General features: G+C 45.1%; 1 protein-coding gene across 2 annotated transcripts; it reads left to right on the top strand.

Annotated features, from left to right (window-relative positions):
* Positions 1-19,559: 19,559 nt before the first annotated feature.
* rab41 (RAB41, member RAS oncogene family) lies at positions 19,560-69,875 on the top strand. Of its 2 annotated transcripts, none has more exons than XM_070882618.1 (8): positions 19,560-19,734; positions 28,425-28,483; positions 31,451-31,504; positions 39,073-39,178; positions 47,804-47,915; positions 51,453-51,546; positions 59,141-59,207; positions 66,799-69,875. In XM_070882618.1, exons 1-8 carry the CDS (start codon positions 19,647-19,649, stop codon positions 66,861-66,863), a joined length of 645 nt encoding a protein of 214 aa, XP_070738719.1. In that variant the 5' UTR covers positions 19,560-19,646; the 3' UTR covers positions 66,864-69,875. The 2 variants fall into 2 exon arrangements, with proteins under 2 accessions (XP_070738719.1, XP_070738720.1); XM_070882619.1 differs by lacking the exon at positions 39,073-39,178 and adding an exon at positions 37,423-37,528.
* The last annotated feature ends 2,214 nt before the right edge of the window (positions 69,876-72,089 follow it).

The raw sequence follows: 72,089 nt of genomic DNA, 5'->3' as shown, positions 1-72,089 counted from the left end.
GGTCTTGTAGGGGCATCCGATTGATGGTGGCCTTGTAGTCACCACAGATCCTGACAGAGCCATCCGCTTTTAGAGTGGGAACGATGGGGCTCGCCCAGTCGCTGAATTCAACAGGCGAGATGATGCCCTCTCGTAACAGCCGGTCCAATTCGTTCTCAATTTTTTCCCGCATCTCATACGGCATCACTCTGGCTTTGTGGTTCACTGGCCTGGCATCCAGGGTGACGTGTATCACTACTTTAGTGCCTTTGAAAGTCCCGATGCCCGGTTGAAATAGTGACTCGAATTTTTGTAGGACTTGTGAGCACGAACTTCGCTCCACCGAGGACATTGCGTGAACATCCCCCCATTTCCAGTTCATCTCGGCTAACCAGCTCCTCCCCAATAGAGCGGGACCATTGCCCGGGACAATCCAGAGTGGCAGCCGGTTCACTAGCCCATTGTGTGTGACAGCCATCATTGTACTGCCTAGCACCGGAATGATTTCTTTGGTGTAAGTCCGTAATTGTGTCTCAATACGTTCTAATTTGGGTCTACTGGCTTTGAGTGGCTATAGCTTCTCGAATTGCTGAACGCCCATGAGTGACTGGCTGGCCCCAATGTCCAGCTCCATGCGCACTGAGATGCCGTTCAAAAAAACCTTTATCATCATTGGTGGCGTTTTGGTGTATGAACTGTGAATATTCACCGCATGGACTCACTGAACTTTGGCGTCCATCAATTTGCCCCAAAAGTCATCCTGCCTCTCAGAACCCTCTTCTGATCCCTCTGTCTCATATATCAGTCTGGTTGCAGGTTTTCTACACATTTGAGCTAAATGGCCACTGAGACAAAATGTTGGAATCTGCAAGATCTGGCTGAGTGTTTTCCCCCACACCTCCAGCATGAGTTAAAGTTTCCATTGTTGGGGACAAAGGGACTATGGCCAGGAATTCCACGCTGACTGTCCCTTTGACTGCTCTTAAGTACCCTATTAGTGGGTGTCAATGGCCCCATCCCGGGCCGCATTGTCCACTGTGATGGCGTGAATGTCCGTTCAGCCTGCCATTGTCTCTGTTGAGATCCTGCTCTGGGATCTATTGCTGTCTGGTAAATGTCGGACTGCCCCTGCCTGCCTGCGGGGCTCTGAGTCGCATTGATGATGTTGACCCCCTGATCCATCACCGCTTTAGAGGCAGAATTGCGCGCGTAAATCATTTTCGTCTCTTCCTCCCCCGCCATGAAAGTTTGAGCTAACAACGCCGCCGCTTCCAAGGTCAAGTCCTTGGTCTTAATTAACTTGCGAAAAATTCCCGCGTGACCAATACCCTCGATGAAGAAGTCCTTTAGCATCTCCCCCCTGCAGGCTTCTGTGAACTTACAGAGACTGGCCAAACGGCGGAGGTCCGCTACAAAGTCCGGTGTGCTCTGTCCTTCACGATGTCAGTGGGTGTAGAATCTGTGTCGAGCCATGTGTATGCTGCTCGCCGGTTTGAGGTGCTCCCCGATTAGTTTGCTGAGCTCTTCAAAGGTTTTGTCCAACAGCTTTTCGGGTGCCAGTAAGTCCTTCATGAGTGCATAAGTCTTTGGCCCGCAGCTGGTCAGGAGATGAGCCCGTCGCTTGTTGGCCGCTGCATCCCCTAGCCAGTCTTTAGTTATGAAGCTTTGCTGAAGCCTCTCAACAAAATCGTCCTAGTCTTCCCCTACACAGTACCGTTCCTCTGTGCTACCGATGGCCATTCTCGTGGGTCGTGAATTCCCGTTTCTTGTCGCCAATGTAAAGTCCTTACTCTGCAGCATGAAACCACACGAGGCACATTCCAGGGACAAGGCCACTCTGTGACCTTCACTCTTTATTACAGAACTCCAGAAGTGATGACCCTGCGTGGACCTCCCTTTATATGCCTGTGTGATCAGGTAAGGAGTGTCTCCCACAAGTTCACCCCCTGTGGTCAAGGTGTGCATCTGAGTTGAGTGTATACAGTAATACAGTGGTGTACATTGTAGTTACAAACATGGCAGTTTCTCCCTGCATGACCAATACCCACTACCAAAAGCCAACGACCACTTTGCAACGCTGGCGGGAGGAAAGACATTCACGAAGCTGGATCTGACCTCAGCCTACATGACGCAGGAACTGGAGGAATCATCGAAGGCCCTCACCTGCATCAACACACACAAAGGTCTTTTTGTTTATAACAGATGCCCTTTTGGAATCCGATCAGTGGCGGCGATATTCCAGAGAAACATGGAAAGTTTACTGAAGTCGGTCCCGCACACGGGTGGTCTTCCAGGATGCCACCTTGGTCACAGGTCGGGACACAGTCGAGCATCTGCAGAATCTGGAGGAGGTTCTTAGTCGGCTCAACCGCGTGGAGCTCAGGTTAAAACACTCGAAGTGCGTTTTCCTGGCACCTGAAGTGGAGTTCTTGGGAAGGAGGATTGCTGCGCACGGCATCAGGCCCACCAACGTGAAGACGGAGGTAATTGAGAACGCACCGAGGTCACAGAACGTGACGGAGTTGCGGTCGTTTCTGGGACTCTTGAACTACTTTGGTAACTTCTTACCGGGTCTCAGCACACTGTTAGAACCACTACATGTCTTACTACAAAAAGGGGGCGAATGGGTTTGGGGCAAAAGCCAAGTAAATACCTTTGTAAAAGCGAGAAAATTGTTATGCTCAAACAAATTGCTTGTGTTGTATGATCCATGTAAGCGTTTGGTACTAGCATGTGATGCGTCGTCATATGGCGTCGGGTGTGTATTGCAACAAGCCAATGATTTTGGGAAACTGCAACCGGTTGCTTATGCATCCAGGAGTCTGTCTAAGGCTGAGAGAGCCTACAGCATGATTGAAAAACAAGCGTTAGCGTGTGTCTATGGGGTAAAGAAAATACATCAATATCTGTTTGGGCTAAAATTTGAATTGGAAACTGACCATAAGCCACTTATATCCCTGTTTTCTGAGAGCAAAGGGATGAATACCAACGCATCGGCCCATATCCAGAGATGGGCGCTCACGTTGTCTGCATACAACTACGCCATCCGCCACAGGCCAGGCACAGAAAACTGCACCGATGCTCTCAGTAGGCTGGCAGTGCCCACCACGGGGGTGGAAATGGCGCAGCCCGCAGATCTAGCCATGGTTATGGAAGCATTTGAGAGTGAGCAATCACCCGTCACTGCCCGGCAGATCAAAACCTGGACAAGCCAGGACCCCTTATTATCTCGAGTCAAAAGCTGTGTGCTTCACGGGAGCTGGTCCAGTGTCCCACTGGAAATGCAGGAAGAGATAAACCGTTCCAGCGGCGCAAAGATGAAATGTCTATACAGGCAGACTGCCTGCTGTGGGGCAAGCGAGTAGTGGTCCCCAAGAAGGGCAGAGACACCTTCATCAATGATCTCCACAGTACCCACCCAGGCATCGTAATGATGAAAGCGATAGCCAGATCCCAAGTGTGGTGGCCCGGCATCGATGTGGACTTAGAGTCCTGCGTTCACAGATTTAATACATGCTCGCAGTTAAGCAAATGTACCCAGGAAGGCGCCGTTAAGTCTTGATGCTCCAAACCGTGGTCGAGGGTACACGTCGGCTATGCAGGCCCGTTCTAGGGTAAAATGTTCCTTGTGGTTGTAGATGCGTACTCCAAGTGGATTGAATGTGAGATAATGTCGACTAGCACGTCCGCTGCCACCACTGAAAGCCTGCGGGCCATGTTTGCCACACATGGCTTACCCGACGTCCTGGTGAGCGACAATGAGCCATGTTTTACCAGTGCTCAGTTCAAAGAATTCATGACCTGTAACGGGATCAAACATGTCACATCTTCCCCGTTTAAACCAGCGTCTAATGGTCAGGCAGAGAGAGCAGTGAAAACCATCAAGCAAGGCTTGAAGAGGGTAACTGAAGGCTCACTGCAGACTCGCCTATCCCGACTCCTGCTTCGCTACCGCACAAGACCACACTCACTCACTGGGATCCCACCTGCTGAACTGCTCATAAAAAGAGCACTTAAGACAAGGCTCTCGTTAGTTCACCCTGATCTACATGAACAGGTAGAGAGCAGGCGGCTTCAACAAAGTGCATACCATGATAACACAAATGTGTCACAGGAGATTGAAGTCAATGATCCTGTATTTGTATTAAATTATGGGCAAGGTCCCAAGTGGCTTCCCGGCACTGTCATGGGCAAAGAGGGGAGCAGGGTGTTTCGGGTCAAACTTTCAAATGGATTCATTCACCGGAAACACTTGGACCAAATCAAACTCAGATTCACGGACTACCCTGAGCAACCCACCTTGGACCCTCCCTTTTTTGATCCCCCAACACACACACCAGTGGCAAACGACACCACGGTTGACCACGAGGCAGAACCCATCATCCACAGCAGCCCTGCAGGGCCCAACACACCAGGCAGCCCAGCAAGGCCAGCTGCACAGCAGCCCAGCGAGGCCCCAACCAATGACTCAACAACACCAGCCTTCACACCGAGATGATCAACCAAGGCAAGAAGGGTCCTAGATCAACTCACATTGTAAATAGTTACACTATTGACTTTAGCGGGGAATGTTGTTATGTATCTGAACTTGTATATTCTCTGTACAGCCCTCTGTGCGAGGCCCCTTGGGGAAGAGTGACCATAATATGGTGGAATTCTACATTAGGATGGAGAATGAAACAGTTAATTCAGAGACCATGGTCCAGAACTTAAAGAAGGGTAACTTTGAAGGTATGAGGCGTGAATTGGCTAGGATAGATTGGCGAATGATACTTAAGGGGTTGACAGTGGATGGGCAATGGCAGACATTTAGAGACCGCATGGATGAACTACAACAATTGTACATCCCTGTCTGGCGTAAAAATAAAAAAGGGAAGGTGGCTCAACCTTGGCTATCAAGGGAAATCAGGGATAGTATTAAAGTCAAGGAAGTGGCATACAAATTGGCCAGAAATAGCAGCGAACCAGGGGACTGGGAGAAATTTAGAACTCAGCAGAGAAGGACAAAGGGTTTGATTAGGGCAGGGAAAATAGAGTACGAGAGGAAGCTTGCAGGGAACATTAAGACAGACTGCAAAAGCTTCTATAGATATGTAAAGAGAAACAGGTTAGTAAAGACAAACTTAGGTCCCCTGCAGTCAGAATCAGGGGAAGTCATAACGGGGAACAAAGAAATGGCAGACCAATTGAACAAGTACTTTGGTTCGGTATTCACTAAGGAGGACACAAACAACCTTCCGGATATAAAAGGGGTCAGAGGGTCTAGTAAGAAGGAGGAACTGAGGGAAATCCTTATTAGTCGGGAAATTGTGTTGGGGAAATTGATGGGATTGAAGGCCGATAAATCCCCAGGGCCTGATGGTCTGCATCCCAGAGTACTTAAGGAGATAGCCTTGGAAATAGTGGATGCATTGACAGTCATTTTCCAACATTCCATAGACTCTGGATCAGTTCCTATGGAGTGGAGGGTAGCCAACGTAACCCCACTTTTTAAAAAAGGAGGGAGAGAAAACAGGGAATTATAGACTGGTCAGCCTGACATCGGTAGTGGGTAAAATGATGGAATCAATTATTAAGGATGTCATAGTAGCGCATTTGGAAAGAGGTGATATGATAGGTCCAAGTCAGCATGGATTTGTGAAAGGGAAATCATGCTTGACAAATCTCCTGGAATTTTTTGAGGATGTTTCCAGTAAAGTGGACAAGGGGGAACCAGTGGATGTGGTGTATTTGGACTTTCAGAAGGCTTTCGACAAGGTGCCACACAAAAGATTAATGTGCAAAGTTAAAGCACATGGGATTGGGGGTAGTGTGCTGACGTGGATTGAGAACTGGTTGTCAGACAGGAAGCAAAGAGTAGGAGTAAATGGGGACTTTTCAGAATGGCAGGCAGTGACTAGTGGGGTACCGCAAGGTTCTGTGCTGGGGCCCCAGCTGTTTACACTGTACATTAATGATTTAGACGTGGGGATTAAATGTAGTATCTACAAATTTGCGGATGACACTAAGTTGGGTGGCAGTGTGAGCTGCGAGGAGGATGCTATGAGGCTGCAGAGTGACTTGGATAGGTTAGGTGAGTGGGCAAATGCATGGCAGATGAAGTATAATGTGGATAAATGTGAGGTTATCCACTTTGGTGGTAAAAACAGAGAGACAGACTATTATCTGAAAGGTGACAGATTAGGAAAAGGGGAGGTGCAACAAGACCTGGGTGTCATGGTACATCAGTCATTGAAGGTTGGCATGCAGATATGGCAGGCAGTTAAGAAAGCAAATGGCATGCTGGCCTTCATAGCGAGAGGATTTGAGTACAGGGGCAGGAAGGTGTTACTACAGTTGTACAGGGCCTTGATGAGGCCACACCTGGAGTATTGTGTACAGTTCTGGTCTCCTAACTTGAGGAAGGACATTCTTGCTATTGAGGGAGTGCAGCGAAGGTTCACCAGACTGATTCCCGGGATGGCGGGACTGACATATCAAGAAAGACTGGATCAACTGGGCTTGTATCCACTGGAGTTCAGAAGAATGAGAGGGGATCTCATAGAAACGTTTAAAATTCTGATGGGTTTAGACAGGTTAGATGCAGGAAGAATGTTCCCAATGTTGGGGAAGTCCAGAACCAGGGGTCACAGTCTAAGGATAAGGGGTAAGCCATTTAGGACCGAGATGAGGAGAAACTTCTTCACCCAGAGAGTGGTGAACCTGTGGAATTCTCTACCACAGAAAGTTGTTGAGGCCAATTCACTAAATATATTCAAAAAGGAGTTAGATGTAGTCCTTACTACTAGGGGGATCAAGGGGTATGGCGAGAAAGCAGGAATGGGGTACTGAAGTTGCATGTTCAGCCATGAACTCATTGAATGGTGGTGCAGGCTAGAAGGGCCGAATGGCCTACTCCTGCACCTATTTTCTATGTTTCTATGTTTCAGAGGATTCATTCCCCAGAGTCCCAAGGGATCTCATATTCCCTTGGGAGCACAGGTATATAAGAGTGCTTCACAGGTTGGAAAGGCACTCCGGAGACCTGCAATAAAAGACTGAGGTCACACATTACTTTGAGCTCACAGCGTTCAGTCTGACTCTTTCTCCATACACTACAGGTGGGAAGACACTGGACAAGGCAAGAAAACAATAGCCGAGATAGGAAGAAATCAGTTCCATGGGGCAAGAATGGGCTGAAACGATGGGTCTACCAGGGCAGTGCTGTTTGTGGATCTTGGGAAAGAGGTGGAAGCGGGTTGTGCAGGGTTGGTGGACTATGAGGTAGGCGGAGGGAAGATCTCCAGAGGAGATGAGGTCAGTGACAGTCTTGGAAACGATGGCTTGATGTTCGGTCGTGGGGTCATGGTCCAGTGGATGTCTCACATTGAACAACTTCTCCTTTGACTCCACTCACTTCCTCCAAATTAAAAGTATTGCTCGGGTGTCAGAGAGTTGGCATTCAGTCTCCACAAGGTAGAGGCTAGTTCGCCAAACAACAACAGTGCCACCCTTGTCAGCAAGTTTAATGACAATGTTAGAGGTGGATCTGAGAGAATGGAGTGCTGCAAATTCAGATGGAAGTTTGTTGGAGTGAATGAGCGGAGCAGAGAAATTTAGACAGCCGATGTCACGCCGGCAATTCGCAATGCAATGAAAAGATCTAGCGATGAGACGAGGCCAGTCGGGGCGGGGGTCCAGATAGAACGAGAATTCTGAAAATGGGAGAAAGGGTGGGGGGGGAAGACTCCTGGCCAAAAACGTGTGCACAGAGGCGAAGGCGATGGAAGAAGAGCTCTGCATCGTGCCGAGCTTGATTGTCATTGAGGTGGACGCGTAAGGGGATGAAGCTCAGGCCTTTGCTGAGGACTGATCATTCAGGGTCAGAGAGTGGAAGATCAGAGGGGATAGTGAAAACACAGCAGGGGGTGAGATTGGAAGAAGGGATGGGGTCAGAGGAAAGTGATGGGGAAGAAGGGGCGTTGGTGTCCAAGAGTTGCTGAAGCTTGCGATCATTGACACCTGAAAGGAGGAAAAAAATGTTTTGGTTAAAGTGCCGGATGAGGCGAAGGATGAAATGGAACTGCAGATCAGGACAGCTTTGAGATAGAGTGTCGGTGCTGCTGAAGACAGAGGTTGAGAGTCTGCATGGCGTTGAGCGTGGTTCTCAGGATACGGCGAAAGCAGTGGTTCGAGGTACACAAGGGATTAATGTGCAAAGTTAAAGCACATGGGATTGGGGGTAGTGTGCTGACGTGGATTGAGAACTGGTTGTCAGACAGGAAGCAAAGAGTAGGAGTAAATGGGTACTTTTCAGAATGGCAGGCAGTGACTAGTGGGGTACCGCAAGGTTCTGTGCTGGGGCCCCAGCTGTTTACACTGTACATTAATGATTTAGACGAGGGGATTAAATGTAGTATCTCCAAATTTGCGGATGACACTAAGTTGGGTGGCAGTGTGAGCTGCAAGGAGGATGCTATGAGGCTGCAGAGCGACTTGGATAGGTTCGTTGAGTGGGCAAATGCATGGCAGATGAAGTATAATGTGGATAAATGTGAGGTTATCCACTTTGGTGGTAAAAACAGAGAGACAGACTATTATCTGAATGGTGACAGATTAGGAAAAGGGGAGGTGCAACGAGACCTGGGTGTCATGGTACATCAGTCATTGAAGGTTGTCATGCAGGTACAGCAGGCGGTTAAGAAAGCAAATGGCATGTTGGCCTTCATAGCGAAGAGATTTGAGTACAGGGGCAGGGAGGTGTTGCTACAGTTGTACAGGGCCTTGGTGAGGCCACACCTGGAGTATTGTGTACAGTTTTGGTCTCCTAACCTGAGGAAGGACATTCTTGCTATTGAGGGAGTGCAGTGAAGGTTCACCAGACTGATTCCCGGGATGGCGGGACTGACCTATCAAGAAAGACTGGATCAACTGGGCTTGTATTCACTGGAGTTCAGAAGAATGAGAGGGGACCTCATAGAAACGTTTAAAATTCTGACAGGGTTTAGACAGGTTAGATGCAGGAAGAATGTTCCCAATGTTGAGGAAGTCCAGAACCAGGGGTCACAGTCTAAGGATAAGGGGTAAGCCATTTAGGACCGAGATGAGGAGGAACTTCTTCACCCAGAGAGTGGTGAACCTGTGGAATTCTCTACCACAGAAAGTTGTTGAGGCCAATTCACTAAATATATTCAAAAGGGAGTTAGATGAAGTCCTTACTACTAGGGGAATCAAGGGGTATGGCGAGAAAGCAGGAATGGGGTACTGAAGTTGCATGTTCAGCCATGAACTCATTGAATGGCAGTGCAGGCTCGAGGGGCCGAATGGTCTGCTCCTGCACCTATTTTCTATGTTTCTATGTGATATCTGTAATCCTGGGTAGATCTGAAACATGAAGGGTGGAATTTCAATTGGAATCAATGTGGAATAAGTCAGAGCTGGTGACAGTTGCTGAGGAAAGAGATGTGGCTGTGAAAGCGAGTTTTGGTAGATACCTGATCAAATATGAGCAGGGAAACAGAAAACAATGAAGATGAACATGGTAAAAGAGACAAACAGAAATCCCGTCGGAAAGAAGAGCAGAACTTCTTCAAGGTTGACATTCCTAGAAGAGAAGTGGCGGTGAATTAAACACTAATACAAAAGCAAAATACCGTGGATGCTGGAAAAATAAGAGATGTTTAGTTGGTAATTGAACTAACTTTCACAAGAACAAAAACACCTTGGGCTGGATTTTCTGCTAATTTGCGCCTCGTTTCGCGCCCCGGTGGGACCGTAAATAGTGTTTCTGCGCGTTAAACGGGGCGTCCAGGATTTAGCGCCCGGCCGGAAGTTTTGGCAATGGTTTTGCAATAGCTCAAAAACTTACCACCCCAACCTCTGTTTGACCATCACGATGACGTCGATCATCGTGCAAGGCCCTAACGCCTGATTTAGCGGCCGCTCCAAGACCCGACCGAAAAAAACAGGCTGTCCCAGGGTGCAGCAGGTGCAATTGGTGGCATATTTAAAGGGAGGCTGGAGGATCTTATATCGCAGTTGTCAGTGACTGCCACGGTTGCACACAAAAGGAGTGCTGACAGAGATATGTCAGCTCCAACAGGACTGCACTGCCCGTCGAGGTGATGGTGCCTATGGCTCGCTCCAGGCAGCAGCAGGGAATATATGCAGCATCTCACAGCACGCTACACATTGCTGCATTCGCTTTGTGACAAGGGCACTGCACGCATGCAGAATGGATTTCATAAAGTTCTCAATGAGCAGGGACAGCCAGAATGAGAGGGCGATAGGGTTTGGACAACTTGCAGGCTTCCCCAAGGTTCAGAGTGCCATTGACTGTACACACATCGCCCTGCGAGCACCAACACAGAATGCAGGTCTTCTGAAACAGAAAGGGATACCACTGCCTAAACGTTCAGCTGGTCTGCAGCCACACTCAGTGCATCCTTACAGTCAATCTATCGCTATCCAGGGATCACACATGATACTTCCATCTTGCATGAGAGCAATGTCTCACGGATGTTTCAGCGACAAAGACAAGGTCAGAGCTGACTGATCAGGGACACCTGGCTCATGGCCCCCTCTCCAGAATCCTGTCACAGAAGCCGAGCAGCGCTATAATGAGAGCCATGCAGCCACCCGCAATATCATTGAACAGACAATTGGCATGTTGAAGTGGCGCTTCCGATGCCTGGACCACTCTGGAGGCAGCCTTCAATACTCCCCTCAGCAGGTCCCTGAGTTAATTGACATGTGCTTCATGCTACACAACTTAGCCATCATGAGGGGACAGGCATGCCAATGGGGATTGCAGGACCACCTCAAGAGGAGGAGGACAAGGAAGACGAGCCTGCTGAGGAACCCATACCGCGACCACCACAACCACAGGGGAGGCAGCGTGGAGCTGTGGCCGCTGCAAGAGCCTTACGTTGGTAGCTCATCATTAAACGGTTTGCTTGAAAGGGGAAGGGGAGGTTTGAGCATTGCCTCATTACTCTATGCCGCCATGCTGGCTATTCTACAACTGATTCTGCAAATGAGACACAAGACAGAAATGTCAACGGTCAAACAACAATTTTTACCAACATTGAACAGTCTCAGTTCCTGGCCCCCCTTCCCCCCCCCCCCACAAAACCCTAAATTATACAATGGTTAAATACGTATGGAATCAGAACTGATCCCAGCAATCAGTAACATCTGAAGTATCAAAAAACTGCATCCTGCAGTGAACAACATGTAAAGGAACAAAAAACTTCTTCCTCCAGTGAGCAACATCTAAAGGGACAATGAATTGTTGCCAGCCCTTAGTGGGTCTTGGACAGACTTCCCCCCCCCACCCCCCCTTCAACCCCCTCCCATACCTGCTGCTCCTCTTCAATGAGGCCTCAGGGCATACAGCAAGACTGCTAGAGGGCTGCTGTGTTGGGGAGCCAAACAATGGAGACGTTGTCTGAGGACGCACTGGACCAGCTCCTGGCCTGGAAGGCCCGGCTTTCGACTGGGGTGCCTCTTCCTCAGCGTCACCAGTCACAGGTGGCTGGGGTGTCAACTGTGTCTGGTGCATGGTTCCGAGTGAGTGGTGAGAGCCGGAATGGTGTCATCCTGAGGAATGAGTCCATCTCCCATTTCCCTGCAGCCACTTACTCTCCGATGGGTAACATGCAGCCACCCGCAACATCATTGAATAGACAATTGGCGTGCTGAAGCAACCGGAACATGATGTCTACCAACAACCTGTTAGTCTGCTTCGGCATCGTCACTTCCCCCTGGAACAATGGGGAACGCAGTGAGTATGGAAGCAGACGCGGACTGCATCACCTGCCCAAGTTGAAGCAAAGCTTGTGCCTCTGATGCGCTGAGTCTGCGGCGTGATCACTCGCACACGCCACACTCTCTGGAACTCCACTGTCGCTGCTCAAGGTTGGACTCACGACTCGCAACGGCAATCTGCGATGCTGCCTCCGCAACAGTTACAGTGAGCTGGTCAATGCTCGCTGGGATCCGTCCTAATGCATCAATAAGGTCACGGTGTATCACTGTGGTTTCTCTGGACATTTCCACCAGGTCCACTTCAATGTCTGCCTGTCTGTGAGCAGACCAACTTTGCCGACTCACCCTTCGGAGAGCTGGCCTGTGGGATTCCACGCCAGCAGTGTGTTGCTGTATGCCACTGGGGCCAAATCTTCAAAGCCCAGGAAGTCAGCGTCATCGCCAGAAGTACTTAATCCCGATGGGGCAACTGGTGGGCTCGGATGCTCCGCCAGATGCAACCAGTGCCTCGTCATCGGCAGCATGGCCTGAAGTGGAGCCCTCCCTTGAGGGATGCTGCGCCTCTAGTTCGTCATCTGGAAATAGAAAACAACAGACAAGTGGTTAGCAGCAGGGGAGGGGGCAGGGTAACATGAGGAAGGTGGTATGGCACATGTTCATTTGAGGGCCGCTGCAACTCCATAATATCTCGCAATGCAGTGTATTCAGTCGCGCAATCCATTTACATACCCTCACTACCCGAAGGGGGCTCAGCATCGCCCCCGGCAACTGTCCGAGCTGGAACTCCGATGAGGGCAGAGACCCTCTCCTCTACATCCATCAGAGGAATTGTTTAAGGCGGACCCCCACCTGTCCGCAGCTGCTCCCTCCAGTTGTGGGAGTGCTTTGACTGCAAAGAGAAAAATAGGAAGGGTTCAAAAAGGGTCTCTCTGCTGTTGTGCCACATATGCCTATCACGGTACAATAGGTGATACTGTGTGAATGTTCTAGAAGCCTCCATTCAATCTGTCTGTATCTTGCATGTACTTTGTCAGTATGTATTCGCAGGTTAGAGGCATCTAACATGGGGGCTGTAAGTGATCTTTCAGAAAGCAATAGGAGCAGTTGCAGTGCATTGCGAGGGACGATGTTAATGATACAAATTGTGTGCATAGATCATTAAAAGCCAATGGGTGCCGAAGTAAGCCTTCATCTTTGATATGCATTGTGAAAGGCACCCTAGAGTGTTGAGAGGGACCAGATACATGAAAAACTTCACAGTGTGTGAGATCAATGTTACAAGTCATGGAGGCGTGCATAGATGCAAATGGTGCTCACCCTGATGATCCCCGTGAGGTCGTTGAACTTTTTTCGGCACTGTGTGCCAGTCCTGGGCACAGTGTCTGCAGCAGACACCTCCTGCAAGATCTCCCTCCATATTCTCTTAAACACATGAGGGAGTGGTCTGCCTCCCCCTGTAAGAGGCCCACCTCCTCTCCACCATGCTCACCAAGGCCTCACTAGCCTCCTGGCTGAAGTGCCTGGCACGATACCTTCCCTCCATTTCATCAGAAGTGGCTCAAGTGGGCCAGTTTAAATGCGCATGCACGAAGGAAGCTGGCACGCCCTGCAGTTTGCGACCGGAAAAGAAACCAAGGGGAAAGAAAAAAACACAATCAATGCGCATGCACAAAATGGCTGCCTCCTTCAACGCCGAAGGTTTAGGCTCCGGCACACAAAGTAAGTCGTGCAACACCTGACTTAACGCCAATGCTCCTCCAGATCACTAGACGTGGGCGCAAATTATTTCCCGCCGCAAACGTTTGCGCACCGCCGTGATTTGCGCCTCGAAATCCTAAAAGCCGAAAACCCAGCCCCTTCACTCTGATCCCCTTTCTCACCCTCTCTAACTTAAGTCTGTTCCTCTCTCTTCATCAGCTTAATACACTTTCTAAAGCTTATAGAACACAAAGCAAAAGCAACAGGAGGTGTATAAATAGTACACTGTCATTTTATTCGCACTCACACACAGTTTATTTGTTTTTTAAACGAAAAACTCAATAAAACTTTCACCTCGGTGGAGCTTCTGAAATTTGTCTTCTTGTTTGTCAAATTTATTTGAACAAGAATTAGTGTCCAAATTTGCAGATGGTAATTAATAGGAGGCATAGTAAGTAATTCTGTTGATTAAAGGAAGGTGAAAGCAGATCGTGATAAGATGGTGGAATTGGCAACAATGTATGGAATTGATGGAATTTAATGTCAGTGTGAGGTGGTACATTTTGGTATTAAAAAGTTTTTTTTAAGTTAAATGTACTTTGTTACACAAATAATAAATGGTCGGACTGAGTACTGTGTGTAATGAGCAAGTCTGACCTTAGCTCCTTTATTAAGGTTCCAGAGTGCAGGTACCTCGTGGGTGGCCTGCTTATATACTGCGCTCCCAAGGAATGCTGGGATCCCTTGGGACTCCAACAGGTGAGCCCTCTGGTGGTCAGGTGTCATGCAGGTTACAAAGGGTTAAACATATAACATCACTCCCCCGTGAAGTTAACAGTACACTTATTTACAAGGTGAGACGATCTGGGGCTTTGCGCTCCCTTGTCGATCGTCTCGGTACAAATGCTGGTGTGGGTGGGTTGGTTGGTTCTTCACTGGGCTGCTGGGCAGCCGGCCTTGCCTGGCTGCTGGGGATGGTGAGTTCGGTTTCGTGGTCAACTGTGATGTCAGTTGCCACTTGTGTGTGTGTTGGAGGGTCAAAGTTGGTTGTTCATAGCTGTTGGTGAACCGCAATTTGATTTGGTCCAAGTGTTTTCTGTGCGTTTATCCATTGGTCAGTTTGACCTGAAATACCCTACTCCCCTCTTTGGCTGTGACCGTGCCAGCGAGCCATTTGGGACCATGTCCATAATTGAGCACAAACACAGGGTCATTGATCTAAAAATCGCGTGACAAATTTGCGCAGTCATGGTACACACTTTGTTGATGCTGCTTGTCCTCCACGTGATCATGTAGATCAGGGTGGACCAGAGAGAGCCTCGTTTTAAGCGCCCTTTTCATGAGCAGCTCAGCTGGGGAAATCCCGGTGAGTGATTGAGGTCTAGTGCGGTAGCTGAGCAGTAGTCAGGACAACCGGGTCTGCAGGGAGCCTTCCGGCACATGTTTCAAGCTTTGCTTGGTGGTCTGAACTGCCCGTTCTGCCTGGCCATTGGATGCATGCTTGAACGGGGCAGATGTAACATGTTTGATCCCGTTGCGGGTCATGAATTCCTTGAATTCAGCACTTGTGAAGTACGGCCCATTGTCGCTGACTAGAACATCAGGCAAGTCGTGCGTGGCAAACATGGTTGTCGTGGAGTAAGCGTCCACGACAACCAAAAACATTTTGCCTAGGAGTGGGCCCGCATAGTCTACATAGATCCTCGAGCACGGTTTGGATGGCCAGGACCACAAACTTAGCAGTGCCTCTCTGGGTGCATTGCTCAACTGAGAGCAAGTATTGCACTGGCACACATATGACTCTAAATCTGAGTCGATGCCAGGCCACCACACGTGGGATCTGGCTATGGCTTTCATCATTACGATGCCTGGGTGGGTGTTGAGCAGTTCGCAAATGAATGTGTCTCTGCCTTTCTTGGGCAAGACTACGCGATTGCCCCACAAAAGACAGTCCGCCTGCAGGGACAGCTCATCTTTGTGTCTGTGGAACGGCTTAATCGCTTCCTGCATCTCCACTGGGACACTGGACCAGCTCCCATGGAGGACACAGTTTTTTACCAGGGACAGTAAAGGATCCTGGCTGGTCCAGGTCCTGATCTGGCAGGCCGTAATGGGGGATTTCTCATTCTCAAATGCCTCCATGACCATGAGCAAGTGGTGGGCAATGGTAGCCGACTGAGAGCATCTGCGCAGTTTTCTGTGCCCGGTCTGTGGCGGATTACATAGTTGTATGCCGACAGCGTGAGCGCCCATCTTTGGATGTGGGCAGAGGCATAGGTATTAATCCCTTTGCTCTCCGAGAATAGCGATATGAGCGGCTTGTGGTCAGTTTCAAGCTCGAACTTGAGGTCAAATAAGTACTGGGGCATTTTTTATACCCTGTAAACACACGCCAGAGCCTCTTTTTCAATCATGCTGTAGGCCCTTTCGGCCTTGGACAAACTCCTGGATACATACGCAACCAGTTGCAAAATCCCCGAATCATTAACCTGTTGTAACACACACCCGACCCTGTATGACGACGCATCTCAGGCTAACACCAATCGTTTACATGGGTTATACAAGACAAGCAGTTTGTTAGAACACAATAAGTTTTTGGCTTTCTTAAAGGCAGCCTCTTGTGAATTCCCCCATACCCAGTCGTCTCCCTTGCGCAGTAGCGCATATAGGGGTGCTTAACCCAGGTAGGAAATTACCGAAGTAGTTAAGGAGTCCCAGGAACGACTGCAGCTCCGTCACGTTCTGTGGTCGCGGCGCGTTCTTGATGGCCTCCATCTTGACGTCGGTGGGTCTGATGCCGTCTGCTGTGATGTTCCTTCCTAAGAATTCAACGTCATGTGCCAGGAAAAAACACTTCGAGCTTTTCAACCCGAGTCCCACGCGATCCAATCGACTAAGAACCTCCTCCACGTTCTTCAAGTGCTCCATGGTGTCAAAACCTGTAACCAATATGTCATCCTGGAAGACCACTGTGCAAGGAACCAACTTTAGCAGGCTCTCCATGTTCTGCTGGAAGATAGCCGTGGCCGACCGAATCCCGAACGGGCACCGGTTGTAGATAAACAGACCTGTGTGCGTGTTGATGCAAGTGAGGCCTTTCAAAGATTCCTCCAACTCCTGCGTCATGTAGACCGAGGTCAGGTCCAGCTTGGTGAACGTCTTCCCTCCAGCCAGGGTTGCGAATAGGTCGTCTGCCTTGGGTAGCGGGTACTGGTCCTGCAGCGAAAAACGGTTAATCGTTACTTTATAGTCCCCGCAAATTCTAACTGTACCGTCCTCGAGTATCGGAACAATCGGACTGGCCCAGTCATTGAATTCCACCGGCGCGATGATGCCTTCGCGTTGCAGTCTGTCCAGCTCGATTTCCACTTTTTCACGCATCATGTACGGTACCGCCCGAGCCTTGTGGTGGATGGGTCGCGTACCGGGAACCAAATGGATCTGCACTTTCGCCCCCGAGAAGCTTCCAATGCCTGGCTCGAATAATGAAGGCAACTTACTTGGAACCTGGGTACATGCGGTATCATCGACGGACGAAAATGCTCGGATGTCGTCCCAGTTCCAGCAGATTTTCCCCAGCCAGCTTCTGCCAAACAACGTGGGGCCATTCCCTGGCATAATCCACAGCGGGAGTTCGTGTACTGCTCCGTCATAGGAGACTTTGACTTCAGCACTGCCAATTACAGGAATTAGTTCCTTTGTATAAGTCCTTAGTTTGGTGTGAATGGGACTGAGCTTCGGCCTGTGTGCCTTCTTCCCCCACTGCCTGTCGAAGGCCGTTTTACTCATTATGGACTGACTTGCCCCCGTGTCCAGCTCCATAGACACTGGAATACTGTTCAGTTCAACTTTCAACATTATTAGTGGGCATTTCGTTGTGAATCTGTGTACCCCATACACCTCTGCCTCCTCCGTACGAGTTTTCAATTCAGTCTGATCCCTTGTGGATCGATCTTCCTCTGCAACGTGGTGATTTGCAGGGTTTGCCACTCGCCTGCACATTCGTTGGAGGTGTCCCATTGTTCTGCAACCATTGCACGCATAGTGCTTAACGCGGCATTGATGGGGCCGATGATCATCTCCGCAGCGCCAACTGCCTCGCATTAACAGATGACGGCGGACTCTGGGTCAATTGAGGTCGGGCCACAGCAGCCGGCATGTACGTTCTGCCCTGTACATTTCTGTTCAAAACCGACGTTACTTTATGTACAGTACTGGCCGAAACTTCTTTGTTCTGTGAAATCTGCTTGGTGTTGTCGCTAGTGAACATAAATGCCTAGGCTATCGTTATGGCTTTACTCAGATTCAGAGTTTCTACAGTCAACAGTTTGCGAAGAATTGTCTCATGTCCGATGCCCAGTACAAAAAAGTCTCTGAGCATTTGTTCTAGGAATCCCTCAAACTCACAATGTCCTGCAAGGTGCCTTTGTTTGGCAACGTAGCTCACCACTTCCTGGCCCTCCGATCATTGACACGTGTAGAACCGATATCGCGCCATTAAAACGCTTTCCTTAGGATTTAGGTGCTCCCGGACCTGCGTACACAGTCCTTCATAGGATTTCTCTTTTGGTTTTGCCGGGGCCAGGAGATTCTTCATGAGGCCATAGCTTGTTGCCCCACAGACAGTTGGGAGGATCGCCCTTCGTTTGGTCGCATTCTCGTCCCCTTCCAGCTTGTTGGCCACAAAGTATTGGTCGAGTCTCTCCACGAAGGCCTCCGAATCGTCCCCCTCTGAGAACTTCTCCAGGATGCCGAATGTTCTTTGCATTTTCGCACGGTTGTTCGTTACCGTGTCGCCAATTGTTACACTCATAATAAATGGTGAGACTGAGTACTGTGTGTAATGAGCAAGTGTGACCTTAGCTCCTTTATTAAGGTTCCAGAGTGCAGGTACCGAGTGGGTGGCCTGCTTATATACTGTGCTCCCAAGGGATGCTGGGATCCTTTGGGACTCCAACAGGTAGGCCCTCTGGTGGTCAGGTGTGATGCAGGTTACAAAGGGTTAAATACATAACACTTTGAATGTGAGGTTTGATGATGTGGAAGAAAAGAGTAGTTGTGCATGCTTTGATTGTCAGTCTTATATTGAAGATTAATACAGATGTGCCTTGTGACATTTTGAGAAGATCAGTAAATATTTGTAATCACTGTAAATATATTAGTACTACGTACTGGTACTATTCTTTTACCTTTTATGTTTCATACATTTATCTACTGGCTTATAGCCTGAGCTACTAGTGTTATTCTTCCACCTACCGAAGGTCACGTGGCAGTTCATGATGACAAATTGCATTTATATTACGCTTTAACATAGTAAAAGGTCCGACCGCACCTCACAGGAGCGTTATTGAACAAAATTTGACACCAAGCCACATAATGAGATATCAGCACAGAAGTTGGTTTGAAGGAGCATCTTAAAGGAAGAGAGATAAGACAGGCGCCGAGGTTTAGAGAGGGAATTCCAGAGCTTAAGGCCGAGGCAGCTGAAGGCATGGCCTCCACTGGTGGTGATTAAAATCGGGGATTGTGCAAGAAGTTAGAATTGGAGCAGCACAGAGAAGGGCTGGGGGAGTTTACAGAGATGGGGAGGGGAGGGGCGAGGCCATCTGGAGGGATTCGAAAATAAGGTTGAGAATTTTAAAATTGAGGCGTTGCTGGATCAGGAAGCAATGTGGGTCAGCGAGCAGAGGGGCGATGGGTGAATGGGACTTGGGGCGAGTTAGGATATGGGCAGCAGAGTTTCGAATGAGCTCGAGTGTACATCCCAAAGCCAAAGTACTGCTGGCCATTATTCCATTGACCGAGATACGCGCTGGTTCCCAGGGAATCAAGGCCCCCTTATGGGAGTTGCCATTCCTCCCTCCCTTTATTTTGTCCCTCAGCCCCAGCCACAAAAACAACTTGCATTTATATAGCGCCCTTACTGTAGAAAAATGTCCAAAGGCGTTTCATAGAGATGTAATCAGGCAAAAAAAATTCTCCCCTCCCCTCACCTTGCTTTCTCCTTCTTGAACACCATACCCCCACCTCCCCTGAAGGGCCACTTCGACCTAGTGTCGTCATAGCAACGCGAGGGCGGTCACACCTCGATGGCCAGCGTACAGGGGCGTGGCTCCCCGGCGCCGGCGGAAGTGACGCACTTGTTGCTGCGGTGACGGGTGCTTGCCTTGGTGGTCGGACGGTTTCATCGCTCGCCTGCTTTCGCTTTTCGCACCATCATTATGTCCGGCGGCGGCGGAGGCGGAGGCGGAGGAGAGTTCGGCAATCCTTTGCGCAAGTTTAAGCTCGTCTTCCTGGGCGAACAGAGCGGTGAGTGAGTGAGTGAGTGAGCGGGCGGCGCTGGGCCCCGTCGACGAGCCTCGGACTGCCGTGAGCAAAACGGGCTTTTTTTGGCGCAAGCCAGGGCAGGGCGGCGGGTGGGAGCATCCGGGCCTCTGCTTTGGCTTGAGTCCGGGCACTGAGGCCGTGCTCTTTCCTGTGACTGCAAGGCACTAACGCTCTGATGGTTCGCACTGATGCCCGGGGGGGAGGAGGGGAGAGGGGAGGGGGACCCGCCCCATGGAGCCTCGGGTCTGAGCAATGACCTCGTTGAAGGAGACTTTTTTCACCCACCCTCCGCCCACCTTTTTAAAAAAAAAACCCCAAGTGATCTGGAGCGCTTTCCCCGTCCTCTTGTTTGCCTTGCTTTTCTCTTCGCTGCTTCTATTCAGTGGCTAGTATCCGCCATCAGTCTCTTCCCCCCCCCCCCCCTCTTCCAATTGTTGGGGCCTGCCGTATTTCATCCCTCAGTACTGTGCTCAAGAGAAAAAGGGCACTGGGCTATTTTTTTTTTCTTCTTCTTCAATGAACGCAAAAGTCCCAATGCAGGTTAAGCGTACGCCTCATAAGCCACGTCCCCAAAGATCTTCATGTTTAGAAGTCCCAGGCTTGCATCATATGAGATCCAGGACTCAGCTGTGAGGTGGATTTGTGGCCAGGGGAAAAGAAGTTGCAGGAATGGATGGCATTCCTAACACTTAGTCCTATGGACAAGCAGTTAGCCTCACAGCGCACATCTCTGCCAAAGCTCCTTCCAAAAGAACCTGGATTAAACAGTTTCTGTCCAGTAAATCGTAGATAGAAACTGCTAAATCGTAGATATGTAGGATTGGACTTTCATGGCTTGTACATCGCCTTGTTGATTTGTCCATATTGGAGGAAAAACAGATGTCTGTTCATTTCCTCCTGCAGTTTGAGATCTTTTCTCTGTCACTGCATTCCTAGTTATGCTTAGTCTTTGGACTCCTTGTCTTTTCCCAGCTATTGCCATACTCTCTCCTCCTCCTCCTGCTCCCTTCCCCCCTCCCCCATTCCTCTATCATTGGAACACCTCATATCATTGTCGGACTGTCCCTTGCTCCCACAATTTGTTTCCCCTTCCCTAACCCTGTTGGCAATGCCTCAATTTCAAAATTATCATTATTTTCAACCTTCTCTTTCTCCCCCCCCCCCCCCCCCCCCCCCCCGAGATGTCTGCCCTCCAATTCTGCCCTCTTGAGCATCCCTGAACACTCAACCACTGGTGGCTGTACCTTCTGTTGCCTAGGCCCCAAGCTCTGGAAGTCCCTGCCTAAACATCCGCCTCTCTACCTCTCTTTCCTCTTTTAAGATGCACCTTAAAACATACCTCTTTTGACCAAGCTTTTGGTCATCTGTGTTAATTTCTACAATATTCCTGTGAAGTGCCCTGAGACATTTCAGTGTGTTAAAGGTGCTACAAAAATTCAAGTTGTTTAGGGACAGTTCCTGTTGCTGACTTGTTAGGATTTTCCACTGGTGCATAAGCGCACATTGATTTGGAATCCTGTGTATGAAGTCCCTATTCAATGATTAATTTATTATTTTATATAGAAATAACTGATCAGTCTGAACATTTTCCCTCTGTTTATTTATGCTGAGGTGTAGTTCCTTGAGTGTCAATAGTCCTCCAGTATCTCCTCCAATCTGAATGACGAGATGACCCAAAAGCAGAAAATGTTGGGCAGGTCAGACAGCATTCGGTGAAAACATGAGACAGTTGACATTTTAGGTATAAAAGTTTTCCTCAGAACTGGATGATATTACAGCCATCTCTGTTTTTGTTATTCACAATAGTGGAAACCAGAGGAATTGCATCTCCAATGTGATATACTTTGGTTTTCTGCCAGATGAGCTCAAAACCTAATGGTGCACCCTCATCTTTGAGGATACTCAGTGCCAGATTTACTATCTTTGCCATTACCGCAAGAATGGTAATGTTGTCCTCATAGTTAGTCAATGAAAGTTTCCAAACCCAGTTCAGCGCCATTCATGCTTTGACTAACTGCTCCAAGATGCAGTCCACGGGTAGCAGAAGCAGATCAGGGCTGATTAATGTATACATGCCAAACTCCCAAGTCCAGTTTTGAGTAAGGGTTTGGTGTCATTTCTTATGCCAATAAGGTGGTACCTTTTGTATAGGAGTTGCACAAATGTATCTGGCGCACCTGCTCCCTTTAGAAGTAACCAAATTGAGTTCCTATCCACCGAATCAAATGCTAGCTTCACATTAATGTACGCTCCAAGTTATGCCACAAATCCACCTCACAGCTAGGTCCTGGATCTCTCGTGTGATCTATTGCAACCCTGGAAGCTCTAAACATGAAGATCTTTGGAGACATGCCTTATACGGTATACATTTGACCTGTACGTAGTGGTTTTGGTGTTCTCTGAATGACTGACTGGGCTATGATAAACTGCAATCCCCTGTTGGTGGTGGACCTGCTGATAATGAACGACTTTATTGCAGTTCTCTCAAGAGTAGATCTATAATCCTTCTGTGTGAAAAGGCTTTTCCTGGAATGACAGGAGGGTCATTCCTCTTGGTTTCCACATATGGTTTTGTTGCCTTTGTCTTTCTAGATTGGAATTATTAATCCACCTTTCCAATCTTTGGTTATGACCTCTTGCTCATAGGCATCGAGTATCAACTCATGTAGGGCTTTAATGCACATCTATCCACATTTCAGCAGATATTCCACATATGCTGTGGACAGCCCATTCTTGAGTTTCTTTACGGAAGCCTCAACTTCCAGAATGTTTGGTGGATTCCAGTTGATTGTGGGATCTGGCACTGCTTCGTTTTCTGCTTGCAGCATTTCAGAGATCAGGTGAATTTATAATGGGGAACAAAGAAATGGCAGACCAATTGAACAAATACTTTGGATCTGTCTTCACTAAGGAAAACACAAATAACCTTCTGGAAATACTAGGGGTTCGAGGGTCGAGCGAAAAGGAGGAACTGAAGAAAATCCTTATTCGTCAAGAAATTGTGTTAGGGAAATTGATGGGGATTTATCGGTCTTCAATCCCAAGGCCTGATGGGCTGCATCCTAGAGTACTTGAGGAAGTGGCCCTAGAAATAGTGGATGCATTGGTGATCATTTTCAACATTCTATTGACTCTGGATCAGTTCCTAATGTAACACCACTTAAAAAAAAAAAAAGGAGGGAGAGAGAGAGAGAAAACAGGGAATTATAGACCGGTTAGCCTGACATCGGTGATGGGGAAAATGTTGGAATCAATTATTAAAGATGAAATAGCAGCGCATTTGGAAAGCAGTGACAGGATCGGTCCAAGTCAGCAAGGATTTATGAACGGGAAATCATGCTTGACAAATCTTGTGGAATTTTTTGAGGATGCAACTAGTAGAGTGGACAAGGGAGAACCAGTGGATGTGGTGTATTTGGACTTTCAAAAGGCTTTTGACAAGGTCCCACACGAGATTAGTGTGCAAAATTAAAGCACATGGTATTGGGGGTAATGTATTGACGTGGATAGAAAACTGGTTGGCAGACAGGAAGCAGAGAGTCGGAATAAACGGATCCTTTTCAGAATGGCAGGCAGTGACCAGTGGAGTGCCGCAGGGTTCAGTGCTGGGACCCCAGCTATTTACAATATACATCAATGATTTAGATGAAGGAATTGAATGTAATATCTGCAAGTTTGCAGATGACACTAAGTTGGGTGGCAGTGTGAGCTGTGAGGGGGATGCTAAGAGGCTGCAGGGTGACTTGGACAGGTTAGGTGAGTGGACAAATGCATGGCAGATGCAGTATAATGTGAATAAATGTGAGGTTATCCACTTTGGCAAAAACAGGAAGACAGAATGTTATCTGGTGACAGATTAGGAAAAGGAGAGGTGCAACGAGACCTGGGAGTCATGGTACATCAGTCATTGAAGGTTGGCATGCAGGTACAGCAGGCGATGAAGAAGGCAAATGGCATGTTGGCCTTCATAGCTAGAGGATTTGAGTATAGGAGCAGGGAGGTCTTACTGCAGCTGTACAGAGCCTTGGTAGGGCCACACCTAGAATATTGTGTTCAGTTTCGGTCTCCTAATCTGAGGAAGGACGTTCTTGCTATTGAGGGAGTACAGCGAAGGTTCACCAGACTGATTCCTGGGATGGCAGGACTGACCTATGAGGAGAGACTGGATCAACTGGGCTTGTATCCACTGGAGTTTAGAAGAATGAGAGGGGATCTCATAGAAACATATAAAATTCTGATGGGATTGGACAGGTTAGAGGCAGGAAAAATGTTCCCGTTGCTGGAGAGTTCCAGAACCAGGGATCACAGTCTAAGAATAAGGGGTAAGCCATTTAGGACCGAGATGAGGAGAAACTTCTTCACTGAGTGGTTAACCTGTGGAATTCTCTCCTGCAGAAAGTTGTTGAGGCCAGTTCGTTAGATATATTCAAAAGGGAGTTAGATATGGCCCTTAGGCCAAAGGGATCAAGGGGTATGGAGAGAAAGCAGGAAAGGGGTACTGAGGTTGAATAATCAGCCATGATCTTATTGAATGGCGGTGCAGGCTCGAAGGACCAAATGGCCTGCTCCTGCACCTAATTTCTATGTTTCTATCCTCCTTCAGCAAGGTTCTTCCATCTTGCTATTTTCTCTGGTGTGGCTGATAGAATCTGACCATTGCCATGGGCTGATTTCTAATGCCCATGAGAAGCTTAATGCCAATTACTGGTGCAGTTAGATTTCAATAGCTACTCTTCTGTCTCGTTTGCTTTCAGTAAGACATAGTGCTGATGGTCTTGACAAGGATTCGCCTTTGCACTGTCCCAAGAGCATCCATGTCGCCCCTCCTATGTGCGGATCTCCTTTCTTGCATCTATTAAGGGAAGATGGACAAGTATTGAAAGCAGAGGAATATACAGGGTTAAGGGGAGAGATCACGGCAGTGCAACTAGTTTTGCATTGTTTTAGCAAAGAGTCATCACAGACACAATTGTATGGTTCACAATATCCAAGCATGAGTTTTGAGACTGTAAGCTCCGTCCATGGGGTTTTCTGTCATGGACTGCAGATACATAGTTTGAGTAGATTCTTTGCCCCAATTGAACATATCTCTGAAGTTATGTATTGTCCTTCAGATTTTTAACTTCACCTGCCTGCCTGGAATGCTGAAGATGGCAGATGGCAGAGTGTTATGTGAAACCTCGACCCATTCACCCCCACCCCCTGGCCTTGTCTCTCCCTCCCAACACCAGCCAGCACCCCCTGGGAACCCCCCCCCCCCCCCCCCTCTAGCACTAACTTTATGCTGGAGGCGTTCCTCTGAGTCCCTGGTGTCCTGAACCAATTTATGCTCCTGTCTGTCGGCCCTGACATCACTGTTGGTTATGGCCAGGAGACAGTGGCAGAGTGTTTAAATGATGTCTGGGTATTAAAGTGGCCCACGCCTCGATGGGGGAAATTCCCTCCTGCACCGAGTTAAAATCAACCCTTGTAACTGCAGGTTAGTCTTTTAAGCATTATGTGTGCACTGGTGTTTGGATAATGCTGATGATGATGGTTCTATATCATGCATGCAAAATGTGTATTATGCTTCATGCCACATTCACCCCTAGATGAATATTTGAATTGACATCCACCACTACTGCACTGCTAGCAGTCTTTATACTTTGGAGACTAGAATGGCGACAGACTGCAGTGGAAGCTCTGGGACTGAAATTTTGTGTCTGCACTGTGATATCAGTTGCAGGATGAGGATAGTGTGCTTGGGGCCAAGTTTCAGCCTGAGTTGCTCCTGTTTTTTTTTTGGAGCAACTGGTTTAGAATGGAGTATCTTAGAAATTGCAATTCTCAGCATTTAGTTTGCTCCAGTTCTAGTCAGTTAGAACAGTTTCAGTTTGGAACAGATTTTTTTTTCAAAAGGGGGCATGTCCGGCTGAACGGGCCGGGCCCAAGACTTCGGGCGGGGCCTGCCCCCAGCACCGGAGTTAAAGGTCAGGGGACGGGTTGTGTTGGGTCCTGCGGGGAGGTGAGGGAGGGAGGAGGTGGAGTGGGGGGAGGGCTTGGGTTGGGGGGGGAGGGAGGGAGGAGGCCGGGGGGTGGGGGGGTGGAGAAGAGGGAGAGAGGAGCGGGGGGAGGGTCTGTGGGGGGGGGGGGGGGGTTGAGCGCCAGTTGAAGGGAGGAAGCAGGAGCTGGGCGTGGGGAGGTGCAGCCTGATCCACTCCGCCCCAGTGAGCCCATTCGGCCAGGGCTAGGGGCTGCATGCTTCGGGCCCCTCCCACACAGTTTTGGGCGCCTGGAGCTACTGCACATGCGCGCCCACTGTTGCACGCCTGTGCAGAAATCCCGGCACTGTTTTCAGCGCAGGGACCTGGCCGCCCCCTACAGCCCGTGCAGCGCTGCGCCCAGCTCCAGAAGACCTGCAGGGAGCCGGAGAATCTGAGTGTTTTTTAGGTGCAAAACGGGCGTCCAAGCCGGGCTGCACCGTTCTCGGCGCGGCCCGAAACTTGGGCCCATGGTGTCCAGTCTTCTCAAATTCTTCTGTCTGTGCCTGATGAAAGTACAATCTTTCTTAAGCTCAATGGGAAAACTGCTTCACGTTAAAAGACACTTTCCCAAAAAGTTTTTTTTTAATTATTCTTTATTTGGGTCAGTACTTCCCTGAAATAAAGATATAGGTAGTAGGTTTATCAACAGCCGGGCAATGTATTACATTTGTGTTTCTGGTAACAGGACTGACTAATGTTACTGGTTAATGCTGCAATGGGATTCAAGCTATCAATGGTATTAAAGCTCAAGGGTCCTATTTACTTTTTAACAGCCTTATCAAATTGACTCTGCACTTTTAAGGATATGTGCACCTGAATCCCTAAATGTCTCTGCTCTAATGTTTTATCATTTAGTGTATATTTTCTCTCCTTTATTCTTCCTCCCAAAATATATAATCTCATCTTTTTCTGCATTACATTTTATTTGACATTCATCTGTCCAAGATACGAACTTGTTTTTGCCTGAAATCATTTTCACTCCTTTTTACAGATAATCACGTTGCCTATTTTTAAATTGCCTATAGTTTTTGCTACAGCATTGTACCTATGTACCCAAGTCCATACCATTTATTTTTAGTTTGTGGATTCGCACAATGAATCCTGGAGATGCTTGGTCTTTGAAGTCCTTGAGAATAAGTCTTGCAGCATACAGTGCTCAATTGGTAATTTTAATAGTTTGTTCAGTCAGTCACTAAAATGGGCTATGAGATTAAATAATCCTGTGGAGTTAGAGGTCAGTGGTACCTAATGCTAATTTCCTATTTGTTGGTTATTGACTTAAATGTAATCTTTCCTGTTGATCTATGATTCTGTCTCTGAACATTTTCACACAGTTGAGTTGCACCATCAATGCTGTTACTAGGCTTATTCAGTACATTATCAATATGCCATTGGAAAAATCCATCTTAAACTTTTAATGTTATGCAGTATGCATATATGATATTCTTTCTGACATGACCAATACTTCAACCTAGTGTTAAAGTCCAACCCCACCCCCCTCCAAAGACAACCCCAAATCTATAATTGATTTTTTTTTGTAATTCAAGTGGCCATAATATGAAATCCTTCTTCCACCACATTAACTTTACAGCAATTTATTGACCAAGTATGCAGAGCTTCTTCCTAGATGCATATCCCTTTTTTTCCCCATGTAATTTCACCTCCATTCCAGATTTTCAGGTCAAATATAGCAGATTCTTTCCTAGGTGATTATTTGCTAACATGCTCCACACTGCTGTACTGTACAGATTAGTGAGTTTCACTATTGAGCCTCAGATCTCTAATTATCTAAAGGAGCAGTATGCATCAATTTTCTCGAGGCTTTTTAATCTAAGTCAAGATCCAAGGATTTTCTAAAAGCAAAGCCCATGCATATCATTTTTTTCTTTTCCTTCATGTCACTTCATGTAAATACCTGCATTGGAGTGTTCCTTTAGTCCATATGGAAATTGTAAAGTAGTGCATTTAATTATTGATCATGCTGGTTGGTTGAACTGATTCTGGATACTGTGCAATTCCAGCTAGGCAGTAATCATGATATTTCATCTCGGGGTCTGGATTTGAATTCAGCCTAGGCCAGTGACTCTCGTGGGCAAGTGACAAGAAAGGCATACTTAAAGTGTGGTGTAAGGAACAGAATAGGGGAGTATTGCACCCAGAGCTGAGAATTACTCTACACTTGTAACTAATTTAAAATATTACTATTTAAGAATCATACTTTCCTACATAACAGACTAAAAGCAAACATTACTAAATATGGAGACAAATCAGTAGTGGTTTTACATTAGCAAACTTTGTCAGTCTTATTAACCATATCTTTACAGCTGGTTGTTGAACAATATCCACAGTAGTGAAGACTGATGCTAAATAATCATTTAACATCACTACCATACCTTAGGAGTCCATATGAATGTACTCTAGATGTCTTTCAATGGCCCTATCCATTCTTCAGTAGTCCTCTGACAACTAATCTTGCTAAAACAGCTTTTGCCATTGCAATTATCTACTATCTTCTCCATTAATCTCTTGGCTGTACTGATAGTTTTTGCTTCCCTTAATTGTGCATGATATTTATCTCTTCTCTTGTGAATTATATTCCTTTAATCTATAAAAGTACATTTGCTAATTTGAGGAATGTTTCTGTTGCAGTTGGAAAGACGTCGCTGATAACAAGGTTTATGTATGACAGTTTCGACAACACTTACCAGGTGAGTGACACAGAAGGCCAGTAACTCCTTAACACACATTTTCCAAGTGTCTGAGCTCCATGCTTTACAATGCTTCTCTGCCTACATGTTGAGTTCCTGTTCTTAGCCACAGTGTCCAGGGAAAGGGCATGTCAAAGCTCAAATCCTTCATGAGCAGGCCATTAGGATACTGGAGGATGTATTATCCCTTGCAACTAAGATGGTCATTGGAGTGCGGTATTAGCAGAAAGCTCAACAGATTGCATACTTCTTGGCTAAAGAACAGTGCTTGTGCCTTCCTCGGGGTATTCTTGTTCCACTTCCCCAAATTTAATGTGATTAATCGATATCAAGAGGCTTGTGCCACACAGTTTTAACCTGTTGACTTGGGGGCTAGCGAGAAAGAGAATTATCTCCAATGGTTTGAAAAGTAATCACTGGTGTGAACAGTCCAGGGATTTGTGGTGCTAGTTGTCTGCTCCTGTTTGATACAAAAGGGTGGAACCTTGAGCTTAAACTGTGACATGCGCAGTGCTGAAGTTAATCTAGACAAATTGAGTACATTACCAAAGGGTTAAAAAAATGGAAGAACAAGAATAACTTGCATTAATTTAGAGCCGTTAGCTAAGGAAAATGTCTTGAGACACTTCACCGGAGCAATAACAAATAAAATTTTGACACCTGAGATATTGGGACAGATGACCAAAAACTTTGTCAGAGAGGTTTTAAGGAGCATGTTAAAGACAGAGGAGATTTAGGGAGGAAATTCCAGAGCTTGGATGTAGACAACAGAAGGTATGGCCACCAATGGTGTGATGAAAGAAATCGGGGATGCATAAGAGGCCAGAATTGGAAGAATGCAGAGCTCTCTGAGGGGTGGAGGAGATAGATATAAGGGGCCCAAGTTTCCCCAGGAGTTGCTCTTTTTTTTTTGGAGCAACTAGATTTTTTTGGAGTACATAAAAATTGCAATTATCCCCATTTAATTTGCTCCAGTGGAAGTGAGTTAGTTTTTTTTTAGTTTTTTTTCTTCAAAAGGGGGCATTACCAGCCAATTACGCCTGTTTTGGCCATTTAAACAAGTCTAGCCAGCTGAAAGTTACTCCAAACTAACTTAGGCCAGCATATGTGACCACTTGTGTCCGTTCAGAAAAACCTTGTGGTGAATTAAGAAATCAGTGCAGGTAGCCAGAGATTTGGGGGGGAGGGAAGTGAGAGGATTTTGCAAAGCACTAAACACCTTCACAACAACATTAAAGAAGCATAAAAACCATCAACAATAAATGAAAAGTAAATCAATTACTAAAAAATAAAAAGTCCTACCTCGCCAGCTGCAGAATGTATCGGCAAACCCTTTGGCCAGGGCTAGGGGGCGGGAGGCTCGCAACAAGCAGCAGGAGAGCCCTATGGGGCATGTCAATGGAACAATTTGAAAGGCGCAAACATTGGACTCGAGCTGCTCCCCCGGGCTCCTCCAGCGAGCGCCTGCTCCTGCTCCCCCGGGCTCCTCCAGCGCCTGCTCCTGCTCCCCCGGGCAGCTTCCCTTGGCACACACCACGCACACACTAAACTGGAGTTTAAGTGAGCGTGGGAAGGAAGCGGCTGTCCTGTGCGGCAGGCCTCGGCCTGGGATAGGGGCAGCGAACATCGGGTCGTCCCTTCAGCCAGGGATAGGGGCGGCGAGCATCGTGACGTGCTGGGAGGACAATGAGCTACTGCGCATGTGCGCAGACTCCACTGCACATGTGCACAGCTGCGGGCACTGTTTTCGGCGCAGGGCTATAGCTCCCCCCCCCCCCCCCCCCCCCCCACTGTGATTGCCACGCTGTGCCAGACCATGGAGCGGGGAGAATCAGCAGCTACATTTTCATCGCCGTTTTTGTAGTAGAAAGTCGACGCACCACGGGTAAGTGTGCTGGAAAAGGGGTTGGGGAAACTTGGGACCAAGGAGAGGCAAACACATACTGTGACAGACCTGTGTTCTTGTTTAACCTTAAGAATTCTCCATGGCGTTGTTGAGACCGGGGGAAGGTGTTTAAGCTAGCAAACCAGCATGTGGTCAACTGATTGCATGATTTCCTTTAGTCATGGGCCAAGTACCTATATTCTGGCTCAGTACTGGACTGTAATTATTTTTGAATCACAAGGCATTTTCTGTAATCTTGGTGGTCTGGAGTTAATTGTTCAGGAATTTTATGAAAACTCTTTATTGCAACTGAGCTTTTTTATTATGCATTTCTGCAGGGTTTTCATGGATATAATGGAAAGTGTGTAGATGGGATTAAGGTCAACCAGAAAAGGGATGAGCTTTTGTTGGTCTTATCCTGGCCCTAAAATCTCCTGTGTTTTGAAATGGATTGGGATCTGGGTAGATGTCTTCTCTATTTCCAAGTAGGCATTGGCTGGCAACAGAATTTGTCGGTCTGTCCCTGTTCAAGGGAGTAGATGATGGTTGGAAAAGTTAGCAACTTGGGGAAAGTTGGTTGGAAGCTTTAGGAGATTGCTGAATGTTTGGAGGTATCTGACCCTTGGAAGGGAGCAGTTGCTGCTAGTTTGTTGGAAGCTGTCAGCCAATGCACAGGCGTCTCAGCTGGTTGGTTCTTAAAGACCCACATGGGAAAAAGGCTATTTGGCCCCTCAAGTCAATCCATATATAATTCTATCATGCTCCCTTCTACATTAAAGAACATTAAATTCCTTTTCAGAGCGGGGTGGGGTGGGGGGAGGAGAGAGCGAGAGATCAAGCAGTTCTATTAATGTCTCGCTCTAGCCTTAAGCTGATTTGTCAACATGCAGCTATCCAGCTCCCTTTTTTAAATGTACCAATTGACTACAAATCAAATACTTTCACTGGGAATTTGTCCTGTGAGGAAAAGCTTTTCTAAATATAACCATTCTCAAGCCTTATGAATTTTGTTCTTGTGACCTCATGTCATATGATCAGTGTCCATGTTTTTTGGTTCCTCTAATCTGATGTTTTGTTCCCAGGCAACAATTGGAATTGATTTCCTGTCGAAAACAATGTATTTGGAAGATCGGACGGTGAGTATGGTCAGCCAATAAAAGAGTTATTGTGTCTCAAACCAGTGCTTTCATCTTATGTGCACACACTTTCTCCTTGCTGAAGTTTTGTTGAAAGATATTCGTTGCTATTCCATCATTGATGGAAGATTCTGGATTTATGTCATTCAGCAAAACCGGTCAGCGAAGTGAAAATTAAAATGGATGCGGCCTGTCATCTTACAGATCATAGCAATCGCTTCACACTGAAATTTCCACCTGAGTGGAGGCAGAAATATTTTCTTTTTGGTTGTTCTGTAAACTAGTGCTGAATTATTCCAGCACCTATAACAAAAAAAAATCAAAATAATAAACTGAAACCATTTACAGGTTGTGAGCTGATGTTCGGTGCAAGTGAGGTTTTTTTGCTGGATTGCGATTTGATTATCAAGAAATAATTCGTTAATTCTACAGAATGCTTGTGCAGTATGAGAACTAAACCACGGTACTGAAAGGAAACTATCTGTTTTCAAGTCCTCTGTTAATGTTTCTGGTTATCAGAGCAGTAAAAAGTGTGCTGCAATTATTGGGTTGTTAATTTTGCAGATTGCCCATGTGTCACAAAAGTGGAACACCCCTGTTTTTTTTTCTCCTGAAGATGTTAACTCATACTGCCGTGTGATTTCATTAGCATTAGTGCCCTTGCAGTATCTTGTCCAACTAGCCATATTTCATGTATGAGGCTAAATGATGGGTAGGCTATTCACCCGAAGTGGGAATCGCATGTGTCTGATCCTATCTTCATCTAATTTTGAGACGTAATTTTCTAGCACAGGTAAGCCTATAGGAATGGGAACACGGGATCCAGCTGATTTGGTAAATTTCCCCATCACCCTCCTCCTCCTCAGTCTGGGAGTACAAACCACTGGCCAGTTGTAGCATCCACCATGATCCTGGCTGAGATCAGTTAACTTGGAACAGATTGATCTTTGGCCCTCTGTCATACCACAGGGTGCATCTACCAACTAAACCAAGTCTCCAAAACATCATTTTTATTTTTATTCTGATTGTTAATAAAGTGACCAACAGATAGCTGTTTGTGAAATGTAAGGAGTTATGCTGGAAATGGTCCAGTCTTGTTACTTTTCTCCATGATAGCAGGTATTGTCTGCAGTCAGAGAAACTAGTGTAGATAGACAAGTAGATAAGAGGTATTAAAATGATTAGTAATTTTGTTCCTGATAAATTTTCGTAAATGCAAATGCCTACATGTGAGACAAGCTGGTAACTCCATGCAGAAGCTGAGTATTTGTTTAAAGCAGGTCCAATCAGTCCCCTCTCCCCCAGACCATGTTTAAAATGTATTTATTGATCTGGACATATGACCTCAATGGACTAGGGATCCGGTGGCTCAGATTGGAGGAGACTAAGGGAAGCCCTTTGCTGGTGCATTTGAAATTGTCTGCTTAAGTGGCGGTGCGTTCTAAGTTGACTTCATGTTCTGCCCAATGATACGACGTAAACTTGGTGCTACATACTGTACAGTGGAACCTTAATTATCACAATAGAGGGGGAAACTTTACCATCCCATCACTCCAATGGAAATTGATAGATTATTTAGCTTCTGAATGATCGTTTTAGATTACCTAATCAATCCCCAGGATGTGCAGGTAAGGTTTCCATTTAAAAATAAAAAAATTCCTGGGGGGGGGAAATGCTGTTGACCCAATTGCTTTTGGTCTGAGAAGTCAAATATCTGACTCCCACTGCTGAGACTAAGTATCATAGAATGGTTACAGCACAGAAGGAGGCCATTTGACCCATCGAGCCTGTGCTGGCTCTCTGGAAGAGAACTTCAGCTAGTCCCACTCCCTTTGCCTTTCCTTCAGCTACTTCCAATTCTCTCTTGACAGCCACTATTGAATCTGCCTCCTTTCAGGTAGTGCTTTCCAGACCCTAACCACTTGCTGCGTAAAAAAGTTTTTACTGAGGTTGTCTTTGGTTCTTTTGCTAATCACCTTAAATCTGTGTCCTCTGGATCTCGACCCTTCCGCCAATGGGAACGGTTTCTCTTTATCTATTCTATCTGGACCCCTCATGATTGTGATCCTTGATCATATCTCCTCTCAACCTTCTCTGTTCTAAGGAGAACAACCCCAGCATCTCCAGTCTATCCACATAACTGACGTCCCTCAACCCTGCAACCATTTTTGTAAATCTTTTCTGCACCCTCTCTAAGTCCTTCCCATCCTTCCTAAAGTGCGGGGCCCAGAATTGGACCCAATACTCCAGTTGAGGCCGAACCAGTGTTTTAAAGAAATTCATCATAACTTTCTTGCTTTTGTACTCTGAGGCATAGTGAAGCCCAGGATTCCATATGCTTTTTTTAACCGCTTTCCCAACCTGCCCTGCCACCGTCAACAATTTGTGCACATATAACCCCAGGTCTCTCTGTTCATGCACCCTCTTTAGAATTGTACCCTTTTGTTTATGTTGCCTCCTCATTCTACCAAAATGTATAACTTTGCACTTTTCTGTGTTCAATTTAATCTGTCACATGTCAGTCCATTCCACCAGTCTGCCTATATCGTCTTGAAGTCTATCCCTATCCTCCTCACTGTTACATTTCCAAGTTTTGTGTCATCTGCAAATTTTGAAATCGTGCCTGTGCACCCGAGTCTAAGTCATTAATATATATCAAGAAAAGTAATGGTCCTAGTAACAATCCCTGGGGAATTATAGTAAATTGTAGTTAAAAAAAATAATGTCCCAATTTTTTGAGTCTTCCTTCATGACTGAACCTTTTGTGCTTATATTCACCTCATTTATATAAATAGAAAACAAGAGTTCCCAGCAGAGATCCTGGGGAGCGCACCACATTCTATCAATCTAAAGTACATTTGTTTAACTCCACTGTCTGCTTTTGTCACATGCTGTTACATTTCCTTTAACATCTTCAATTTCATGCAAGTCTCGTGGTTTCTTACCAAATGCCTTCTGAAAATCCAACATCCATCACATTCCATTTATCTCCGATTTTCCTCAAAAAAATCAATTATTAATCAAACACAGCCTGCATTTTACAAATCCATGCTGACTGTCCCTGATTAACTCCTGTTTTTCTAAGTGTACATTAATTTCGGCCCATATTATGGGCTCGAGCAGTAATTGCAAGTTCCTACTGCCGATGCAAAACTTGCTTGATCTGCATTTGAGTCAGAAATAGGGCTACAACACTGTAGCAAAGATAATGCAACCTACATTTGGAGCTAACAGTAATTTCTACCCATAAAAGTTTGCCCACAATCAAAATTAAGACTAATTTATTATCCTTTTTCCCTTTCTTGCATAGGGATGCGATTTTTGCCAATCTTCGGTCCTTTGGCACAACTCTTATTTTGAATAACTTTGATCTGTGCTTCCGCTATCTCGTCCCCAATTTGTTCAGAATTCTGGGATGCATACCACCCAGGGCAGGATGACTTTCTTGATTTTATAGGCAAGTTTCCATAAGGTTGTGGCATTAAGGCCCCAAGTTTCCACATGATTTGCTCCTGATTTTTAGGAGCAACTGGTGTAGAACGGAGTATCTTAGAAATCGGAATTCTCGTCATTTGGTTTGCTCCAGTTCTAGTCAGTTAGAACAGTTTCACTTTGGAACAGAATTTTTTTTTTCTTAAAGGGGGTCGTGTCCGGCCACTTACGCCTGTTTTCAAAGTTTCGTCAGTGAAAACTTACTCCAAACTAACTTAGAATGGAGTAAGTGAAGATTTTTGTACGCTCGAAAAAACCTTGTCTACACTTTAGAAAATCAGGCGTAGGGAATGGGGTGGGGGGGGGTTTAAAGGGAAGTTTACAAACATTAAACACTTCAGTTTTACAAATAAAGAGCCATCATCAATAATAAATGATAAATACATCAATAAATCAACCAATAAATCAATCAAAAAAAATTAATAAGAAATAATTTTTTTTTTAAATCAATAAATAAAACATTTTCTACTTACCGACTGCAGCACCGGGAGCCCTCCAACAGCGTGCTGGGATGCCCCCCCCCCTCTTGACATTTGAAAGGGGCCTGCTCCTTATAGTGAAATTAGACACACTTGTTCAGTAAGTTAATGTTACCCTGCCATTAGTTTTTGGAGCGTTCTTAGTATGGGACTGACATCAAAGTGGCCTGCATTGAGAAATGTGAACCCACCTAGATGGCCTGTAACTCTTCAGCTCTCTATCACATTAGTTACTGGAGGTAAATTTTGCAGACTGTAGGCAAACTAGCTTTGTCACAGCTTGTTTCTTTTTTTTGCCAACACTGAAGACTTTTGATTGATTTTATATTGTTCTTTGCAACTCTGAGCCAATTGTGGTGATCAGCAGCTCAGGGGGCAGGTATGACTGTCTGTATATATGCTGTTGTGTGGCCAGCGAGTAAAATCTGCTAAGGCTCGGACAAGGTGTAATCCATGTAGACTTAATTTCCTCTTCTGACAACTAGGACATCTAATCTCCACACTGTACTCAAGATCCCTATCCAAGGAAACCATCAGTCCAAAAGCCAGCATAGGCTGTAATTGAAACCGGTACCCCCAACACAGTTTGCTGATTCTGACTCCGCAATCATTTTTCTGCCAGTTAATGAAATCTGAGCTGCTTGTCGTCTATTGCAGGCTGCAGCATTTGAATTGTTGTAGATGAGAGCAATTGGTCTTGCAGGCAGCCTGCCAGAGTTTAGAGCCTTCCAGGTGGGATCATAATATGGGTCCAGTGCAAGAATGTCCTCACTGTCCAAGAATAGGAACCTAGCAACAAGACTGTCTTAAATGACTTCAGGTCAATTTGTGATAGCCTCCCCAGATCTAGTGTTATCGGTGATTGCTAATTATAGTAACTGTCTTCGCACCAATTTTTTTTAAACAATTGAGCTAAACTGGGAATAAGTCGTTTAAGCAAGTGGTGAGGTAATGCTGTATGCTACAACACTGATGCTTAGCACCATGGATGGTAGGATACAGGTTTGACTATTTCCACTTCAGTTCCCAAACTGAGCCATGCCAAAAGAGGAGACTATAGGTGAGAGAATATTAGCAATGCATCTTTACTATGTTGCTGACCACTAGGAATAAGAATGAAGAATAGGAAAAAAGAGCATTAGTGGAGATTTGGAAGCACCAATCTGCTGTTTTGCTGACAGCTTTATAGGGCTTAATAAAATTGGCCTGTACATTCTCCAAAAAAGGCAGAGTTCTTTGTTTTTCTGGCTCCAGACCCATCTGTGGCATGAAGAGAAAAGTCAAAGCCTTGTCACTGATCTCTTCCAATGAACCATGCAACTGTTCCCTGATAGGAGAGCTAAAATCAGCCAAGATTCCTGCTCCTAGTTCCTATCTCGTAATCTCTGCTGGAAAGTGCCTGTGTGGAAATTGAGTGAGGACAGAATTGAACTCTGCTGTAATGCCTTTATGGTTGAATAGCATGTTAGCATTCACCATCTAGGGCCACATAATAAGAATGTCACTTGGGCAAGGTACTAAAGGGCAACCAACATCCGTGGAACCGTACCCCAGCATGAGTCGGCATCTTCAGGAAAGGATGCGAGCAAGCTGCTAATACACCAGTGATTCTTCTATTGAATGACTGGATGCCTGAGATGAGGTTAATCTTCAGTGCAGAGACTCATTAGGTGTATGTGGCAGAGCTGGTTCCAACTCTGCTTCAGTGCATTCATGACATGAGTAAATACAGGAATCCATTTAATTCATTATATATGGTTCGTACCTGCATCTGAAAACTGGGATTAATGCAATGGTTGTGAAGTTTCTGGTGGGTTTGAAAGGCACCAATCTGCTTTTCAGGTTTTTAGGTTCCCTGCATTCTTCTTTTGTTTACTTTGCCGTTCAGTGTATTTTTCCTGTGTTGTTTTCCCATTTGGTTTTTCCCCTCTGCTCCTCCACCCCCAGATCAGACTCCAGCTGTGGGACACCGCAGGCCAGGAGCGATTTCGCAGCCTCATTCCCAGCTACATCCGTGACTCAGCTGCTGCTGTTGTAGTGTTTGATATTACAAGTAGGTATTCGGTGTATGTGCGTTTGATTCCAGTGCAATCAATGCTGTTTATAAACCATTTATGGACTATCTGGCAATTAACGCACTATTTCATTCAGAATAACTGCTCAGTTTCATAGGTTTTGAGGTATCATTAATAAAATACCTTGTTGCTGGGGCTACGTAGCGGTGTAAATTACTGTACACCTTTTCCATTATTATTGAGGTGAAGGTTAACACATCTGGAACTGGAACATGTTTCACTTGCTCCCGTTGACCGCAACAGGCATTTCTCTCCTCTCCCCTCTTCTCCTCCCCCCCCCCCCCCCCCCCCCCCACAGCTAACCCATAGTACACATGGCAAAGCTTTCTCTGAATTTCTTCAGGGGCTGGGTTTAGTTTGATATAGATTTACCCTACCCACCCACTCCTGTATAGCCCTGGTCACATACCTATTGCAATAACTAAAATAATTCTCTCTATCGTACAAATGGCATATCATCATTTGTCAACTTCTGAGTACAATTGTTGAGTTTATCCAGAATTGAAGGTTATTTGTGTGCTTATGGATTTAGCTCCACTGTGTTCTGGAATTGCAGAGCCTATATCTATTATGCAAACAACCCTTATCAGGTGCTAAAGAGAGAAGGGAGAGAGTTCTAGCACTCGCATCCAATTCCCCTGTCCCGTATATCGCATTGATACAGCTGCTTGTTGGGAGGACTGCTGTTTTTCATCTTTTTCTTGCTCTGATAGTTACATCCAGAACTGTCTTAATTCAGCAATCTTTGAGGTCTGGGATAGAAAAAGTTAAAGCTGAGATTCTCACTTGAGTTAATCAAATGAGACAGCTATGTAAGGGGTCATTTATATAGAAAATATTTAATATAATTCAACTTGGATAGGATGAATTTCAGTCATCCTAAAGAAAATTGACAGGAATGTGCTCTTATCAGGTGAACCATTTAAAGCATATAGTAACACATGCAAGATATTTCCACAACACCTACACAATTGAGAGGTTCAAAGGGTGGTGTATCTGAGCCTTTAAAATGTGTAATGTGTATTGAACTAGCTTGTGACCGTTACTTTGCCCGCACTTTCCACACCCTTGTATAAGCTGCAGCTGTGGCTGAAGGAGATTCAAGTTCCGTTTACAAGATGATATCAACTTAAGTGTATTAAATTTTCTGGCTGGTATCACAAGGGTGCACACAATTAATTTCTCATTGTATAATTATATATTTGACACCTGATAAGTCAATTCCTTGTGTTTCAGGAAAGTTATCAGTAATTTTACAAAATTGTCATGGGATGCAGACACAAGTTTCATTCTGCAGGCCTGAGATGAGATTGATGTAAAATGCTTTGTTGTTCAGCTTTTCAGTCTTTCGAACTGTTTTAATTTGCAACTAACCCCAATTATCATGAAACACAATAGTGGAGACTCTGACCTGCCCCCTGTGAGTGGCGTTCTGCTGTGCTGATTGAGATTGGTCCTTGATCCTGTCGTTTTCCCCTTGCCTTTTTCTCTTTCTCTGCTGTCCTGAACCTGGTCCCTGCAGGTTCGACTGCAGCTCTGGGATACAGCCGGCCAGGAGCGATTCCGCAGTCTGATTCCCAGCTACATCCGTGACTCCACTATTGCTGTTGTAGTCTATGATATTACAAGTGAGTGCAAATTCCTGCTAATTCTTTCTGTTACTCTGCTATGTTCCTGTGCATGACACACTTCTGTTTATCACACAGCTGGTATAGTATCTTGTTAATATCTATAATGGAGTGTAGCTAGTAATCCCAGTGTCTCCTATAATGTAGTGGTGCAGTTACTGCAAGTGATGCCCAAATGCCACTGTGGCAGTACATTCAGAGTGCAAGTTCCCCTTCCTCTTTGATCCCTAAATGTAACAGTACAGTCATGATTGGTGACCTTGCAGTGCCCCTCTAAAATGTGGCAGTGTTTTTGCAAGAAGAAACCCTGCAGTGCTACCTGTCTAATCCCTACAGCAAAGGATGTCAATGTTTTGTCCTGAAAATATTACTGGGTGTGTTATAAACAGATTCAGTCTGTATTGTAATAGGTTTGGAGCATTGTGAACAAACCTCTTTGGTCCATTGTGTCCTTGATCCCAAATCAAAATATTATCTTGCATTTCTGTTGTTCAGGTTCAAAAATTAAGAATCGGCAAATAAATGCCATTTCACCCAACAAGCCCATTCTTTTTTGATGCAATCCTAATATTCCCCTGAACCCTATCTAATTGTTGCTTGAAACCAATTGGTGTCTATTTCAATGCCTTCTCTGGTAACATTCTACAATGCTTATTACCCTTTTGGTGAAAAAGTTCTATCCAATGTCCTCCTAACTTGTAAGTTATGTTCCCTGTATGTGAACCATTCACCATGGTAAAGAATGTGCCTGGATTAGTGTTGCTTTCTTTACTAATTTCAAAAGCTTCTATTCTTTGCTATTCAGATGCTACTAGCAGGTACTAACCAAGTCATCGCTGCAAACTGAGCTCAAGCTACCAGTGCTACACATGCCGCTACATCTGGTTTTCAGCATTTATCTGGCAGGGATTACATTGTTCGGCTATGGTGTTTAAGGGGTAGTTCAGAACTAGATTCAAAACTTTAAGGTACTTTTTAATTGACTGTTTCACATTCTGCTGTAAAATGAGTACGCACAAGAAGCATAGAGGTCCCGTTGACCGAGAAGGTGGTGAGGAGGAAGAGACCTGCACATATTTGTAGTTGAGGACAGGAGAGAGTAATTGATCTGGTGTTGGAGGGAAGGAAATGGGAGAGATTGGTACCAAGGAGATCCCGAATTTAAAAATATTGCTGTGGAGAAATCCACTTGCAGTAACTGTTGATCCACCAGCAGGTAATTAAGCAGATAATGCTGCTGCTGTTCTCAGTGGGGGCATATAGTAGATTTCCATTCACCTTCCAATTCCATTACTGCTTTTGCAAAGAGGTAAAAACAGAAAACTGAGAAAATAGAAGAGAAAGTGAAAAGGAAAAGAAGAGGGGAGATGTGAAGAGGAGGTTGAGAGTTTGAAGTGAAGGTTGGGAGAAAGGAGAGGGAGATAGGAAGGGAAGAAGGGAGCGATACATGAAGGAAGATGGCAATTGAAAGGGACAGAAGTGGAGAAAGAGAGAAGTGAGAGGTGAGTGAAAGGGGCAGAACAGAGAAGTGAAGGGCGGTGGTGAAGAAAGAAATTAATATCTTCATGCCCTCATGATGTCCCAAAGGGCTTCCCAACCAATTAACACTGTGGTCACTGTAGGCAAATATAGCAGCCAACTTATGTAGTCCGCAAATGGCAATTAAATGATTGACCAGTCATAATCTAATGCATTTTGTTGAGAGATGATTGCCAGGACATCTAGGAATGGCACTGAAGTGTCAGCTTAGATTGTGTTGCAATCTTGTAGTGGGACTTGAACTTACAATCTTCTAACTCAAAAATTGCACAAGCTGACACTTGGGGTGAATAGGAGAGAGTGAGGGAGAGGACGGGACATGACATGGAGGGGAGAGAAAAAGAGGAGTGGGATAGATGTTGGCTTGGGGAATGAAGTGGAGAAGAGGAGAGAGTGCGAGCGAGACGTGGGAAAAGTCCCGTTTTGTCCTATGCGTTGGCAAATATATCTGGAGTCTGGAGGCACTCAATGTAAAATCAGTCTTTAAAATTAAAACAGTAGCTGCTGAGAGAGAATTTTTCCATGGAGAATGAAGTCCTCGTGCATGAACAGAGAAACTTGGAAAAACCCTTTAGTTACCAAGTAGGCTATAAGTAACAGTTGGATCTTAAACAGCTATGATTTATATCAGAAAATGCTGGAAATCTCAGTGGGTCAGGCAGCATCTGTGGAGAGAGAAAGAGTTACTGGCCCAGAAATCCTGGCCAGCCCGGGTCTGTATGGAGCTTCTATGGACCCGGGAAGGCATCGTAAAAGCCGGTTTTCAGCGCGCTATGCGCATGCGCTGAAAACCGACTTTTCCGATCTGTCAAACTGGAGCCTGATAAATCCTCCGCGTCTCGGGAGCGAGGACATTTGCACCGGCAAGATTGCGGTATTTACCCATATCTTGCCCAGTAAATGTCCTCAAAGCTCTTGCGCCTGATAAAAGCAGACGCATAGCCTACTTTAACAGGTGTAAGAGTTTTAAAACACGCACAAACATTGTAAAATAAAATTTTAAAAACACATTTTATTGTTAAAAACCCTCCCCACTATGGTAAGTTTATTTTAAACCATAATTAAAAAAACTTTTTTAAAAATCGGGAAAATATATATTTTTTAAATACATAAATAACTAATTTAAATTAATAAAAATATGTTGTGCATTTTTTCTATCTTATTATTGGTTGTGTGTGTTTTGGGGGCTGTTGCTCATTCATAATAACGGGAACTCCAACTTACAGATTTCCCATTATTACGAATGAGAATATACTATACCTGATTGGCTGCCCAGAGCCATGTGACTCCAGCTCCAGGTCTGTGCACGTGCAGCGACGCGCAGTATGAGGAGGCTTGAGGACCGTGATCTCTCGTGGACGCAGCAGCCTCGGGTAGGTGCGCTTTTTTCTAGAATCCAGTCAAATGCCCGCAGGAAGGAGAAACCGGGATTTCTGGGCCAATGTTTCAGGTCGTTGGCCCATCGTCAGAACTGACAATAGTTTAAAATGTAACAGATTCTTAAGAACATAAGAAATAGGAGCAGGAATAGGCCACCTGTTCCCCCTCAAGCCTGCTCCGCCATTTAATAAGATCATGGCTGATCTGATCATGAACTCAGCTCCACTTCCCTGCCTGCTCCCTATAACCTTTTATTCCATCTCAAAAATCTGTCTATCTCTGCCTTAAATATATTCAATGACCCAGCCTTCACAGCTCTCTGGGGCAGAGAATTCCATAGATTTACAACCCTCAGAAGAAATTCCTCCTCATCTCAGTTTTAAATGGGTGGCCTCTTATTCTGAGACTATGTCCCCTAGTTTTAGTTTCCCCTGAGTGAAAATATCCTCTCTGCATCCACCTTGTCGAGCCCCCTCGTTATCTTGTATGTTTCGATAAGATCACCTCTCATTCTTCTGAACTCCAGTGTGTATAGGCCCAACCTATCCTCATAAGTCAACTCCCTCATCTCTGGAATCAACCTTCTCTGAACAGCCTCCAATGCAAGTATATCCTTCCTTAAATACGGAGATCAAAACTGTACACAGTACTCCAGGTGTGGCCTCGCCAATACCCTGTACAGTTGTAGCAGGACTTCTCTGCTTTTATACTCTATCCCTCTTGCAATAAAGGCCAACATTCCATTTGCCTTCCTGATTACTTGCTCTACCTGCATACTAACTTTTTGTGTTTCATGCACAAGGACCTCTAGGTTCCTCTCTACTGCAGCACTTTGCAATTTTTCTCCATTTAAAATATAATTTGCTTTTTTATTTTTTTTCTGCCAAAGTGGATGACTTCACATTTCCCAAATTATACTCTATCTGCCCAATTTTTGCCTAATCACTTAGCCTGCCTATATCCCTTTGCAGATTTTTTGTATCCTCTGCACAATTTGTTTTCCCACCCATCTTTGTATCAGCAAATTTGGCTACATTACACTCTGTTCCTTCGTCTAAGTCATTAATATAGATTGTAAATAGTTGAGGACCCAGCACCGATCCCTATGGCACCCCACTCACCTAGTCACTGTTTGCCAACCGGAAAATGACCCATTTATCCCGACCCTGTTTTCTGTCAATTAGCCAGTCCTTTATCCATGCTAATCTATTATCCCCAACCCCGTGAACTTTTATCTTGTGCGGTAACCTTTTATGTGGCATCTTATCGAATGCCTTCTGGAAATCCAAATACACCACATCCACTGGTTCCCCCTTATTTACCCTGCTCATTACATCTTCAAAGAGCTCCAGTAAATTTGTCAAACATGATTTCCCTTTTATAAAACCATACTGACTCTACTTGATTGAATTATGCTTTTCCAAATGTCCCGCTACTGCTTCCTTATTTATGGACTCCAGCATTTTCCCAACGACAGGTGTTAGGCTAACTGGTCTATAGTTTCCTGCTTTTTGTCTGCCTCCTTTTTTAAATAGGGGCATTATATTTGTGGTTTTCCAATCCGCTGGGACCGCCCCTGAATCAAGGGAATTTTGGTAGATTGCAACCAATGCATCCACTATCTCTGCAGCCACTTTTAAGACCCTAGAATGTAAGCCACCAAGCCCAGGGGACTTGTCTGCCTTTAGTCCCATTATTTTACTGAGTACTACTTCATTAGTGATAGTGATTGTATTAAGTTCCACCCTCCCTATAGCCCCTTGATTATCCACTATTGGGATGTTTTTAATGTCTTCCGTGAAGACCGATACAAAATATTTGTTCAACGTCTCTGCCACTTCCCTGTTCTCCATTATTAATTCCCAGTCTCATCCTCTTGGGGCCCAACATTTACTTTAGCCACTCTTTTCCTTTTTATGTACCTGTAGAAACTCTTACTGTTTGTTTTTATATTTCATGCTGGTTTACTTTCATAATCTATCTTCCCTCTATTGTTTTTTTTAGTCGTTCTTTGCTGGCTTTTAAAAGTTTCCCAATCCTCTGGCCTCCCACTAGTCTTGGCCTCATTGTATGCCCTTGTTTTCAATTTGATACCATCCCTTATTTCCTTAGTTAGCCATGAATGATTATTCCTTCTCTTAATCTTTCCTTCTCATTGGGATATATTTTTGTTGCGAGTTATGAAGTATCTCCTTAAATGTCTGCCATGTTCATCAACCATCCCATACTTTAATCTATTTTCCCAGTCCATTTTAGCCAACTCTGCCCTCATACCTTTGTAGTCTCCTTTATTTAAGCTTAGGACACTGGTTTGATAACCAACTTACTTGCCCTCCAACTGAATTTGAAATTCAACCATGTTATGGTCATTCTTTCCTAGAGGATCCTTTACTACGAGATCATTTATTAATCCTGTCTCATTACCCAATACCAGATCTAAGATAGCCTGCTCCCTGGTTGGCTCCACAACGTACTGTTCGGAAACTATCCCGGATACACTATGAACTCTTCCTCAAGGCTACCCTGGCCTATTTGCTTTGTCCAATCAATATGAAGGTTAAAATCGCCCATGATTATTGCGGTTCCTTTATTACAAGCCTCCATTATTTCTTGATTTATACTCTGTACAACAGTGTGGCTATGCTCACCAGTGACTTTTTCCCCTTATTATTCCTTATCTCCACCCAAACTGATTCACTATCTTGATTCTTTGAGCCAATATTGTTTCTCACTAACTCACTGAGCTCATCCTTTATTAAGTGTTACCCCACCTCATTTTCCTTTCTGTCTGTTCCGATTTGTCAAATACTCCTGAATATTTAGTTCCCAGTTCTGGTCACCTTGCAACCACGTCTCTGTAATGGCTATCAGATCATACCCATTTGTATCTATTTGTGCCGTCAACTCATCTATTTTGTTACAAACGCTACGTGCATTCAAGTAAAGAGCTTTTAAATTTGTTTTTTTACCATTTCTTTCCTGCTTTGACCCCACTTTCTGATTCACCTTCATGTTTATACATTCTGGCATGCTCTGGTTTTCATTTCTCCCAGTGCTACCCTGCTCTATTGCCTTCTCCTTATTCTTTGACTTTTAACATTTTCGCTCACCTGTATCCTTTCTTTCCCCGCCGCCCCCCACACTAATGAGTTTAAAGCCTTCACTACAGCCCTAGTTATTTGATTCGCCAGGACCCTAGTCGCAGCACAGTCTAAGTGGATCCCGTCCAAACAGAACAGCTCCCTCTTACCCCAGTACTGGTGCCAGTGTCCCATGAACCAAAACCCATTTCTCCCACACCAGTCTTTGAACTACGTGTTTAACTCTCTGATCTTATTGACCTTAAGTAAACCAGCTTGTGGCTCGGGTAGTAATCCAGAGATTATTACCTTCGTGGTTCTGCTTTTTAATTTGGCCCCTAGCTGCTAATAATCCCTCAGCAGAAACTCTTTGTCGTATCCATGTCATTGGTATCGATGTGGACCACAACAACTGGATCTTCCCCCCCCTTGCCCCCCTCCCAAGTTCTTCTCCAGCCCAGAGGCGATGTCCTTAACCCTGGCACCGGACAGGCAACACAGTCTTCGGGACTCGCTCTCGGCTGTAGAGAACAGTATCTATCCCCCTAATGATACTGTCCCCTACCACTACAACATTTCTTTTTACTCCCCTAACCCCCCCCCCCCCCACTTGAATGGCCCCCTGTGCTGTGGTCAGTTTGCCCATCCTCCCTGCAGACCCTGCTCTCGTCCACACACTGAGTAAGAGCCTCAAACCTGTTGGACAAGAGCAAGGGCTGAGGCTCCTCCATCACTCCATCCTGAGTCCCCATACCTTCCTCACTTGTAGTTACACCCTCCTGTCCCTGACCATGGACCAAATTTGAATTAATTACTCTAATTTGTGTGACAAGCTCCTGGACCGTGGCGTGCAGGTAACTCTTCCCCTCCCTGATGTGTCGTAGTGTCTGCAGCTCTGATTCCAGCTCATCAACAAGTTCCTTGAGCTGCAGACACTTGCTGCAGATGTGATCGCGATAGACCTCAGTGGGGCCAACCAGCTCCCACATGCAGCAGCAAAGCCACATCGCCCGTCCTGCCATCTCTAATGTATTTAGTAAATTAGGTTTACTTTTTAGTTATTTATCCCGGCCCCTAATCTAAGGCCCTTAATTTAAAGGAAGAAGAGAGAAAAAAACTCACCAACCAATCACTTCCCTGCTTTCCTGTGGCGTCAAATGTAATCGTCCTGTTCTCCTTTGTCACCCTCTCTTACCTGCTCACATTGCTCCCTGTGGTGGCCGGACTGCTCGCACTTTTAAGCTCTGCTCCTCCTCGGGTGTTCCCTCCTAGGTCGGGGTGTTGGCGCTGAGGAAGTGCTGGGGCCCTGAAAGGGGGAGAGGGGTGTGGAAAGAACAAAAGGGAAGGTCTGTGATGGGGTGGAAGGCAGAAGAGATTTGAGAGACAAAAGGGATGATGGGCTGAATTGAGATAGTAACAGCACAAGTTAGAAAACAAAAGATGAGTCTAGATAGGGTGTGAATGGCAGAATCATTACCAGCTGCCGTGGAAAACAGAGGGAGGGGGGAAAGGGGGGGTGGGAGGAGGGAGGAGGGAGGAGGGAGAGTTTGTGGGCAGAGCTTATGGTCTGAAATTGTTGAACTCGATGTTGAATCTGCAAGGCTGTAAAGTGCCTAAACAGATGATGAGGTGCTGTTCCTCGAGCTTGCGTTGAGCTTCATTGGAACAGTGTAGGAGGGCGAGGTCAGAGTGGAGCGGAGATTTAAAGTGACAGGCGACCTGAAGCTCGGGGTCACCCTTGCGGACTGAACGGAGGTGTTCTGCAAAGCGGTTACCAATCTGCGTTTGGTCTCCCCAATGCAGAGGGGACCACATCGTGAGCAGTGAATACAGTATACTAAATTAAAAGACGTACAAGTAAATGGCTTGTTTCACCTGGAAGGAGTATTTGGGGCCCTGGACTCTCCTCTCTTTCTCCTCCTCCCTGCACCCCCCCCCCACCCTCTTTTTTTTTAATTTTATTTCTCTCCATTTCCCATGGCAGCTGGTAATTATTCTACTATTCACACCCTATCTAGACTCATCTTTTGTTTCCTAATTTGTGCTATTACCATCTCAATTTGGCCCATCATCCCTTTTGTGTCTCAAATCTCTTCTGCCTATCACAAACCTTCCCTTTTGTTCTTTCAGGGTCCTAGCACTTCCTTAAGAATCTGTTACATTTAGAACTGTTGCCAGTTCTGACGAAGGGTCTTCGAGCTGAAATGTTAACTCTGATTCTCTCTCCTCAGATGCTGCCTGACCCGCTGAGATTTCCAGCATTTTCTGTTTTTATTTCAGATTCCAGCATCCGCAGTATTTTGCTTTTGTGTGATTTATATCGGTCTCTGAAACACATCTGAGAAACCTATCGCTGCCGGATTTCCTGTGCCTGTTACTTCTTGGTCATCGGGAAAACTCATTTTTACTTCAATAAAATCTTTCATTTTGTATATGGTGGTTTAATTCAGCTCAGGCACAAAGTGAACATCACTGCATGGAGCTTGGACAGTGGAATTGAGTCCTACGCAGACAAATCTGCTGTTAATTTACACCAACAACCTGTTGCATTGAAAATGACTGACTATGCGTTGCTGTATTCTTAGACTGTTTCCGTTTCTCTTCACCCCTTCCCTCCTACCTCCAGATTTGAACTCTTTCCAACAGACTTCGAAATGGATAGATGATGTACGGACAGAAAGAGGAAGTGATGTCATCATTATGCTGGTTGGGAACAAAACTGACCTGGCAGACAAACGGTAAGCTTTTTTTCTTTTGTTTTATATATTTAACTCGCTTTTTTAGGTATGATGTTCGTGATGAGTTTATTTGGTGTAAACTGTGGTTTAGTAAATTTCTTAACTCGCCTATTAAACTGGGTGATGAATGAATTATAACCTGGGTGTCCCAGGTTTGCTTCTCATGAGATCTGCACCAGATGTCAATGTCACCATTTTGGGGTCTCATTTGTGAGCATTCAGATCTTTGGGATAAGCATAAGAACATCATGGGCTAGAAATTGGTCTCTTGGCGATAGCGATATTTTTTGGGCATTTTTGCGCAAAAATACCATAACAAATATCGCAATTTTTTTTTTCAAAAGGGATAAAATTTGCAACAAAATGCGCCCGCCGGTAAAAATTGGCGCTGCACGAGGATTCCCGGTGGAAACCGTGGTCCTCGCCAACATTAGGCCGATTACTGCTAAAAAGACAGCCCTGGGAGGGAGGAAAACACACACACACACACACACACACACACCACACACACCACACACACACACACCACACACACACACACCACACACACACACACCACACACACCACACACACCACACACACCACACACACCACACACACCACACACACCACACACACACACACACACAAAAAATGGCAAAAAATCAAAAATCACAAAACATTTACAAGATCCTTAACTAAGTAATCGCTGCAAAAGAATTAAAAATAAAGACTTTGACTTAACTTTTTTGCGGGTCTTCGTACTTACCACTGTTTCTGGGGCTACAACGCAGCTTTTAAACCTGGCATTTTTTTCACGCAGAATACCGGTGCGCCGAACGGCCAATTTATGATAGTTTTTTTGCTGTTGCACGACGGCGGTCCGCTTTTCAGCGGTATTTTAAAACCACCTGTGCACAACTTTGGCCAATTTAGGTGAGCACCTTTTAACATAAAAAAAAACGAAATAGCGCCGAAAAAACTGGCGCAAGGCTGGCCAATTTAGAAACATAGAAACATAGAAAATAGATGCAGGAGTAGGCCATTCGGCCCTTCTAGCCTGCACCGCCATTCAATGAGTTCATGGCTGAACATTCAACTTCAGTACCCCATTCCTGCTTTCTCGCCATACCCCTTGATCCCCCGAGTAGTAAGGACCTCATCTAACTCCTTTTTGAATATATTTAGTGAATTGGCCTCAACAACTTTCTGTGGTAGAGAATTTCACAGGTTCACCACTCTCTGGGTGAAGAAGTTTCTCCTCATCTCGGTCCTAAATGGCTTACCCCTTATCCTTAGACTGTGACCTCTGGTTCTGGACTTCCCCAACATTGGGAACATTCTTCCTGCATCTAACCTGTCTAACCCCGTCAGAATTTTAAATGTTTCTATGAGGTCCCCTCTCATTCTTCTGAACTCCAGTGAATACAAGCCCAGTTGATCCAGTCTTTCTTGATAGGTCAGTCCCGCCATCCCGGGAATCAGTCTGGTGAACCTTCGCTGCACTCCCTCAATAGCAAGAATGTCCTTCCTCAGGTTAGGAGACCAAAACTGTACACAATACTCCAGGTGTGGCCTCACCAATGCCCTGTACAACTGTAGCAACACCTCCCTGCCCCTGTACTCAAATCCCCTTGCTATGAAGGCCAACATGCCATTTGCTTTCTTAACCGCCTGCTGCACCTGCATGCCAACCTTCAATGACTGATGTACCATGACACCCAGGTCTCTTTGCACCTCCCCTTTTCCTAATCTGTCACCATTCAGATAATAGTCTCTCTGTTTTTACCACCAAAGTGAATAACCTCACATTTATCCACATTATACTTCATCTGCCATGCATTTGCCCACTCACCTAACTTATCCAAGTCGCTCTGCAGCCTCACAGCATCCTCCTCGCAGCTCACACTGCCACCCAACTTGGTGTCATCCGCAAATTTGGAGATACTACATTTAATCCCCTCATCTAAATCATTAATGTACAGTGTAAACAGCTGGGGCCCCAGCACAGAACCTTGCGGTACCCCACTAGTCACTGCCTGCCATTCTGAAAAGTGCCCATTTACTCCTACTCTTTGCTTCCTGTCTGACAACCAGTTCTCAATCCATGTCAGTACACTACCCCCAATCCCATGTGCTCTAACTTTGCACATCAATCTCTTGTGTGGGACCTTGTCGAACGCCTTCTGAAAGTCCAAATATACCACATCAACTGGTTCTCCCTTATCCACTCTACTGGAAACATCCTCAAAAAATTCCAGAAGATTTGTCAAGCATGATTTCCCTTTCACAAATCCATGCTGACTTGGACCTATCATGTCACCTCTTTCCAAATGCACTGCTATGACATCCTTAATAATTGATTCCATCATTTTACCCACTACCGATGTCAGGCTGACCGGTCTATAATTCCCTGTTTTCTCTCTCCCTCCTTTTTTAAAAAGTGGGGTTACATTGGCTACCCTCCACTCCATAGGAACTGATCCAGAGTCAATGGAATGTTGGAAAATGACTGTCAACGCATCCACTATTTCCAAGGCCACCTCCTTAAGTACTCTGGGATGTAGTCCATCAGGCCCTGGGGATTTATCGGCCTTCAATCCCATCAATTTCCCCAACACAATTTCCCGGCTGATAAGGATTTCCCTCAGTTCCTCCTCCTTACTAGACCCCCCGACCCCTTTTATAACCGGAAGGTTGTTCGTGTCCTCCTTCGTGAATACCGAACCAAAGTACTTGTTCAATTGGTCCGCCATTTCTTTGTTCCCCGTTATGACTTCCCCTGGCCAATTTCTAGCCCAAAGTCTCCAAAAGCAAGCTTAATTGGGGCCTGATCCCCACAAGCTGCATTCTGGGACTTTTAGCAGGCTACACTGGTTTCCATTTGATAGGGATTCGTGATGCGTTGGTCGCTACATGTTTGATTTGTAGTGGAGGCTTAATTTGTTCTGCATGCCAGATGAAGGGCGAGAGCATGGACTGGTTTAGAATAATGAAAGATCCTGTATTCCAAGATGGAATTCGAGGGATATGAAGAGATCCTGCATTAGAGTGAACCTTCAAGTATGATGAGATGAATGCTTCTGCACTCCAGAGTGAGTCACCAAGAATAGTAAGTGTGCCTGCACCCCAAGACAGGTCTCCAGCAGTAATGAGATGCTGTCCTGGAGGGTGTATTTTCATGTTCCTGTGAAATTGGAATTGCAAATATATTTAGGATTTCTTGAGCGTCAGAATTTGTAGATTATTGCTAAATAATTTCCACTTACCAGATTCTGAAGAAGAAGATACTTCCTCTGGTTTTCTTTATTCCACTGAGCTACCTTAAGATCAAAAACTGTATATAGTCTTGAACGGAGTAAGCTCAAGGGCTGAGTGACCGTTTCACATTCCAGACTTGTGTAGTGTGAGCAAAGTAGAAAAGGGGTTATTTAGTGACTTTGGAAGTCCAAAATGTTGCTGCTTTTATTATTTCTTGACTCGAATATGTTACAATGTCACCGTTTTTGGTTTTGCTTTTGATCATGTGCTGATGTGTTGCATTTCCATTGTTATAGGCAGGTTTCTATGGAGGAGGGCGAGAGGAAAGCTAGGGAGCTGAATGTAATGTATATTGAAACCAGCGCTAAAGCGGGATATAATGTCAAGCAGGTATGTACATGTATGTAAAAGTAGAAATGGAGTGTGAGGTTCACCTGGGGCTTATACTGGGACAGTTGCTGCCCTGAATTTACAAATTGATTTCTGTAAAGTAGGCAGTTAATCTGCAGAACTAGTCTTGGGAGAGTTATGCCTTTATTTAAACATATTTATTTGTTGTTGTTACAATTGGCCATTGTTAATTAATTCTAGTGTACCTCTTCTCTTTCTCTCCCCACCACCCCAACCCCCTCCAATAAAAATGCTAAACAGTACAGCTCGGGGGTGTCCAAACTTTTTGTCCACCTACCTCTTTGACCAAGCTTTTGATCATCTGCTCTAATTTCTCCTTATGTGGCTCGGTATCAAATTTTTGTCTTGATACTCCTGTGAAGTGACTTGGGATGTTTTACTATGTTAAGGCACTATATAAATACAAGTTGTTGTTGTTATGTGCGACATAGTATGGAGCTTCAGGGGCTGATAAAGTTTAAATCCATGTTCCTATTATTTTGGTGCCAGTACTAACAGACACTGATTTAGGATTTCTTCACTAATGAGACAACAGTACTAAAAATAGGACTTATCAAACCTCTTCTGGCTTACAAAATTCTCACAGGACAAATCAGCATTACTGTTGTTGTCCAGCAGATAAAACAAAAATGTTAATCCATTTTTGCTGTAAAATAGATGAGCAGTCGGAGAGACGCTGATAAATCATCAGTGAGAAAGCTCCTTTAGATTCTAAATGAATGGGATGAGGAAGGGGGTTATGCTTTTCAGTTTTATGCGAGACATTCTACTAAGGTTCAATGTCACTGACCGCTCCTGTTAATGTACCTCATATCCACTACAATCTGGAGTGTGCCTTTATCTGTCCAGTATTTAAGCAAATGTCTGAGATTCATGGATCGATCAGAGAATCTTTGCCACTGTATGCTGGCTTACTGGAGTGTACCATGTGCTGCAATTTACATTCTATTGGACTGAGACAGTAGCTACGTACACAGACAATTTATTTCATGTGTATTACAAATTTCACCTCTGCAGTAGGAATTATCATGGGTTCAACACCATTGGATATTTTCATGAGTCAACCCTGTGTCCCCTACATCAGGTGTTTACCTTTACCATTGCTACTTAATGTCTAGTCATACAATAGTGTGACCTGGAGGTCAAAACAATGATACCTTTTGTTCTGTGTAGTGGATATTGTATTTTCCTATGTGGGCCATAGGCATCACATCTCTCTCTCATACTTTTGTGTTCTGTTTCGCTATACCAACATAGGCTCACAGCATGTAGCCTGAACTACTGGTTCACCAGTTGGATGGTGGGCATCGGATGCCCCCCCCATGATGATTTTGTTGGCACTGGTGAGGCCATAAAATGACTGGACAATTTGTGTAACCGCTTCAGTGTTTTGCACTCCTGATCAAGCAGCCCCATATTCGTTCAATTGTGGTGGTGGATCGACAATAATTCAGACACTCATATATATATATATATATATATATATATATAATCCATCTATATTGTCTCCCACTTTAAAATAGGTATGAAACTGGATTTAACAAAATGATTGCATCCCAAGATCAACTGTATCCTCGCAGATGTTGTGCCTTTCTCTGCCAATTCAACTGTTAGATTTTTGAGTTCTATGCTATCTACATGGGTTGTGTGTCATTGACCATTCCTGTAAGTGGACCTCATGCTCACTTACCAGAGTGTGCCTTAGCCTACCCAATATCTAGGTAAACAATGTGAAACCAAAGAATTGCAGAGAGAGCTCTTGCCCTGGTGTGAGATGAGAATAGGCTCCTTAGTTTCTAAAGACTGGTGAGTAATGATTAAAGTAAACAGAATGAGGCTCTTCAGGTTGTGAAGACCAGAGCAGTGTGTGTTTGTTTCTTTCTGATTTCTATTTCAATCATATTTGGAGTTGTGAAAACTGAGGTAAGACATGCAGGGAGATGTATCTTCTAGTTTCGGCAAGTGGTGTACTGAAGCTGTTGGATCTTTCCTGCCTAGAAGCGGGCGTTGGACTTCAGCATGGACTTCTGTGTGCTTGAAGGGAGACAGACAGAAAGACACCAATATCATAGCCCACCAGAGACACTTACTGGGAAGCAAAGGGGGGCAGGAAAGGAGAGAGGCCCATTGAGTCTGCTCTCCCTTTTGGTTAGCTCGCTACCTTTTTCATAATTCCTGGCCCTTTCTTCAATTTCATTAATACTCTTACTTCCAAAGTATCTTAACTCCTTTTAAAACCCCTCAATAGATCCTACATTTATGGGATTCTAAGGCAGTGCTTTCTATTTGCGCTCAGCCCTTTTGTGTGAAGACATTGTTTCTGGTTCATTTTCAACCAGTATATTTCTCATTTTAAGAGTGTTCCTTGATCTGGATTCCCCTACGAGAAGGAAGTTATTCCCTTCATTATTTCAAATACCTCCTCCAATCATTCCTTAATCTCATCTTCACCAGGGTTATAACCCAAATTTACCTGTTTTGTTTTTGATATACTCCAGGTCCTTTTTTCTTGTGCCCAGCACAAAGGAGCACTTGCACAGGCAAGCCTGTGCTTCCTATGAACCAAAATGTGACTCTATAGAATGGAAAGCTACATATTTCCTGGTAGTAACAGGGAATAGATAGGAGACAATAGGGAGAATCCAGAGTTAAACATAATCTGGGCAGTAGCATGTCCTAGTAGAACAATAACCCCATTTGCCATTGATACTTGCATTGCAAATTGTAACTCTGGACTCACTGGCACATAATTAACAGGATAAATATTGGCTAGGATACCAGGGATAATTCCCCTGCTCTTCTTCAAAATAGTGCCATGAGATCTTTTACGTCCACCTGAGAGGACAGATGGAGCCTCGGATTAACATCTCATCCGAAACACGACACCTCCAACAGTGCAGCACTCCCTCAGTACTGCCCTGGAGTGGCGGCCTAGATTTTTGTGATCAAGTCTCTCTCTCGAGTGGGACTTAAACCCACAACCTTTTGACTCGAAGGCGAGGGTACTCCCCAACTGAGCTGACACTAAAGTTCCAACGTATAGCCACTTCGTAATCCTCCTATGTCATATGTCTCATCAATTCATGCTGATTTTTTTTTTTGACCTGGAACTAGAAATTTAAGGATTGTCCAATCTATAAACTTCTCTCTCCAAAATAGTCTTTGACTTCAGACTTGAAGCAATTAGATTTTGTGTTTTAAAGGGATAGGCTCTTTCAACACAGATCCACTTTAGCAGTAGAATAATAAATACATTGTGTGTTCCATCTGATTTAATGCTGCATATCAACCTAGATTATGCATTTAACAATTGCATGATGGTCTGCCCAATGCTGCATATAGTAGCATTTTAGTCACGCCATGTTCTCAGTCAAAAAAGATCTTCATTTGCTAACTCAAAGAGCAGCCTCCATTTTAAACCCTAACTATTATATTTAGATAAGAGTCTACAAAGATAAATATTCTGGGTTATTTTTGTTAGAGTTGGGTCCCAACATAGTCTCCTACTGCGGCATGAGAAGTGAGATTGTTTTATGTTGGTGTCAGATCGCAGTTTAAATACTTACCCAGGACATGGGGAGATGCTTTATATACAATTGTCTGGGCCCTGAATAAGACTACACTGATTTCAGGCCTTTGATAGATTCTTATAAGGAGCAACTGCTGTCAAGTACCGGTAGAGATTTGAATTTTAAGTTTGTTTTCAGTTTGGATTTTTACACTAAACTGCTGATTGATTCTTCCTGAGGTACCTATTTCTGATAGAAGATTTATGAATTCCTGTAGATAATCAACATGATGCATTGTTGTGTAATTATCCAAATTGCTAAATGTTCATTGGTCTCCATATTTATAAAACTAATTATAATCAAAGTATTTAGTTAAAAAATTTGCAGTTACGAGGATGCTAACTGAGGAGTTACTGAGACAGACAAAGCAAGGTAGCTGGATTAAAATTAGAAACATAGGCCCCAAGTTTCCACATGATTTGCTCCTGATTTTTAGGAGCAACTGGTGTAGAACGGAGTATCTGAGAAATCGGAATTCTCGTCATTTAGTTTGCTCCAGTTCTAGTCAGTTAGAACAGTTTCACTTTGGAACAGAATTTTTTTTCAAAAGGGGGAGTGTCCGGCCACTTACGCCTGATTTCAAAGTTTCGTGAGTGAAAACTTACTCCAAACTAACTTAGAATGGAGTAAGTGAAGATTTTTGTACGCTCGAAAAAACCTTGTCTACACTTTAGAAAATCAGGCGTAGGTTACAAATCAGGCGTAGGGAATGGGGGGGGGGGGTTTAAAGGGAAGTTTACAAATATTAAACACTTCAGTTTTACAAATAAAGAGCCATCATCAATAATAAATGATAAATACATCAATAAATCAATCAAAAAAATTAAGAATTTTTTTTTAAATCAATAAATAAAACATTTTCTACTTATCGACTGCAGCACCGGGAGCCCTCCAACAGCGTGCTGGGATGCCCCCCTCAGTGTGTCTCTGTCAGTGTCTCTATCTCTCTGTCTGTCTGTGTGTCTCATTCTCTGTCTGTCAGTGTCTGTGTTTCTGACAGCGAGGGGGGAGGGGAATGGGGGAGAAGGGGGGGGGGGGTGGGGAAGGAGGAGAGTGGGGGGGGGGGAGGAGAAGGGTGAGGGAGGCTGAACGGGCCGGGCCCGAGACTTCGGGCAAGGCCCGTCCACAGCACCAGATTTACAGGTAGGTGGCGTCGGGTCGGGGGTTGGTGGGAGGGAGGTCGGTTCGGGTCGGAGAGGGAGGTCCGGTCGGGGGGAGGGAGGTCAGGTCGGATCCAGTCCGGGGGCGGTGGGGGGGGGGGGGAACGGGTGTCCAGTCAGGGGAAGGCGGGGGGAGGAGAGCGCGGGTGTCCGGTCCGGGGGGGGGGGTGGGAGTCGGGTCGGGAGGAAGCAGGAGCTGGCCGTGGGAGGAGCCTTATTCACGCAGCCCCAGTGAGGCCATTCGGCCAGGGCTAGGGGCTGCGTGCTTCAGGCCCCTCCCACACAGTTTCGGGCGCCTGGAGCTACTGCACTTGCGCATCCACTGTAACGCGCATGTGCAGAGGTCCCGGCACTGTTTTCGGCGCAGGGACCTGGCTCCGCCCCCTACAGCTCCTGCTGCGCTGCGCCGAGGGCCAGAGGACCTGCAGGGAGCCGGAGAATCTGGGGTTTTTTTTAGGCGCACTTTGTGGCGCAAAAAACGGGCGTCCAGGTCGGGACTGCGCCGTTCTAGGCGCGGCTCGAAACTTGGGCCCATTGGGTGCAGGCTGGGAGAAGATACTAAACTCAATCCAGTTTCTTACACTACTGACTAACATCCGTGGAAATAGATTGCTGAAGTATTCTGACAGTGACTATCACGTTTTTGTCTGTTTACTGACTCCTCCTAGACATTTTCCCTAATTTATTTACTTGCCACTCTGTTTAAAATGTTGACACTCATTTTGAATATGATGTTCCTCTTAAATGGAAGAAAAATCCCCTCTCTCTCATGTCCTTTGTCCTCTGAGCCAAGCTAATGAAGAGGGCAGGTGGTCTATTGCACTTTCTGAGCAGCTGAGATCAGTGTGGTGCTGTGCACATTTGTCCTAAATGGTTAGACTTTTTAAACCAGTTGAGTAACTTTAGTGGAAAAAATTACCAGAAAGTGACTACTGTTGTCATGCCAAGTTGGTTGTCCATGAGTGATCCGACCTCCAGTAGTGCTGAACAGATTTTAGGGGGTCTGGGGTAAGTATGCTTCTAGATGATTGCTTTGGAATATTCCTCTGAGCTCCAGTTTGTTGGAGTTGTGACTGAATTCGCTGTTAAAATTTGGGATTTTCCCCAAAGTTACTTCTGTTCACAGGTAGATTGCAGTTTCAGTAAGCAGACCAAGGAGTGGCAATTCGGTCGCGCCTCTGTTGCGTCATTAATTCAGGCGGATCAGTAAATTTTGCGCTAGGAAATGGTTTGTGTCCCCAGCTGCAAAATTCACCAGCTGGGCCGAGTGTGGAGCGGAACGCTAAGGGAGGCGTTCCACACCTCTTTTAGTGCACTAGACCGACTGAGCAACTGAAAATCCTGAGCTTAAACAGCTGGCCTCGGGAGGAGGGGAGGAATCTGGAAACACCAAAAACATTCCCAATGCATTACTGACACCATCAACATTAATCGCAAAAATAAACAGTCACACTTACCTCAGGTCAACATTACTTCGCTCATTGCGGCCGGTACAGCTTGGACCGCTAGCTTTCACAGGCGGTCCCACTAGGGCGAGCTACGGGGCGCTACGGGTCAGGCGCAAATCAAATATCGGGGTTGCACGCCGGCTCGCCTCTCCCAGGCGGTACTGATCTGTGCCCCTGCAAACCCAGCACTGAATGTCCCGGTGGGCTGCTGGAAGCTGGCTGGCCACCCAGAAATGCTTTCCGCTGCCCCTCGGGGACGAAAACCGAACAAGCCGAAAGTCCACCCACAAGTCTCTTCTGACCAAAATCTACAGCTTTATTCTCTGCTATAGAATAGCACAATGGGTCTAATCTTTAGCCACAAAGTGTCTTCTAGTTGAACATAGGAAAGACCAACATCATATAGGCACCTGCCAAAAACTCCGTATCTATACAATCAACTTAATTTCCTTCACCAGCCCCCAGCTGCTCAGTTAGGCTGCATGTACCCTCTCTATTCATCCAGAGCTGAACTTCAAACACCATATCGTAGCCATCAACAATACAGCTTACTCTACCGCTACAACATTACCTATCTCTGTCCCCCGTTCTTCTCTTTATTACTTCCGCCACCACTATCCACACTTTGTTTGCCACAGACTCAATTGTTTTCAATTCCTTCTTGCCACCATTCCACTCTCCATAAACTCCCAAGTCTTGAAAGTGCTCCCACCTGTAACTAGTCCCGCATGAAAACCTGCTAGTCCATAACCCAGTCCTTGTGAACTTGCACAGTCTTCCAATTAATTGAATCAAAGATCTTCCTCCGTGGCCTTGCCCTGCTATAGTTCTGAAAACCTCTCCAGTCTTCCATGCCTTCCAGTCATCTGGCTCTGACATCTTGTGCATTCCCACCCCCTGCACTTTCACGCCTTTAAAAATCTTCTCAACCCCCATCTCGTCAACCAAGCCTTTAGTCACGTTTTCAGATCTTATTGCAAAGCCCTGGTGTCCAGAGGTGAAAGGAGTGAAGCATGTTGGGATGTTATTTCAAGAATAGCTCTATGATTGACTCTGCCTGTGATAGAAAAGTCTTTTTTTAACCTATTTAATCAATAAGCAGGACACCTCTTGACAGTGCATGATCTTCCTTATCAAGGGAGGACAATAACCAGCTTGGTTCACCTTACCTTGGCACTTGATCAGACTCTTGCCAGCTGTTACTGAGCTGCATTGTCATTCACAGCATGATGGTCTCAAATCAGCTTGTTCCCCTTTCAACTACTGCAATGCAAGGCTGTTGATGGAGAGCAAAAGAGTAAAATTTAGGGGAAGTTGGCAATTTAGAACGTGTTGCCACAAGCGTAGATTATAAACCCATGTGCATTGTCACTAGTTTCCGATTTTTATTTTTCAGCTTTTCCGACGTGTAGCAGCTGCTCTTCCTGGTATGGACAATGCACCCGAAAAGAGTAAAGAAGACAGTATCCTTCACTGCGTTTTCCCATGGCTTTTTAAAGAATATCTAGCTGTAGGGCAGGGCAAAACCAACACATTTGCAGTAAAATTGTTAATTTTGCTTTTTGCTATCTGTCAGGATAACACTCTGAATTATAACCATCTCTGCTTGATGTGTCCAATAAAGGTACAGCAGTTATCATGGGCGACTTTAATTTACATTTGAATTGGGCTAACCAAACTGGTAGCAATGCAGTAGAGGAGGATTTCCTGGAGTGTATTGGGGATGGTTTTCGTGACCAATATGTCGAGGAACCAACTAGAGAGCTGGCCATCTTAGATTGGGTGATGTGTAATGAGAAGGGACTAATTAGCAATCTTGTTGTGCGAGGCCCCTTGGGGAAGAGTGACCATAATATGGTAGAATTTTTTATTAAGATGGAGAGTGACACAGTTAATTCAGAAACCAGAGTCCAAAACTTAAGGAAAGCTAACTTCGACGGCATGAGGCGTGAATTGGCTAGAATAGACTGGCAAATTATACTTAAAAGGTTGACGGTGGATAGGCAATGGCAAACATTTAAAGATCACATGGATGAGCTTCAACAGTTGTACATCCCTGTCTGGAGTAAAAATAAAACAGGGACGATGGCTCAACCGTGGCTAACAAGGGTAATTAAGGATAGTGTTAGATCCAAGGAAGAGGCATATAAATTGGCCAGAAAAAGCAGCAAACCTGAGGACTGGGAGAAATTTAGAATTCAGCAGAGGAGGACAAAGGGTTTAATTAGGAGGGGGAAAATAGAGTACGAGAGGAAGCTTGCCGGGAACATAAAAACTGACTGCAAAAGCTTCTATAGATATGTGAAGAGAAAAAGATTAGTGAAGACAAACTTGGGTCCCTTGCAGTCGGACTCAGGTGAATTAATGGGGCACAAAGAAATGGCAGACCAATTGAACAAATACTTTGGTTCTGTCTTCTCAAAGGAAGACACAAATGACCATCCGGATGTACTAGGGGACCGAGGGTTTCGTGAGAAGGAGGAACTGAAGGATATCCTTATTAGGTGGGAAATTGTGTTGGGGAAATTGATGGGATTGAAGGCCGATAAATCCCCGGGGCCTGATAGTCTGCATCCCAGAGTACTTAAAGAGATGGCCCTAGAAATAGTGGATGCATTGGTGATCATTTTCCAACAGTCTATCGACTCTGGATCAGTTCCTATGGACTGGAGGGTAGCTAATGTAACACCACTTTTTAAAAATGAGGGAGAGAAAAAGGGAAATTAGAGACCGGTTAGCCTGACCTCAGTAGTGGGGAAAATGTTGGAATCAATTAAGGATGAAATAGCAGCGCATTTGGAAAGCAGTGACAGGATCGGTCCAAGTCAGCATGGATTTGTGAAAGGGAAATCATGCTTGACAAATTTTCTTGAATTTTTTTGAGGATATAACTAGTAGAGTGGACAAGGGTGAACCAGTGGATGTGGTGTATTTGGACTTTCAAAAGGCTTTTGACAAGGTCCCACATAAGAGATTGGTGTGCAAAATCAAAGCACATGGTATTGTGGGTAATGTACTGGCGTGGATAGAGAATTGATTGGCAGACAGGAAGCAGAGAGTCGGGATAAACGGGTCCTTTTCGGAATGTTAGGCAGTGACTAGTGGAGTGCCGCAGAGCTCAGTGCTGGGACCCCAGCTATTTACAATATACATTAATGATTTGGATGCAGGAATTGAGTGTAATATCGCCAAGTTTGCAGATGACACTAAACTGGGTGGCGGTGTGAGCTGTGAGGAGGATGCTAAGAGGCTGCATGGTGATTTGGACAGGTTGGGTGAGTGGGAAAATGCATGGCAGATGCAGTATAATATGGATAAATGTGCGGTTATCCACTTTGGTGACAAAAACACAAAGGCAGAATATTATCTGAATGGTGGAGATTAGGAAAAGGGGAGATGCAACAAGACCTGGGTGTCATGATTCATCAGTCATTGAAAGTTGGCATGTAGGTACAGCAGGCGGTGAAGGCGGCAAATGGCATGTTGGTCTTCATAGCTAGGGGATTTGAGTATAGGAGCAGGGAGGTCTTACTGCAGTTGTACAGGGACTTGGTGAGGCCTCACCTGGAATATTGTGTTCAGTTTTGGTCTCCTAATCTGAAGAAGGACGATCTTGCTATTGAGGGAGTGCAGCGAAGGTTCACCAGACTGATTCCAGGGATGGCTGGACTGACATATGAGAGACTGCATCAACTGGGCCTTTATACACTGGAGTTTAGAAGGATGAGAGGGGGTCTCATAGAAACGTGTAAGATTCTTACGGGATGGGACGGGGGACAGGTTAGATGCGGGAAGAATGTTCCCGATGTTTGGGAAGTCCAGAACCAGGGGAACACAGTGTTAGGATAAGGAGTAGGCCATTTAGGACTGAGATGCGGAGAAACTTCTTCGCTGAGAGTTGTTAACCTGTGGAATTCCCTGCCGCAGAGAGTCGTTGATGCCAGTTCATTGGATATATTCAAGAGGGAGTTAGATATGGCCCTTACGGCTAAAGGGATCAAGGGGTATGGAGAGAAAGCAAGAAAGGGGTACTGAGGTGAATGATCAGTCATGATCATATTGATTGGTGGTGCTGGCTCGAAGGGCCGAATGGCCTACTCCTGCACCTATTTTCTATGTTTCTCTGTGTTTCAATGAAGAGCCCGAACTACATCCTGAAGGGTGGAAGATGCCTGTGTGTTTTTTTGACGTGGGGTGGCTGTTGCACACCAGCCACCACACGGGTTTGACAGAGCTAGGTCTTGGTCCAGTGGCAAGGATTACCCAAGACAGCTGGAGACCAGCTCTGCTGCACGGACCGAGTGCGCACACGTAGCGCAGTGTGGGCTGGGCCCGTGCTGCCCCTGGGCCCCGGCCCCGAACTCGCGCCGCCCCTGGACCCCGATCACGTCCCTCCACAGTCTCTCTCCGCTCCTTCGCCCCGACTTCACTGCTCCTGCTGTATCTGTCCACCGACCTGGATCTTGATGACATCTCTCTTCACAGCCGTCGCCCTCCTGCACCAGCTCATGCTGTCCCCTGTAGTGGCATGCCTCCACGCTGCCCATGGCCGCTGCTCACCACTCCTTTTATGGCCCCGACCTGCGGCAGGGAAATGTAGAGGGGTGGGGAACAAAAGGGAACGTCTGTGATCGGGTGGAAAGCAGGAGAGATTAAATGACAAAAGGTATGATAGTACATGGCAAAAGGAAATGGTAATGGGACAAGGAAAGAAATGAAAGATGGGTCTAGAAGAAGTGTAAATGGGGATAGCAGAATCAACAGCTGGTATCCGAAAAAATGATCTGAAATTTTTGAACTTGAGTGTGAAGTGCCTAATCGAAAGGTGAGTTGCTTGTTCCTCGAGCTTAGTGGCGTCAGCCAGTAGCTCAGTTGGCAGCACTCTTGCCTTTGAGTCAGAGTCAAGTCCCACTCCAACGATGTGAAGCACAAAAATCTAGGCTGACATTCCAGTGCTGCACTGTCACAGGTGCCGCCTTTTGGGTGAGACTTTAAACCATGGCACTATTTCAAAGACAAGTTAGGAGTTATCCCCAGTGTCCTGGCCAATATTTAGCCCTCAATCAACATCACGAAAACACATTATCTGGTCATTATCACATTGCTGTTTGTGGAAGTTACTGTGCGCAAATTGGCTGCCGCGTTTCCCACATTACAACGGTGACTACTCTTCAAAAAGTACTTCATTGGCTGTAAAGCTCTTTGGGATGTCCGGTTGTTGTGAAAGGCACTATATAAATTCAAGTTTTTTTTTCTTACATTGAGCTTCATTGGAACAGTGTAGGAGGTAGAGAACAGAGAGGTCAGAATGGGAGTGGAGCAGAAATTAAAGTGACAGGCGACCAGAAGCTTGTGGTCACGCTTGCGGACTGAACTAATGTGTTCCGCAAAACGGTCACCCAATCTGCCTTTAGTCTCCCCAATGTAGAGGAGACAGCATTGTGAACAGCGAATGCAGTATACTAAATTGTAAGAAGTACAAGTAAATCGTTGTTTTCACCTGGAAGGAGTGTTTGGGGCCCTGGATGGTGGGAAGGTGAGGAGGTAAAAGGACAGGTGTTGCATCTCCTGCGTTTGCACAGGAAGGTGCCATGGGAAGGGGGTGTTGGGAATGATTGAGGAATAGACCAGGTTGTTGTGGAGGGAAGGGGAAGATGTGTTTGGTGGTGTGATTAAGTTGGAGGTGGTGGAAATGGCAGAGAATGATCCATTGAATGTGGAGGCTGGTGGGGTGGAAGGTGAGGACCAGGGGGGGTCCCTATCACTATTCTGAGAGGGACGGAGAAAGGGGAATGGGTGAGAGCAGAAGTGCAGGAAGTGGACACAGTTAAGGACCCTGTCAAGCACGTAGAAGGGAAATCTCAGTTAAGAAAAAAGGATGACATGTCGGAAGCACTAGTATGGAAGGTGGAGTAATATCCACAGTTTTGGTCTCCTTATTTAAAGAAGGATATACTTGCCTTAGGCGGTGTAACGAAGGTTCACTAGATTGATTCCTGGTATGAGGGGGTTGTCCTATGAAGAGAGATTCAGTAGATTGGGCTTATACTCTCGGGTTTAGAAGAGGAGGTGATCTAATTGAAACATACAAGATTTTGAGGGGGATTGACCAGATAAATGCTGAGATATTGTTTCCTCTGGCTGGAGAGTCTAGAACTAGGGGCCATAGTCTCAGTATAAGGGGCCGGCCTTAAGACTGAGATGAGGAATCTCTTCACTGAGGGTTGTGAATCTTTGAAATGCTCTGCCTCAGGATGCTCAGACGTTGAGTATATTCAAGGCTGAGGGAAATTTTTGGGCTCTAGAGGAATCAAGGGATATGGGGATAGAGCGTGAAAGTGGAGTTGAGGTCGAAGATCAGCCATGATATTGAATGGCCTACTGTTCCTAATTCTTCTGTTCTTCTTATCAGAACAGACACAACGGAGAGAATGGAATAGAGTCCTTACAGGAAACTGGGTGAGAGGAAGCATAGTCAAGGTAGCTGAGGGAGTCGGTGTGCTTATAATGGCTGATCGATAGCCTATCCCCAGAAATGAAGACTGAGCAGTTGAGGAAGGGAAGGGGAAGAGTTGAAGATGGACCATGTTAAGGGAAGGGTGGAAATTGGAAGCAAAATAAATGAAATTTCCAAGTTCAGGGTGAGAAGGAAACTGCACCGATGGTCATCAATGTACCGGAAAAAGGAAGGTACAGCTAGGACCCATATTGGTTCCCATAGAAAATAGGTGCAGGAGTAGGCCATCCGGCCCTTCGAGCCTGCACCGCCATTCAATGAGTTCATGGCTGAACATGCAACTTCAGTACCCCATTCCTGCTTTCTCGCCATACCCCTTGATCCCCCTAGTAGTACGGACTTCATCTAACTCCTTTTTGAATATATTTAGTGACTTGGCCTCAACAACTTTCTGTGGTAGAGAATTCCACAGGTTCACCACTCTCTGGGTGAAGAGGTTTCTCCTCATCTCGGTCCTAAATGGCTTACCCCTTATCCTTAGACTGTGACCCCTGGTTCTGGACTTCCCCAACATTGGGAACATTCTTCCTGCATCTAACCTGTCTAAACCCGTCAGAATTTTAAACGTTTCTATGAGGTCCCCTCTCATTCTTCTGAACTCCAGTGAATACAAGCCAAGTTGATCCAGTCTTTCTTGATATGTCAGTCCCGCCATCCCGAGAATCAGTCTGGTGAATCTTCGCTGCACTCCCTCAATAGCAAGAATGTCCTTCCTCAAGTTAGGAGACCAAAACTGTACACAATACTCCAGGTGTGGCCTCACCAAGGCCCCATAGCAACACCTTTTATTTGGAGGGTGGAGGCGGATGGGGACTTGTTCGTCTCTGTTCAAGAAAGAAGTGGAGTGCCCTCAGCATTTTCGTGGGGGATGGGGCTGCAGAGGGATTGGACGACCATGGTGAAAAGGAGTTGGTTAGGGCCAGGCGTGGGTGTCTGAAGAGTCACGATGTAGGTGGGAAGAGACTTGGCAAGGCGAAAAGAAATAGTCGAGGTAGGAAGGAATGAGTTCCGTGGAGCAAGAACAGGCCGAAATGATGGGTCTACCAAGGTAATTACAAAGGTATGAAGGCAGAGCTGGTTAAAGTGGACTGGGAAAATATATTCAAGGGTAAGACTGTAGAAGAGCAGTGGCAAACATTTGAGGAGATATTTCATGACTCTCAGCAAAGATATATTCAAGTGAGAATGACTCTAAAGAGAAGGTGGAACCATCTGTGGCTAACTAAGGAAGTAAAGGATTGTATCAAATTGAAAACAAAGGTAGACAATGTTGCGAAGAACAATGAAAGGCCAGAGGATTGGGAATTTTTTTAAGAAACCAGCAAAGGACAACTAAAAAATTGATATAGAAGATAGCTTGTGAGAGTAATCTAGCAAGAAATATAAAAACCGACAGTAAGAGCTTCTACAAGTATATAAAAAGGAAGCGAGTAGCTGAAGTAATAGTTGGTCCTTTTAGAGGATGAGACTGGGGAATTAATATTGGGAAACAGAAATGGTAGACTTTGAACAAATATTTTGTATCAGTCTTCACGGTAGAAGACATTAAAAGCATCCCAATAATTGATAATCAAGGGGCTATTGAGGGGGGCCAACTTAAAACAATCACGATCACTAGAGAAAAAGTACTAGGAAAACTAATGGGACTAAAGGTGGACAATTCCCCTGGACCTGATGGCCTGCATCCTAGGGTCTTAAAAGAGGTGGTTACAGAGATAATGGTTGCATTTGTTGTAATCTACCAAAATTCCCTGGATTCTGGAGAGGTCCCAGCGGACGGAAAACCGCAAATGTAACATCCCTATTCAAGAAATGAGGGAGACAGAAAGCAGGAAACTACAGACCAGTTAGCCTAACATCTGTCATTGGGAAAATGCTGGAGTCCATCATTAAGGAATTAAAGGACATTTAGAAAATCATAATGCAGTCAAGCAGAGTCAGCATGGTTTTAAAAAAGGGAAGTCATGTTCGACAAATTTGCTCAAGTTCTTTGAGGATGTAATGAGCAGTGTGGTTAAGGGGAACCAGTGGATGTTGTGTATTTGGATTTTCAGAAAGCATTCGATAAGGTAACACAAGGTTATTGCACAAGATAAGAGCTCATGGGGGTTGGAGGTAATATATTAGTGTGGATAGAGGATTGGCTAACTAACACAAAGCAGCGAGTCAGGATAAATGGGTCATTTTCAGTTTGGGTAACTAACTAGTGGGGTGCCAGTGCGGGGCCTCAACTATTTACAATCTATATTAATAACTTGGATGAAGGGACCGAGTGTAATGTAGCCAAATTTGCTGCTGATACAAAGATGGGTGGGAAAGCAAGTTGTGAGGAGGATGCAAATAATCTACAAAGGGATATAGATAGGCTCAGTGGGTGGGCAAAAATTTGGCAGGTGGAGTATAATATGGGAAAATGTGAGATTATCCACTTTGGCAGAAAAAATAAAAAAGCAAATTATTATTTAAATGGGGAGACATTACAATTTGTGTAGATGCAACTGTGTTAAAGTGAAATTTCCTTAACTCCATCTGCACAGTGATTGATATCAAACTGGAGAAGCCACCAGAACCACCAGTCAATGAGGGTGGCTGCTCCTGCTAATACTGGCACAATCAAACTGTTCCCTATTGGCCAGCATCACCAACTGCATTACAGTCATTGACTAGCCACCTTTCTCCCTCTTGGTGTGTTGGCTCGGTAATGAGTGAACGTGCTGCTGTCCGAGGTGTCAAACCAGGAGCTTCTTCATTCAGAAAAATCAATTTCATTTCCTTCAGCTGCATGGTTTATTTAAGATCAGAGATCGAGTTTGATTTTGTTATGTATTGCACTCTTAACACTGAGCAATGCAGTCCTCTACGTTGTACAGAAATGTGTGCACGATGTAAAATGTTTGTGTGAATATGCAAAGATGTTGCTGTCAAGATTTTCAAAAAAGGAAAAATTGTCTATGATGAGGTCCTGATGTGGGTACGAGCTGAGGTGCTGATGCTGCTTTGACCGGCGCGAATGTTTTATGATGGGAGGGAGGAGTCCTGGTGTCTGAGTGATGTCCTATTTTGCTGCCTTGGGTGATTTGTGATGAAATGGAGTAGCCGCCTTGCTACTATGTGGTGCTAGAACAGGATTAATTTTTCTACCATTTGAGGAAAGCCACTAATGCTGCATCACTTTTGCCCACTCTGGATGTGTGTCTCAGCTCATCAGCCTATGTGCACAGCCATGTGGCGTTCAAGTGCAGGAGAGCAAATACAGTGGTGTAATATTTGTTTATATAAAGTTGGAAGTCAGTTGATCATCATTGGGGAAAGTATCTGAAAATTTTCCTGTGAATAGCCCCTCCGAGTTCTTCCCAAGTAGACGATGATTATGACATTGCACAAATAGACAGCATCCAACTTCAATACCCCTAAAATAACTCAATCATGCTTTGTAATTTAAGTCTGGCATAGGATATGATGGCTGAGAAGTACAGTGTCATGTCTTGCTTGTTTACTGAATCTATTTGGCCAATTTTCTAATGAAGAGTATCCCTTTCAAATGGTCCCCACAGGCTTCAGATTCAAAATTAATTGGTTTACATTCTGAATCTTTCTCAATTATACTAACTGTAAAATGCTGTCCCTTTGTAGACTCTCTTGGGAAAAGTAATATCCATTTTCTGGTTGGACTTCGTAAACAGCACTAAATGTCTAAGAATGTTTTTTGATTGGGACCACTGTGAAAGGGGTACATTAGAATTTTATTCATGAATCAAGATGTCCATATAACTGGGAATGTTTGATTGTAATTTTGTACATACAGCCATACTGCTCTATCTTTCAGACTAAATGGAGTGCTTCTGAATAGTTTTGCTACAGCTGAAAGGAAGTTGCAGTAATGAGCTTATAGTGCTAGTAGTTACAGCTTATTACACCAAGCTCCTTCGTGAGCTAGCAGTTTACTGGAAACTGTCCTGCAGGTGAGCCACAGTTAATTAGTTTTCAGAGCTTCTGGATATTGTGCTGGTTTGCACAGTTTCTGTATTTATGATGCATAAAGGCTGTACTGTGTAACTGGTGCTTTGGATTTAGCAGGGATTTAGTTTGTTGCTTCACGAGCATCTGAAATCTATGTTCATTAGTAAGCTCAATTCCACAGCAACATATTTATGTGAAGGCCTGGAATCCTGTTGTTTTAATGGAATGTGTGAAATCTTAAATGGATTTGTTAGGAACAGCCTTTTGATGCATTTACAATTTTGAACTCTCATCTTAAACCACAACCAATGGCTGAATGACCACACCCTATAAAATTGTGTTTGCTGTAAAACCTTGATGTGACCTTATTCCTGCCAGAATAAATGTTATCACGTGATGTGCATAACAACATCAGTACACATTGATTTGCTGTGTTACTGCTGATTGTAGAAGCTTATGGTAGCAGTTTTGTACCAGAGACCTGCCCAGAGGTACAGATCAAGCAGCCTTTGGCCAGTGTTTTGCCGTCATTTGAACTGCTGTTTAGTGTGAAAATGGGGTGGTATTAAAATAAATGCGATGGTGCTAACTCATCAGCAGACTTAAAATTAGCTCTTTATTCAGCAGTATACTTTTTTTGTACCTATAATTTGAGAGTACCAGTGATATCACTGTACCTTTTTAGAAGAGCCTATAATATTTAATAGAACTGATGATTAAAGCAAGGGTACTCCGTTCCAGAAAAGCTCATCATTCATTTGCATTTAGGAATTGACTGGAATGGCAGAAACTGATCAATAGCTGGACTGTAGGGTTCCAGGAGTGGTGATGTGCTGTGCCCATACATTATTACTGAATCCCCTCAGAAACAACAGCAATCTCACTAAAATATAGCTGGGATTCACTGTGGCTCACTTGAAACATGCCCTGCATTTCTAATCACGCTTTTAAAATGAACAATTTACCCTTGTTCAGAAGAATAGTAACGTGAGTGAGGGGGGTCGAGTTTGTCGCTCGGTGAAATACTCCATTTGAACTTTGTCTTGTCTAATCGGCTTCATTTGAGGATGAGGGTCTGCAAGGTTGAAGTTGCAGCTAATACAAACTGTGGTTACAATAATTGTTGGTATTTTAATGTAGCCTGTGGAGGCCAATAATGAAGGATACTCTCTTGAATAATTCGAAAACAGCCTATATTACAATGGAAATATCTGCAGACAAGTACCCAAGCATCCTTCATCATTTGTGTGTGTTTTTATTTTTGAATATTTAGAAAAGTTGTCTTTTTGTTGTAAATACTTAATGGTTGTAACGTCCTCATGTCAATGTATGCATTTGCTAGTTTGAGATCTTTGGAAAGGCAGTAAGACACTAACCCACTATTCTGTACTGAAGTTTATACCCTTTATCACTTAGATTAGCTCAGCCTGTGTACCTGTGTCTGAAGTCTTTTGCAAAGATAAATGTCCTGTCACACAAACTGTTCACTGACACATCAACGGTGTAATAAAGAAAATATTTATGTCTTCATATTCCAGTAATAAAGTGGTCTCATTACAGCTAGTTATTAGAGTATTTGTGTTAAGGTACCACCTCCTGTTGTAAAGTCACATCCTTGTATCACACACAATAAAATGAGCCATTTCACCACTTAGTCAGTTTGAGATGAGTTTGTCGTGTGTGTGTGTGTTCACCTGTGTGCTTGTGCCCTCTGGATCAGATCCAGCAAGTAAAAAGCAAATGCTGGAAATCTAAAAATTTAAGTAGAAAACTCGGCCTCTAAAGAAAAATGCCGTTTAATGCTCTAACAAAGGGTCCCCACCTGAAACTTTAGCCTGACTTTTCTCTTTCAGATGCTGGTGGACTTGCTGTCTATGTAGGAACAGGAGTAGGCCATTCAGCCCCTCTAGCCTGATCCGCCATTCAGTTAGATCATGGTTGATCTGCGACATAACTCCATATGCCCACCTTTGGCCCATATCCCTTAATACCTTTGATGAACAAAAAGCTATCCATCTCAGATTAAAAGTTAATAACGGATCTAATATTGATTACCATTTACAGAAGTGAGTTCCAAACTTCTACCTTCGTGTGTAGAAGTGTTTGCTAATTTCATTCCTGAACGGTCTGGCTCTAATTTTTAGAATCCCAACGAGCGGAAATGGTTTCTCTATCTACCCTATCTGTTCCCCTTAATATCCTGATAATGTTGATCAGATCACACTTGATCTAAATTCTAGGGAATACAGTACAACCCCAATTTGTGTAAAATCTCATAACTTAACCCTTGAAACCCAGGTATCATTCTGGTAAACCAGGGCCTGATGGACTGCATCCCAGAGTACTTAAGGAGGTGGCCTTGGAAATAGTGGATGCGTTGACAGTCATTTTCCAACATTCCATTGACTCTGGATCAGTTCCTATAGAGTGGAGGGTAGCCAATGTAACCCCACTTTTTAAAAAAAGGAGAGAGAAAACAGGGAATTATAGACCGGTCAGCCTGACATCGGTAGTGGGTAAAATGATGGAATCAATTATTAAGGATGTCATAGCAGTGCATTTGGAAAGAGGTAACATGATAGATCCAAGTCAGCATGGATTTGTGAAAGGGAAATAATGCTTGAAAAATCTTCTGGAATTTTTTGAGGATGTTTCCAGTAGAGTGGACAAGGGAGAACCAGTTGATGTGGTATATTTGGACTTTCAGAAGGCGTTCGACAAGGTCCCACACAAGAGATTGATGTGCAAAGTTAGAGCACATGGGATTGGGGGTAGTGTACTGACATGGATTGAGAACTGGTTGTCAGACAGGAAGCAAAGAGTAGGAGTAAATGGGTACTTTTCAGAATGGCAGGCAGTGACTAGTGGGGTACCGCAAGGTTCTGTGCTGGGGCCCCAGCTGTTTACACTGTACATTAATGATTTAGATGAGGGGATTAAATGTAGTATCTCCAAATTTGCGGATGACACTAAGTTGGGTGGCAGTGTGAGCTGCGAGGAGGATGCTGTGAGGCTGCAGAGCGACTTGGATAGGTTAGGTGAGTGGGCAAATGCATGGCAGATGAAGTATAATGTGGATAAAAGTGAGGTTATCCACTTTGGTGGTAAAAACAGAGACAGACTATTATCTGAATGGTGACAGATTAGGAAATGGGGAGGTGCAAAGAGACCTGGGTGTCATGGTACATCAGTCATTGAAGGTTGGCATGCAGGTGCAGCAGGTGGTTAAGAAAGCAAATGGCATGTTGGCCTTCATAGCAAGGGGATTTGAGTACAGGGGCAGGGAGGTGTTGCTACAGTTGTACAGGGCATTGGTGAGGCCACACCTGGAGTATTGTGTACAGTTTTGGTCTCCTAACCTGAGGAAGGACATTCTTGCTATTGAGGGAGTGCAGCGAAGGTTCACCAGACTGATTCCCGGGATGGCGGGACTGACCTATCAAGAAAGACTGGATCAACTGGGCTTGTATTCACTGGAGTTCAGAAGAATGAGAGGGGACCTCATAGAAACATTTAAAATTCTGACTGGGTTAGACAGGTTAGATGCAGGAAGAATGTTCCCAATGTTGGGGAAGTCCAGAACCAGAGGTCACAGTCTAAGGATAAGGGGTAAGCCATTTAGGACCGAGATGCGGAGGAACTTCTTCACCCAGAGAGTGGTGAACCTGTGGAATTCTCTACCACAGAAAGTTGTTGAGGCCAATTCACTAAATATATTCAAAAAGGAGTTAGATGAGGTCCTTACTACTAGGGGGATCAAGGGGTATGGCGAGAAAGCAGGAATGGGGTACTGAAGTTGAATGTTCAGCCATGAACTCATTGAATGGCGGTGCAGGCTAGAAGGGCCGAATGGCCTACTCCTGCACCT

The sequence above is a fragment of the Pristiophorus japonicus genome, chromosome 6 (assembly GCF_044704955.1).
Source record: "Pristiophorus japonicus isolate sPriJap1 chromosome 6, sPriJap1.hap1, whole genome shotgun sequence".
NCBI lineage: Eukaryota > Metazoa > Chordata > Chondrichthyes > Pristiophoridae > Pristiophorus > Pristiophorus japonicus.
Note: the sequence above shows the minus strand (reverse complement) of the source record. Positions and strands in the feature narration are given on the sequence as shown.

Coding starts and splice junctions, on each gene's coding strand:
- rab41 (XM_070882618.1), top strand. CDS start 19,647: ATGTCCGGCGGCGGCGGAGGCGGAGGCGGAGGAGAGTTCGGCAATCCT. Junction 47,916..51,452: donor ACTGACCTGGCAGACAAACG/GTAAGCTTTTTT, acceptor CCATTGTTATAG/GCAGGTTTCTATGGAGGAGG. Junction 51,547..59,140: donor CGGGATATAATGTCAAGCAG/GTATGTACATGT, acceptor TTTATTTTTCAG/CTTTTCCGACGTGTAGCAGC.